Source organism: Phragmites australis, chromosome 24 (assembly GCF_958298935.1).
Source record: "Phragmites australis chromosome 24, lpPhrAust1.1, whole genome shotgun sequence".
Lineage (NCBI taxonomy): Eukaryota > Viridiplantae > Streptophyta > Magnoliopsida > Poales > Poaceae > Phragmites > Phragmites australis.
The window spans coordinates 7,911,582-7,983,670 of NC_084944.1; the positions used below are offsets into that span (position 1 = coordinate 7,911,582).

The window sequence follows — 72,089 nt, forward strand, 5'->3', positions numbered from 1 at the left end:
GCGTGGGACTCCATCAAGATCGTGCGCATGGGCGTTCCAAGAGTCCAGGCGTCAAATGCTCAGAAGCTACTGAAGCAATTCGAGACCATCAAGTTCAAGGAAGAGTTCGCCATGCGAATTTGCGCACTCGCCAGCGACATCCGCAACCACGGCGAGCAGCTTGAGGAGGTACGAGTTGTCAAGAAGATCCTTCGCGTAGTGCCCCCCCGTTACCATCAGATCGCGCTCTCAATCGAAACGCTGCTCGATCTGAGCTCGATGTCGGTTGAGGAGCTCGTAGGGCGGCTCCGCGCAACGGAGGACCGGTACGACGACAACGGTGATGTCGTGGACAACTCCGGCCGGCTGCTGATGGCGGAGGAAGACTGGATGGCCAAGTGGAAGCACAAGCTGAACATCGACGGTGGGTCGAGCAGCGAGAAGGCCGGTGGACAAGCTCACGGGAAGAACAAGAACATGGGTCGAGGCGAGAGGCGTGAGACCACCGTGAAGCTGACATGGGAAGGAACACCACGGCGGAAGGGTAAATGCCGGAACTGCGGCATCTACGGTCATTGGGCCAAAGACTGCAAGAAATCAAAGAGGGAGAGGCGTGAAGAGGTACACCTGGCCAAGGCCGACATCGACCAGCCGGCACTGCTGTTGGCAACGGTGAGCGCAGGCCAGAACGCGACCATGGCGTCGCAGGTCGTTCATCTGAACGAGGAGCGCGTGATCCCAGCCGCCTACAATGACAACGACATGTGGTACCTGGATTCCGGGGCCAGCAACCACATGACCGGGAAGCGGTCAACTCTCGCACATCTCGACGAGTCGGTGCATGGCACCGTTCGGTTCGGAGATGGATCGGTGGTGGACATTTGTGGCCTCGGATCCATGGTCATGGAAGGGCGGCGCGAGGAACACAAGGTATTGAACGATGTGTATTTCATCCCTAAGTTGAAGAGCAACATTGTGAGCCTAGGGCAGCTGGAGGAAGGGGGGTGCAAGATCGTGCTTGAGGACGGCAAGCTGTGCGTGTTCGATCGGGAATGCACGTTGCTGGTCGCAGCGCCACGCACCCGCAACCGACTCTACACGGTGAGGCTGACAATGGCGGCACCCGTCTGCCTTCTCGCCAAGGCGGACGACGTCGCGTGGCTGTGGCATGCGCGGTACGGCCACCTCAACTTCAGGGCACTCCGTGACCTCAACGTCAAGAACATGGTCGACAGGATCCCGGTGATAAATCAGGTGGAACAAGTCTGCGATGGTTGCATGCTCAGGAAGCAGCACCGTGCTCCGTTCCCGTGGGAGGCGGCATACCGGGCAGAGCGCGGCCTCGACCTCCTCCACGCTGACTTGTGCGGTCAGATCACCCCTCCAACGCCCGGCGGGAACAACTATTTCCTCCTCGTCGTGGACGACTACAGCCGGTTCATGTGGGTGGAGCTTCTCAAGACAAAAGATCAGGCGCTCCACCGCATCAAGAAGATCAAGGCCAGCGCCGAGAACGAGCTCGGTGGACGGCTCAGGGCGCTACGCACAGACCGCGGCGGCGAGTTCAACTCCAATGTCTTCACAGCGTTCTGCGTCGAGTTCGGCATCAAGCACTACTCCACCACTCCCTATTCACCGTAGCAGAACGGGGTGGTGGAGCGTCGGAACCAAACGGTGGTCGAGATGGCGAGGTGTATGCTGAAAGGCAAGAAGGTGCCGGCGAAATTTTGGGGAGAAGCGGTGGCGACTGCGGTGTACACGCTGAACCGAGCGCCAACCAAAAGCCTTGACGGACGGACCCCGTATGAAGCCTGGTACAAGAGGAAACCCAAGGTATCTCATTTGCGTACATTTGGTTGTCTAGCTTATGTCAAGAGCATAGGGCCCGGGGTCAACAAGATGGCGGACAGGTTGAAGCCGATGGTGCTTCTCGGCTATGAGCCGGGGACGAAGGGGTACCGGGTGTACGATCCGATGACAAGTCGGCTTCATGTGAGCTGGGATGTCATGTTCGAAGAGCACCAGGCGTGGAACTGGGGCAGCGGCGACAGCGCGGCACCGGTGGAGACCTTTGTGGTCGAGACTCCAGCTGTCGCAGAACAGTCGACACCCCAAAGTGTCGAGCTGCACCCGGTGACACCACCTGCCGCGGAAGAAGGGCCCGGGACTCCATCGCTGGCCAGAGCGCCGCACGGGACGTCGCCCGTGGGCGAATTGCCGTCAACCCCTACATCAACGACACCGGCTATACAGAGGGCGACGCCACCATCGGCTAGCGCGACCGACTCGGATGGCGTGGAGCTGCGGTTCCGCACGCTGGCGAACATCTACGACACCACCGAAGAAGTGACCAACTTCGAGTATAGCGGGCTCTGCCTACTCGCGGCTGACGAGCCGAGCAGCGTGGAGGAAGCACTGCGAGAGCCGCAGTGGAAGAAGGCGATGGAGGCCGAGCTGGAGTCGATCCGGGAGAACGAGACATGGACACTGGCTGAGCTCCCAAATGGCTACCGTGCCATAGGACTCAAATGGGTGTTCAAGCTGAAGAAGGACCCAGCGGGCAACGTCGTCAAGTATAAAGCTCGCCTGGTCGCGAAAGGCTATGCGCAACGTCAAGGGATTGACTACGACGAAGTATTTGCTCCGGTGGCGAGGCTGGAGACCGTGAGACTACTGCTGGCGCTCGCCGCGCACGGCGGCTGGGAGGTACATCATATGGACGTTAAGTCCGCTTTCTTGAATGGTGATCTCCTGGAACAGGTCTATGTTCATCAGCCACCTGGTTTCGTCGACTCGAAGGAGACCGGCAAGGTGCTCAAGCTCAGGAAGGCTCTGTATGGCCTACGGCAAGCTCCGCGCACCTGGAACGCGCGGCTCGACCAAGAACTGCTAGCGCTGAGATTCCAGCGCAGTGCGGTGGAACACGTCGTGTATCGCAAGGACAGCCATGACTCGTTCCTGCTCGTGGGGGTGTACGTCGACGATCTGATCATCTGTGGGCCATACATCAGCGACATCACGGCATTCAAGCACCAGATGATGAACTGCTTCAAGATGAGTGACCTTGGTCCCCTGAGTTACTACTTGGGGATCGAGGTGATCCAGAAGCCTGGAGAGATCACCCTCAGTCAGCGAGCGTATGCAGCCAAGATACTTGAGCTTGCTCGCATGGCTGGGTGCAATCCAAGTGATACTTCGATGGAAACGCGTCTCCGGCTGAGCAAGGTAGGAACAGGCAATGTGGTGGACTCAACCAGGTACCGCAGCATCATTGGTAGCCTGCGATACCTAGTGAACACGCGGCCAGACATAGCTCACGTGGTGGGCATGCTGAGTCGGTTCATGGAAGCGCCACAAGAGCAGCACTGGGCAGCTGTGAAAAGGGTCCTGCGCTATCTGGCCGGAACTCTAGGCCACGGCTGCAGGTACACGAAGAAGGAGGGAAGCAGTCTAGAGCTGGTGGGTTACTCAGATAGTGACCACGCCGGAGACATTGATGATCGCAAGAGCACTAGTGGGGTGGTGTTCTTCCTGGATGGAAATCTGATCACCTGGCTGTCTCGGAAGCAGAAGGTGGTAGCCCTCTCATCTTGCGAAGCTGAGTACATCGTAGCTGCAGCAGGAGTATGTCAGGGAGTATGGCTCAGCACACTCATCGGCGAACTCACCGGTGCCTACGTCCAGAAGTTCAGACTCCTCGTCGACAATAAGTCAGCGATCGAACTCAGCAAGAACCCGGTGCATCATGAGTGAAGTAAGCATATCGATACTCGATTCCATTACATTCGTGAGTGCACTGAGGCTGGCAGGGTCGTTGTTGATCATGTTGGAACGGAGGGTCAGCTGGCCGACATCATGACAAAGGCGCTCGGCAGAGTGAAGTTTGTGGAGATGCGTCAGCGGCTGAACGTCGTTCAAGTGCAACAGGCTTAAGGGGGTGAATGTTCGAGTTAATCCAGTTGCATCTGCATGTCTTGGATTGCATATAGTGCACGTTTGTATGTTCCCGGGTCATGTGTGGCCAGAGGCGTGCTCGTTCACGGCGTGGCCCGAGTAAATTGCATCTAGTCAGCGCCACGACGCGCATCGGCAGCACGTAGCGGACTACGCCAAGGAAAAGGGCGCGTCACGCACCATGAACGTCGTGGCGTGGCGATCGGGCGTTAGGTGCTCATGCATGCATGTTTGTTTTCCTATAAATGCATCAAGAAAACAAGAGAAGACAAGTTGAGGGAAAAGAGTAGCGCAAAACTCCAGTTTTCTTCTACCTCTCCCGTGCGTGTTTGTTCTCGTTCTTCCCCGGCGTGTCGTGATCCAGGCCGTGATCCAGTGCGGCTCCAACATTGATTGCCTAGCATCACCAGGACGCGATCTCGTCGCTGCGGTCACCAGTAGGTGGCGAAGGCAATCTTGCCACTGCGATCACCATCTGCGTCGACGAGGCCATCTGTGCTGAGCTCGTCCACCATCACCAAGCTTGCCGAGGCCGTCCACCGTTGCCGTCGAGCTTGCTTAGGCTGGCTGCCGCTGCTGCTTTCATGTTGAGCTCAACCGCCAGCATTGAGTTCAACAAGGCCATCCATCACGAACCTTCCCGTGTCGCCGAATTTGCAACGAACCTGGCGGCAAGGAGCTCGATCCCAATATGTTAGAGGCTGACACATGTGTCCCGGAAGCTAAGTCAGCGTGGACAGGGTGATATGGCGCTAGCGTGGACAAAACCAGAGTGGAATCAGGTCGGGGAGGAAAGATATCTGGTATTGTTAGTCTGGGGAGGAGTGGTAACTGGTATTTCACTCAAGGAGGAAAAACAAATTTTCGTAATAGTTGAGGGATGCAAAATAGTCTTTCTACTTAGCAAAACTAACCTGATGATGCAAAATAGTCTTTCTACTTAGCAAAACTAACCTGATGAATGTTGTAACAGGTTCTGCCTTTGATTATTCTCTATTCGGTGTCCTGGTGAAGGAATTAAAGAGTTTGCTATTGTTAAATTTCAATGATGCTAGGGTGATCTACTGCCCTCACAAGTGTAATATAGTAGCAGATTGTTTAGCAAAGTATTATTCTAATCTTAGCGGGATTGGTCCTAAAGTCTAGTTGGATCATTTCCTAGACTTCGTACTCGCTCATATGGCCAGCGTTTTGACTGAGTCAGTGGTCTAATGGAATGCATTTCTATTAAAAAAAATTCAACATGTTATTGTTGATCCTTGGGCCCAAGGACCTGCGAAATGTTGATACACAGGAAGCAAAAGTATATCGCCAGGAGCCCAAGGCCCAGCGTCCTGTCCACCCTCATTCCTCTCCTGGGCAGCATCATCACGGCCCATAAAAGCCCAGCAACCACAAAGCCCAGCGTCATGAAAAGCCCAGGCTCGCTGGGTATGTCCACAGGCCGCGGGTACTCGGCCCAGCAAGACAGCGCCATGGACAGGCCCAGGCCCACGAGGACGTTGAACACCGGCCCGCCGTAGCAGCCGGACACGGCCACCTGCGCGCTGCTGCCGTGGGAGGGCCACGGCCACGTTGGTGACGAGGTCGCCGAGCGAGTTGCCCCAGGCAAGCACGGTCACCCCCAGCGCCGCGGTGTCCACGGACAGGACTAGGCCGGCTGAGACCAGCAGGGAGAGGACCTCGTTGGCGATCACGTACGACCACGCCACGCTCATGACGAACCCACCGGCGAGCCACGCAGAGAGGAACCGGGTGGGCGGGGTGGCGGCGTCCGTGGTGAGGAAGGCGAGGAGGCCCAGGGAGATGCCGGTGAGACAGCCAAGGAGGACGGCGAGGAACGAGCTCCCCGTAGCGTGGCGGCAGAGGCAGGACAGGAAGACGGGGGCGAGTATGGCCGCAGTCACCGCGGCCGGCTTGCTCCACCGCTCCTTGCTCGCGTCCGGGATGGTCAGCCGCCGCGGCAGCCTCAGGGGTAGCTCAAGAACGTGCAAGATGGCCCAGAACGTGCTGGTAATCTTCTTCTTGGCGCCGCCGTTGCCGTTGCCGTCGCCGTCTCTGGAGTAGTACTGGAGGAAAGGCGCGGCGTCAGGGCGAAGTGCTTCTTGGGCCTCGTGGTCGGCGTAGAACTTCGTCTCGGCGACGCTGTAGAGCTCGGAAGCAGCGGCGGCTGCTGCGTCGTGCTCCGCATCCGTGTTGTTGCGTTTGCTCCAGTGGTCCGGGGTGACGGCGACGGCGAGGACGTAGACGAGGTAGAGGCAGGAGAAGGCGAGGGCGCCCCAGATGTTGACCTCGCCCACGGCGATGACGACGGCCGCGGCGGTGAGGGCCAGGAGGAGGAAGGACGCGTCCCGGAAGAAGCTAGCGCGGTCGACGGCGGCCCCTTCCCCGCCGAGGCAGAGGCCGATGACTCCGAGCACGACCGAGGACACGAACAGCGCGCCGCCGAGCACGCCGTTGAGCCCCACGGCGGTGGTCCCTCCCTTGCCGTCCCCAGAGGCGAACGACGCGACAGTGGAGAGAGCGTCGGGCGCGCCGTTCCCGAGCGACAGGAGCGTCACCCCGGCGATGGCCGCCGACAGGCCGAGCAGCCGCGAGAGGCCCTCGAGGCTGGAGCAGAAGTACACCGCCGCAGTGTCGCCGAGCAGGTAGAACAGCACGGCGAGCCACGCCGCCATCGCTCCGTAGCCCAGGGCCCGGCGCTCGCCGCCGAACACGCAGTAGAACAGGTACAGGTAGTCGACGTACCCGCGCGGGTAGCACCCGCGGTCAAACCCGGCCGCCAGGTAGCCGCAACTGTCCTCGTAGCTCTCGAGCGGCCGCACGCCGTCGCAGCCGCCGCCATGGCCGTAGTGCACCCCACGGCGCGCGCCGTTCTTGGGAAAGGAAGAAGACGAGACGTCGGCGTCGCCACCCGTGTCGCGGGGCGAGAGGCAGAAGAAGGCGAGCAGGAGCACGACGAAGGCGACGTTGACGCAGACGCTGACCACCACCCTCGCCGCCGCCGCCGTAGCAGAAGGCTTCGCCATGCATGGTTCGCGCGCGCGCGCGCTGAAGCTTATCTGAGCATCTCGTGGCGGCACTAGAATCAGGAACTGGGCACCAACGACATCAACACGACACTCCTTAACATGCAGATAAGAAATTTCTTCTTGCAAGCTTCTTCTTGGTTCTGGTTCGTTTAGCGTACGAAGGTATGTCCAAGCAGACCAGTCGAGAAGCGATGAGAAGACAGCGAAGAGTGATTGATGTGAGCCTGGCTGAACGGTCGTGGCCGCGACTTCGTTTCTCGCAAGTTTCCAAGCGCAACTGACCGCATGTTTGCTTGCCCCATGACGTCGACGCACCGCAGACCGCACACCGAGTCCTCTCGACGGCGATGGCGACCGCCACCGAGTCATCCATCCCCAGTTCGATTCATCTGCTCTCAGGATACACACAAGTGTAGCAGAAAGGAGTATGGAGTAGTTGTCAAGTGTGACATCAACACCATGACTTGTCGAAGCACGAACAGTTGCAGTCTCACGGATCAGAGGGGACCTCATGTCCCAGAACGAGCACGAGCTGCTGTGCTGTCTGGGCTGCACCAATACCAGCTCCAGTGGACAGAGCCAGTGGCCACAATCAAAACCTGCAGTGCAGGACTAACAACCGGCTTAAAGCTGCCTCCTGTCCGGCCAACTTCACCACACATGTTTGTTGGGAGCCATCAATGTTAGCAGATCCTCCCCAAGGCAGAAACTGAGTACTAGTAGCGTATGACAAAATACATATGCATCGGCAGATTTGCAGTAGATGGATCATAAGACTCCACTCTCTGGGTTTGCCAAATATGAATGGTTCTGGGGAACAACACATGGAAATGAAAATTCAATCTCAGGTGAAAATGACCATATGGACGACTTGAGTGACAAATCTAGTAGTGGTCACAGATGGAAGGGAATGGCTACAAGAATTATAGTATGTATGCATCACTGTCTCCTCAAAGCATCGACGGTGAGAAGTACACCTGATCATCAGCTTTTCGTTGAAGGATACAAGAATTACAGTATGTATGCATCACTGTCTCCTCAAAGCATCGACGGTGAGAAGTACACCTGATGGGCAGTTACCGATCAGTGATGATGCTAGTATTTAGTAGGCTTTCTTTATGGCTGTGTATGTAGTCACAAATCAAATTCTACTCTTGAGCCAACGACAAGTGGGCCCTCAGTGTTGCTCTTCCACTAGCTGAGAAACACGCACAGAAAATGACAGCTATCTACCGTAGTTCTGGATCACCATTTTAATTCATTTATTTTCTTAGCTTAAATAGGTGGGGATAGATCTTTAGTTCAACTCAACAAATTCCGGATCACCCATTGACCCCAAAAAAGGAAATCCCTAAACCCACAACTACTTAACTCATTCCAAACCTGAGAGTTTGATAGTACGATGTCGGACCCGCTTGGTTGCCGGTTCAAACTCTCGTTCTTGTGGTCTCGATCTTGTGTTATGCTCCAGTGCCTTCTAGCCTCGTCTCAGGCGGTGTATCGTCGCCAGAACTCACCGGTTTCGGCGGTCTCCTCATTGCCCTCACCTTCATGGTGCTTGTTGGAGTTGGTTGACTTAATACTGAAGAACGCCGCAACAGATAATGGAGGTAAGAGGGTCATTTCTGATAAGGTAAAATAAAACCAGTGTTTTAAAAAACGCTAGGCGCAAGGCAGATGGTCGGGCACCGCCTAGCGCCCACCCGCCTAGGCAAACCTAGGTGGTGGAGCTGTTTCTAGTCGGCAGGGGTAGTTCCTTAGCAAGTTGATGCATTTTTCATGTAATGGCAATTCAATACAGTAAATTTTGCACGTTAATTCAGAGAAATTTACACACCATAAATCCATGACCATGATCCACCTTCCTCCATCTCTAATTTGTCCCATTGTCCTACATAAGCACATGACAAAATTCAGTAAAAATAAAAAATACTCAAATATAGCAGCAGCAGTGCAGCACTAAAGTTTCTGTGATTAAAATTACCTTCCTTTCTAGTAGGTTATGAAATACGCTACAGCAAAGAAGAGACGCATATAGATCAGCAAAAGGGAATACATGCATGAATGGGTTTGATGAATACTAACCTCATTTACAATTCCATCGCCACCCACAGATACAATAACTAGCAAATACAGGCAAAAAAAGTGAGTGAAATGATCAGTGTAAAAATACTCATGTAAGATGTGAAATTGTTTATATCATCAGGCATGTACTATCAACAGTTGATACAAGAGATTTTGCGTGACCAGCATGTGTAGTTTTAACCACTTCCATCTTGAAACCTGCAACCGGTCGCTAGCACTTATTATTAAGTCTCTGAGATACTGAAAACAGGCAGTATGTGTTAACATGCATCATGATATAGATTTTTTATACAAGTGAACTCACTTTCTGTTGTCCACAATTATACAGAAAAGGCTAATAATTTCAGCACTCTGAACAAATTCGGCATTCCATGACTGATGCTACATGCTAAGAATCTTATATTTACTAATTGGAGATTTCTTTTGGTGCTCCACGTTAATCCTAAAAATTCTCATAAAAAAACAAAATATCCAACCGTCGAATTAATTGATTGACTAACTGTAATCATAGATCAACAACCAGACAAAACAACATAGAAGATTAAAAAACAATCATAAAGTTCAACCTTAAGACTACTTCTTATCTTGTCTTTTCTTTTTTTTTTGATATCATTTGTCCAACAAAATTACGTTAGCAAACTCCAACTTAGTTACATTAACAATTAACATACTTTTCCAAATCAATTATAATCAAACATTACAAAATTAAAACAACAGGACGCAAACGTATTACGAATTATCACAAAAATAATATCAAAAAAATATAATATATTTCAAAAAAATAATATGAGATACGGTGACGACATTAATAATAATAATAATTTCAAAAAATCAAGAAACAAATAAAAATCAATTTGCATAACACATAAAATGAAAATTATAAATTAGATGTATTCACAAATAATAAACATGATTCCAATATTATGAAAAAAAAATTATATTTATATTTTACATTCTAATATTTAAATATAAATAGTTGATGTATCTTAAACATATAACTATTATCAATACAAATATCTACAATTTAACCATAAGCTAAATTTTTAGCCTGTGCAGTCGCACGAGTTGATACGCTAGTACTTAAAAAAGCATTGCGCTAGCAGAGAGAATACTATTTGAGACATATAACAATTGCTATGTAGACTGGAATCACACTAATCTACATAATGAGATCAAGCTCTTGATTCATTTAAACACCGTGACTCTAAAGAAGTTGGTCTTTTAGGGCAAATTTGGGATTTTAGACAACAGACACCGCCGTATTTGATAAAATAGATAACATGTTGACGTATTTACAAATTTAGCATCCGTATTCGGAACCTCAAACGCCGAAAATTAACTTTCGGTAACTCAGAATCCGAAAACAGCCCAGTCACACAATTTTCGGTAACTCAGTTACCGAATACGGCACTGTTCACCGTATTCGGCAACTCAGTTGCCGAAAACACTGTAAACAGTGCCGTATTCGGCAACTGAGTTACCGAATACGGCCTCTGCATGCATGCGCCGGCGCCGGAAGCTACAGTAAAAAAGCTAGCAAACAAAAGTGTATAAAAGTGCATGTTTTTTATTTAATTCACGATTTTTTTTAAAAATACAAAAATAGTCCAAAAATTCTAAATGTTTTCATGATCAAACTAGAGATCACCAGCAACCCATTTTAATTAGTTTGGTCCAAAAAGCCTGAGCCAATATTTAATTAGAATTCTCCAAATAAGTCAACTTTTATAAATTCTAGCAATATTTAATGCCTCAAATAATTTCTAAAAATCTAGAAAAATTCACTAATATTGTTATAATGTGATATACTAATTTATAAAAATATTTCCATCCCTATGTTATTTGGTGAAAAAATGAGTTCCTTTGTAATACTTCGTTTATATGCATTTTTATCATTTCATGTGATATTCTCTTTTTAATTCAATTTGAATAAAAATAATGCAACATGCACAAAATTTTGGTTCTCATATTAATATTAAGCCTTTGTAATGCTCCATTTATATATATTTTTTATCATTTCATGCCAAATTATCTTTTTAATTCAATTTGAATAAAAAATTCAAACATGCACAAAACTATTGGTTCTCAGATTAATATTAAAGCCTTTGTAATTCTCTATTTATATGCATTTTTTGTTGCATTATTTTTATTCAAATTGAATTAAAAAGAGAATATCACATGAAATGATAAAAATGCATATAAACGAAGCATTACAAAGGAACTCACTTTTTCACCAAATAACATAGGGATGGAAATATTTTTATAAATTAGTATATCACATTATAACAATATTAGTGAATTTTTCTAGATTTTTAGAAATTATTTGAGGCATTAAATATTGCTAGAATTTATAAAAGTTGACTTATTTGGAGAATTCTAATTAAATATTGGCTCAGGCTTTTTGGACCAAACTAATTAAAATGGGTTGCTGGTGATCTCTAGTTTGATCATGAAAACATTTAGAATTTTTGGACTATTTTTGTATTTTCAAAAAAAATCGTGAATTAAATAAAACACATGCACTTTTATACACTTTTGCTTGCTAGCTTTTTACTGTAGCTTTCGGGCGCCGGCGCATGCATGCAGAGGCCGTATTCGGTAACTCAGTTGCCGAATACGGCACTGTTTACAGTGTTTTCGGCAACTGAGTTGCCGAATATGGTGAACAGTGCCATATTCGGTAACTGAGTTGTCGAAAATTGTGGGACCGGGCTGTTTTCGGATTCTGAGTTACCGAAAGTTAATTTTCGGCGTTTGAGGTTCCGAATACGGATGCTAAATTTGTAAATACGTCAACATATTGTCTATTTTATCAAATACGGCGGTGTCTGTTGTCTAAAATCCCAAATTTGCCGTCTTTTAGTGTGTTTCCAGTACAATCTTGAACGAAGCAGATGAGGGACGGCAGAAATTCTTGCTCCAGGAAAAGCAGAACTAGACAATAAACTACAAGAATAGAACTAAAAGGAGCATGGAACAAAATTCAAATTCCGAAAACTTCAGCAATATTGCCCATAAACATATGCTTTCTCAATGCATTCATGAGAACGGCAGTGGAATCTTGGCTCGATGCTTGTTGTTTTGCATCCAGTTCTCGAGGATGTGCCGTGAGACGCCGACTTGGGCGCACAAGGCGTCGACGGCGTCGGCGTCGGGCTTGTGGATGCTCCACCCGACGCGGTGCGTGAACTCCCGCATCCGCTCCTTCTACTCCGCCGTGAACTTGGTACGGAACCGCTTCTTGCTCGGCGCCGGGGTCGTCGATGAAGGGGACAACGCCGTGGCAGCAACGCCCTGGATCTTGATCTTGTTTTCTTCTCCACTGTCCCCCAGCTTCGTCTCAGGCGGTGCCTCGTCGCTTGAACTCACCGGCTTTGGCGGCACCTCCTCGTCGCCCTTGCCTTCGCCGTGCTTGTTGAGGTTGGCCGGCTGACCGTTAGCACTGAAATATGCCACTACAGAACACCGGGGCAAAAGGGGGTCAATTCAGGTGGATAAAATAGGCCAATGGGTGGAATTGCTAAATGGTGAGATGAAGATGGCAAGAGACAACAATTTCCATATCTAGTGGAATTTAATGGATGGAGTTCTTTGGAGTGGCAAAACATGGCAATGACACAAATTTCAGATAACAAAGGGTCAAAAAATTGTCACATCCACAATTCACCAACGTCGTCACAATATGGGCTATAGCCAGCCCAAATCCTTTAACAATATCTATAAGGTTTTGCAAACCCTTGGGGTCAGTTCCAGTTTCTTTCTAAAAAAGGCTAGGTGAAATCTTCAGAATTCTTGGATTTTGTTAGGCGTTATCAATGAACATTTGTTCCTGGCATTTCTCGTCATAACAAGATATAATTATAATCTCTTCCATTTCTTCAGAATCTGGATCTAGTTTATTTGATTGGACTTTAAAAATTACAACTTGAGAGTTTCTGCGTTAAATACTGAATAAATACACACTAAGCTGAGTAAACTAAAAGATTTCTACAATGTGACTTACCACCATATGATACTTCAGAAAGTTTAACAAGTGCATCCAAAAGATCCTTTTCTTGGGCCTGATACAAGGCAAGTACAAAATGTCACTGAAGCACAAGAAATATTTAGAACAAGAGCATATGAATACAAATCTAGTGGTGTCATACTGAGTTCAAGTGGATTCTCACTTTGAGTATTGACTTTGCTGTCTCTAAATTAGCTGGATCTGGATTTTCTCTAAATAGTTTTTCAACCTGTAAATAAGATGACTAGATCTCATTAAACACGAAAAAGGACAGAAGAAGTCTTAGTTACTTAGACTTTTGTAAAATGGAATACACAAAAGGGATGGAAGGAAGACTAAAGCAAATCAAATGGGTGCAAGACAGAAAGTGGTATAATATGAAGAAACAATTATATGAATTCTTAATTTCTAAAACACACGAGACAGCAGAGTATTCGAAAAAAAAGTTGGTAAGCAATGGAAGGAGTTTCCCATCTTCAGCTAATTTCGTATTGGACCACAAGGATGAGACAAGTACCTTGTTTAGAAGGCTAGCAGTTAGGCAAAGCTTAATTCTTTCAGAACCATGTTCCAAATCTGAGTCCTTATTCCTGTGCCTCTGATACTTAATCCCATATTTTCTGCCCATAACACACAGACTCTTAGATCCCCTCATCGCAGGCACTACAGTTTTCCTTTTCCCTGATTTTTGCCTATCACGATCAACACATGAAGGAACATGACCAGCATTTGATTGGCTGTGCTCTTGAAAAATGGGAGATGAAATACAACCAGACTTCACTTCACAGGACAAGGTCTCACTATCAAGTGTGTCATCTGTGAAACCTTTCTGTCAACAAGTGCAATCCACAAAAAAATCCAGATTATTAACAGTGAACTTTGAATAGCTTTACCATTTTTTTAAAAAAAAATTAATTGAGCAGTTTTTTACAATAAAAACATGCAAACAAGTACTGCCAAAGATGTTAGTAAACTACAAAGGCTTTTTAAAAAAATGCGTTTTTTCTTCACTTATAGTCCCATACAACCATTAGAAACGAGCATGTAATGAAGAATGATAGATGATATCCTTCATAATAGCGTGGATGTCCTTTTTAACTTCTTTATGGTTTGGCAATTTTTTATATATGGATAAGGTAGTTGCAGCGGGAAACACTAAAAATATGAAGCCAGAATTCCAAATCAAATGCAAATATTTTAAGAAGAGAAACATTGCGTACCACCACCACCGCAGAAACTGCCACTGGTAACTGTTCAGAAGAAGGGGAGGATTTTAATAATGCTAGTGCACGCCCGTTTACAGATTTCAACCTTTTAGCCGACACCACTGCATGGGTTTCAAAAAAATGTCCTTCTTTGGCCCTGTTAGAGCTATCTGATATCCCAATGTCCCTGTTCCGTAAGCCATCACAATAAATGAGCATCAACTCGTTTATTTCAGAAAAACACTAGATTTGTGAGAAAAAGAAAACTAGCATTAACACCTTGCAGAGGACATTGAACGCTCTGATATTGGTGATTGCTGAGCCAAACTGAGGCAGCTCGTGGATGAAGTGGAGACCTGTCCAGTTGAGCCAATCTTATCATGAACCACATCATGCACATCAAAAGCAGGATCCATCCTCGTAAAAATAGAAAAGTTTGCCAAACTAAATTTCCTGCTCAATAAGAAGCAAGATTAGGCATGTGAAACTGCAGGGAAGAAAAATCTTTTAATAAGCATACACTTCATTCTGAGAAGCAATGACTAGACATGCTCACCTCAAAGATTTGATATGCTCATCTGAACTGACCTTCACAAGAACTTCTTTATGCTCCATGTGCGATATTCTAAGTTCATTTCTCAGTTTAGTAAGAAGCTTGACCTGTAACTGTAAAGACTTGCAGGTAAAGAGTACTGAAGAAAGTGTACAGATGGACCAATGCAAATTATGATATCTAAAATAACAACTAATGAGAAGTGAGCAATCACTACAGGTGTGCAGAAAGAAAACGAGTTTGGCATGGCAAGGTGAGACAGATGAATAACAAATAATGAGAGCAACAAGCCAATTAGCACCTTTCCCCAAAAAATACATACAGAAACAAAATGTCTTGGTCAAATCAGCATTGAGTACAAAGTTATATAGTGCAATAGAAAGATGCGATTGATCCAGCAGTTTATATTGTTTTAGATTTGATTACTCGTATTTCAACTTGTAGGCAAAAGAGGTATGGCTAACAGATATACCCATGAGAGGTAGTTTGTCACGGCACAGAAAGCTCTTAACACAGACGCATATGCTGATCGCTCCAAGCAGTGAATCTGAAATACAGTATCTTCAGCATCTGGTAGTACACATGCAAGATCTGGAGTATCCTTCATTACTTCAGTATTGCAAGTGTTTCCTTTGCTCAAGCCAGTACTGTGACAAGAAATGATATAAAATTGTTTTGTACTATATATATGATCATGCTCAGTATTTGGGACAATTTATGCAGGTAAGGACTAAGGAGACAGGAACAGGAAAACTGTTTTTCTCGAACATAGAGCATCAAATATAAAAAAGGTTAGAAATCTGGTACTGTAACACAGATGAATTCGCAAATCTTTCAATCGGCATGTGTGTTTTATTCTGAGAAGCAATACTAGATATTTCACCTCAAAGACTTGATTTGCTTATTTGATCTGGCCTTCACAAGATACTCTCTGTGTTCAGTCTCCAATATTTTAAGCTCATTTCTCAGTGCAGCAAGGCATTCTTCTTTGGTCTGTAAGAAGTCAAAGGTAACTAGCATGTAAAACATACATATGTAGCTGTAGCAATGCTAATTGTCCTATCCAATAAAATTCACCCGAGCAATGTAATAGCTAAACATACAGATAAAAAAGGAGGGCTAATAAGGCAAGATGCTGGAATGACAACTAGTTTTTTTTTAGATAATGGAATGACAACTAATAAGAGGCTGAGAAGTAAGGTTTCAACAACATATCCCCAGAACTTACATTAAAAACAAAAATATCTACCGTATTACCATGTATTGGTATAGAACAACAGATCGCACATTTCCTATTGAGTATGATTTGCTTAGTGATATTTCACAACTGAACTTGTTGGAGTAAGAGGAAGTACCCCTGAGAGAAAGTCTGACTGAGCACAGAACGCTCTCAACGCAGCAGCATATGCTGATTGCTTGAAGCGATGGATCTGAAATGCAGCGTCTGGTTTTACACATTCAAGTTCTACAGAATCTCCCATAACTTCAGTATTACGAATGCTTCCTCTTCAAACCAGCACTGCAACATGCACCACTCAATATCAACTGATATATATTGTATGATGACTGACAAGATTCAATGCGAAAAAAGGGGATACATATCAAAACCACCACAGAAACATGAAAATGACACTATGCAGTAATGCAGAGCATCAAGTATGCTGACTGAAAGTTCCAACTTACAAACATGCAGTAGACAAAGTGTCCCTTCATTCTGTACAGTGACGCTGACAGCACACATAACTAAAAAGTAAAATCATGTTTATAGGAACTGGGTTGATTGGCGCGCCTAAGCCGCACCAGTTTTCTTTTGTTGCACAGAGCATGACTAAAAAAGACTAAACAAATTGGATTAACCAATTTTGGATATCTCAATATTTTATTTGTGAATTTGTTAATATTTAACACATTCACTTAATTATAGGAAAAACATTAGTACTTTCATGCGTACACATAATTTTAACATGTAGATGACGGTAATAAGAACCTAACAAAATTTGTTTCATATTTTGGCGAGAAGGGCTACTCGATTTGATGGGGTTTGAGTTTTAGATATTTTCTTTGCATTTAGATTATTTCAGCCAATTTATCAATATAACTGATATTCCTTTCCACTTTTTTCTGAAATTTCTCAAAAATAAAAATTATGTTATATGTATATACACACGTGTATATATATATGTATATGCATATACGTATACGGATACATAGATTCTTTTTAGACTGAATAAATAAATCTACACATTCGTGGAAAAAAGCAATAAATATATTGAACTAAGACAATTCGAGCTGTTCGAATTCACCAATCTGAATGTTTCCAGTCATAATTCCAAACTACAGTTAGGTCATCCCTTCCATACTATGTTCTCACAAACTTCGCCAAGTTTTAGGACGTGCTTTGCTGAGTCGTATCCGGCAAATTACCACAAAACCATTCAAATCCTATGATCTCGCTGCTTGCACACAAACGCCCTAAAGCGTAACCAGAAGCACATGAACAAGAGCTCATAACCCTATCGGAGGAAACAAAAGGAAAAATCATCGGAAGCGCAGAAACGGAAAGGGGAACAGGAGCGACCACCGCCGCCGCATGGCTAGCAAATCAGGCCGTGCACCTCTTACACCCGCGACGGCGCGCGGTCGAGGCCATGCGTAGCGGGAGGAAACGGAGGGGGGGATCCGGAGGGGCGCCCGTACCTGCAGGGACGGAGAGAGCAACGACGAGGTGGGCCGGAGCGGATTCAGCAGCGGCGAGGCGAGCGGGAGGCGGGAGGAGAGGCGACGGCGATTTCAATTTTTTTGAACTGCCTGCCGTAGGAAAGACGTGCTCCATTTTTTATTTATTTTTTGAGTCTGACAGGTGGTCCAGCTGCTCACGGAACCAGAAATGGATTTGGGGACCGGTCCAGGCCCAGCATTTTTGGCCCGCATGAAACGGAGCTTTTCTTGGCCCAGCATTTTTAGCCCACCCTCGCACGGTCAGGCCCTGCTGTTTGGGTCGACGATGGTTTCGTCGGAGACGTCGGGTCTCGGTTTCGGGTTGTTGACTTATTCGACGGCGCCGGATTCTTTTCTGGCCGACGAGTTTGTCCATAATATTTATTGGTCTTAATGTATCTTGGTTGTGGGATAGTGCTCGTGGTGGCTTTGAAAAATCCAAGGCCTCTTACCTTTATATTCTCTTGGAGATAAAGTTTGAGTGACAGTGAAGTGATAGGACCTGTGATGTTTTCTTTATATTCTCTTGTCCCAGGTTGTTGTACACTCTATGTTTGTGCTTCTTTCGATTAAATGAAAGTCACTCCCTTCTTAAAAAAAGAATATTTGTGATTTGTTTAATTGTGTAACTATCACCTGAGCTGAGAGCGCGTGAGGATGGCTTCGCATCGGGTCGAGAGTCGAGACATGTGCTGATGTTAGAGTATCTTCATCTTACTCTCTAAAATTAATCTTTTATATTTTTATATAAAGGTTCTTCTTATCTAGACTGATCCTCTATTTCTCTGTGTGCTCCAACCGACCCTTAAATCTGACCTCTATATTTCACTCACTTATATTTTAATACTATCCTTTAACTACCAAATTAATTCTAACGGTTTTTTTTTCAACGGCTATTTTTTGCAACGGCTACTTTTTTTCAACGGCTATTTTTTCCAACGGCTATTTTTTCCCAACGGCTACTCTTTTGTCCAACGGCTATATTTTTCCAACGGCTACTTTTTTCAAACGGCTAGTTTTTTCTAACAGCTACTTCCAACTCTATATAAACCCGGCTAGTCCCCTGTTGCCATTCACAAGTCCCACTCCCTTGTAGTTCCCTCTTTGATCGAAATGAGTCATCATTTTCTGGTAGATTCATCGTCGTCGTCGGAGGATGATGACGACGAACTCATTCTTGCTACACTACACCAAGCACACACTCAATATGCGCTTTTGAATGCTGCACGACCTGGGGGTTCTGTACCTGGACGTCAGTATATCAACCGCAACAGAGAAGCCGGGCATTGGAGGCTATACGAAGACTACTTTTCAGATGCTCCTACCTACGGTCCAACTTTCTTTCATCGCAGGTTTGTAAATGATCTGTTTTTGTTTGTTCGTTATTTTTGTGCATCCTCTTGGGTTCGGCTGATTCTTATTACTTTCTTCAGGTTTAGAATGTCTCGTTCTCTATTTCTTCACATACTGCAAGCTGTAGAACAACATGATGATTATTTTGTGCAGAAAAGAGATAGAATCAGACGTCTTGGGTTATCTCCTTTGCAGAAGATAACCGCATCATTTAGGATACTAACTTATGGAGTAGCAGCAGATGCTACTGATGATTATATTCGGATTGCAGAAAGTACTGCTATAGAGAGTCTTAAAAGGTTTGTGAAAGCTATTGTTGAAATCTTCGGTGATGAGTACCTGAGATCCCCAACCAAATGATAATTATACAGCTAGATTACTTGCAATTGAAGAGCAAAAGGGTTTTCCCGGTATGCTTGGGAGCATAGATTGCATGCATTGGAAGTGGAAGAATTGCCCTGCAGCATGGCAAGGTCAATTTACCGGTCATGTGCACGAGCCCACCATTATTCTAGAAGTCGTTGCTTCACATGATCTTTGGATTTGGCATGCCTTCTTTGGTTTACCAGGATCTCACAATGATATTAATGTTCTGCACCGTTCTCACCTATTTACAAATCTAGCTGAAGGGCACGCTCCAGAAGTGAACTACACCATTAATGGTCATAATTATATAATGGGGTATTACCTTGCAGATGGCATATATCCTCAATGGGCCACATTTGTTAAGCCAATACCATCTCCACAAGGGAATAAGAGGAAATATTTTACGAAAGTACAAGCAGCGGTGAGGAAGGAGGTGGAACGAGCATTTGGAGTTCTGCAATCTCGTTTTGCCATTGTTCGTGGGCCAGCAAGATTTTGGGATCAAGACACACTAGGACAAATCATGACAGCTTGTATCATTATGCATAATATGATCGTTGAAGATGAGCGAGATGCAGAAGGTGACCACCATTTCGATGGGATGGGAGAAGTTGTGACAGCTTCCCATCGTCCTACAGCTGAACTGCAAGCGTTTCTTCGAACTCATCTAGCCATTACTAACAGGGAAACTCACTCACAGCTTCGTGATGATCTAGTCGAGCACCTGTGGGAAAAATATGGAGGGGTGTAGTGTATGTAGTTGTACCAATATAGTCGGTACCTATCATGTACTATTTTAATTATGTATGCACTTGTAATCCTTCTCCTTAACTCAATATCTTGTTCCTTCAGTTCAATCCTTTTCTTCTCAAGTACAAGTCTTTCATCATTGCGCTCTTTTTTTGCAACCTCTTTCAAGGCTTCTGCCTCTTTCTTCTTAGTCCACAAGTTTTCCATCGCTTCCATGTAAAGATTATCTCCAGGAGAGACGGGATTTTTACCTCGCCGCTGTCGCTCTTTCTCCGCCTTCCTACCTACTGGCCTAACCACGGGCTCTGAAGTATGACCCTCCCCATCAACCTCTAGATGACTCTCATTGGTCCCAGGACTGGACGATGGACTTCCAGTGGTGGATGTCTTCTGTTTTTTCTCGCCGCACCTATCCTTCCACTTTTGCTCATGCTGCAAGATATTCCAACAATGCAACAATCCGAACGATCTGCCTTTCGGATCTTTTGACTTATACAATTCACATGCATGCATTACCTACACATGTAAGTACACCTTATTAGACTTGCACCACCATATGAAATGACAATCAAATAAAGAAGAGAACATTATACCTTATCTTGTTCTGTCACCCCGCTTTGCCTCCTGTTTTGAATCTGAACATAACATCCACAAAACCGGTTAACACCTTCTAGTATGACAGACCAACGATGCTGTAGAGAATTGGAATTACGATCAGATGCAAAGTCCTTGTGCTCATGAAAATAATCAGTAATTCTTTGCCAATACGTAGCACGTGATTGTTCATTCCCTTGTATAGCATCCAAACTAACTTCTAGCCATGCCGACACCAACATGTTGTCTTCTTTTACACTGAATTTTTTTGATCTGACCTTTTTTGCTTTTTGGGATGCACCAGCTTCTACATGTGGCGTTTGTTGTTCCTCAAGTGGACTTGCAAATTGACTATCATCCCAATACGGTCCATTGTCTTCAATGTTTCGATCACTCATCAAATCCAAAAAACTATCCATTGTTGTAACCTACACCTGCATAACACAAATTGTATACATATAATCAATTTCTAGCATTGCAAAATATACAGATAATCAATTTCTACCATTGTAAAATTTCTAATATTAAAATGATTCTATCTCCTCTCCATTTCTCTTTATAGCCGGCCCACTCCATTTCTCTCTACAGCCGGCCTCCAAAGCTCTCTGCAGCCGGCCTCCAAATCTCTCCCCGTCGCCTCACTCTCCCAGTCGCCTCCCTCCTCCTCTCTCCCACTCCCCGGTCGGACTCCCTCCCTCTCTCCAGCCGGACTCCTTCTGTGCCAGACTCCCTCCCTCTCCGAGTCCCTCTCTCGCTCATCTGCTGGGCGGGGGCACCGGAGGTGCTAGGCTGGCGGCGCGGGCAGGGGGCCAGCGGCGCGGGCGGCCAAGGGGTCCGGCGGCGCAGGCAGGGGGCCAGTGGCGCGAGCGGTGAAGGGGGCCAGCGGCGCGGGCGACCAAGGGGTCCGGCGGCATGGGGCACGCGGAGGAGGCGGCTGCGTGGGCCAAAACGGAGGAGGCGTCGGCGTGCCAAGCGATGGGACAGGGGAGGGGGGCGAAGGCGTACCTGGCGTGGACGGCGGAGGAGATGTTCGTGGCGGCGCGGGAAGCTCGGTCGTTGATGGATAGGGGCTCGGTAGACACTTCCTACAGATGAGGTTCGAAGATGCAATTTTAGGGGTCCCTCAAAGATGAGGGGTGAGAAAGGAGGCCGGTTGGAGAGGTTTTTGCACTGTTTTTCCTAAAAAATAGGATAAAGAGTGGGAAAAGGGGCCGGATGGAGATGCTCTTAGCAGAGGTAAGCTAGTTGGATTGTTGTACACTTGTACTTAGACCGTTTGAGCACCTTAAAATCGTGATAACTCTATCCACCAATGTCGGTTTACATTTCCGCTTTCGCTGTTATATTCTTTAGATAAGCTCAACAAAATGAGATCCATATTATATATATTTCGGAAACATTTTATGTCCACTGGTAAGTTACATGCAATGTAACTAGCCATTTACATGCAAACTTACTAACGGCTTCTCCACATAAGTTGTCACAAAATGTTTTAATCCAAGTTGCTACCATATGTTGTACTAGTTCATCACATCTACTTTAAATGTTCGTAACTCTTTCACTCAGTGTCCGTTTTTAATTGTGTTTGTAGCATTGTATTATTTGCAACAACATCTACAAAATAAGATATATATTACATATGTTTTGAAGATATATATTTGTACTAGCAAGTTATGCATAATGATGCTAACAATTTACGTATAGAACTGCTATTAAATTTTCTTACTAGAGTTGCTACACCTGAATGACCAAGTAGATATTAAACCGGAGCAACTTATGTATGACTACGTGAAAGCTTCAATTCATATTTGGTAGCAATTTCATATAAGATAACAACTTTAGTGAGTATTAGGTAGCTACTTCAATGCATGTTTAGTAGCACCTTGAGAACTTCAGTAGTAGCAACTTTAGTGCATGTTTTGTAGCAACTTCAGTGGGAAATTTGGTACCAACTTATGTCAAAACTTTAGTGTGTGTTTCGTAAGAACTTTAGTAAATGTTTGGTCGCAACTTCAGATAAGATATATGATAAAAAAAACTTCAGATGAGACGTATTTTAGTGAACATATGGTAACAACTTATGATGTGACAACTTTCTTGATTCATGACTATGTGGCAACTTTTTGACTCAGTGGCTGTTTAGTTTTTGTCTCAATAGGTGAAGTTAAAATTTGATCAGAGATTAAATTAGGGTAGCATCAAATTTTGGTTGTTAAAATGGTATTTGGTTTGAGATCAAACTAAAATTTGACCGGTAAAAAATTTTGGCGGACTATTTGGACGTCCGAGATTTGTCTAAAAATATTATAGAAAATTTTTAGCTGATTATTTTTTTCGAGATATAGCTAAATTTCAACCTCAGATCAAAATTTTAGGGCACGATCAAAATTTAATTTGACTCCTTTAGCCCCTAACCAAACGGCCCCTTATTTTTTGTCTTCTTATGATTAAGGAAAATCACATGCACAATAGATGCCGTTCACTCCGCATCTTGCGTTGGTAGAGTGCGCTCGCCGGTGGAGCCCCCGCGGAACGGGCGAGACGACGGGTCGCGCGTTAAGGGACCCCTAGTAATATCTTAAGCTCCTCTCTCTCAAAAAAAAAAAACTAGAGAGAGAAAGAGGGGAATTGGTGCGTCTCAATCTCGCCCATAAAAAAAGGTCTACGGAGACGAGCAAGAATGCATGTACAAGATGCAAATTCAGTCAGTTCACTTGATCGATAGTCAGGCACGCTCATACAGTAACTGAATCATACCAAGCAGAGAGATAAAACTAACAAAAAACAGAGCATGCTCTCCACTCAGAAAATGGAACACAGGTTCTGCGCAACCAATCAAAACGCGATTTTTTCATAATCAATATGACAGATGAAGTTTATTGATGAACACGTTGTTGGGACACTTATTGTTCAAATGGACAACAATATTTATGCCGACAATGTACAAAGAAACCTTAATTTAGGGCTACTTTGACAAATAATAGACGATTTGAGAACAATCTGTGCACATATACGACACGACCGGATGGATCTGAAAGCAACAGGGAAACCGAAGGCTGGGCGAAGGTGACTGCGTGTCTTTTCCTGCACAAGGATGGAGGGCTCAGGCATGATGAGCAAGCTTCTTCACTATTGAGGCCATGTACTTGCCCTGGTGCTCGGCGAGGGCGAGCTCCGTCTCGCTGGATTGTCTGCTACCGTCACCAGCAAAGACGCCGGCACCGTAGGGGCTGCCTCCTCTAATTTCGTCCATCTTGAACATGTCTGAACCGAAGGTGTAGCCGATCGGGACAAAGAGCATTCCATGGTGCACTAACTGGGTGATTGCCGTCCAACTGCAGTAAACAACCATGGTCACTGGTCAGTAATGGCCAAGCATGGTGAAGACAAATACTTCAAACCAACTTAATAAGGAAGAAGAATAAGAAATTTTAACTCTACTTCCAAACAAGAAGAGCCAGAATAAACAATAAGGCACAGGAGTACAGGACACATTCTATAACAATTAAGTGGAAATTCCCATAGAAGAATTAAGTTGCAAATAGCATGCTGATTTGCACAAATCACGAATAGTGGGTGCGCTATGTTTTTTTCTCTCTTTGCCTTATTTTCCCCCTAGGAAGAGTATGGAAGTAATTCTCAGTAATCTAAACTAGCATGTTTCAATGAAACAGCTGTTAGGATGCTAATTAGCTACAAAATGACACAAGGAAGCATAGCCTTACAAGAGAAAATTGTCCAGAATCCAAATGCCAGAGCAAGGTAACAATATTTTATTACTCTCCAGATGAATTTAAATCAGTGAGTGGTAATTTGCAGTCTCCACTTTGATGCAAGTGGATTACATTGAGACACAGAGTAGCTAAACTACACGCTCAACCTGTCCCAAGCAGGTTTCCTGACCAGCAACTAATAATCCCTGTTGAATTTAAACTGGCAAACTCGATTTCTCACAGGACCTTTTCAACCCTATATCTGTTCTACAGGATTGTCATGGGTGTACCGAATTTGAATTTGATAGCCTGTGGTTAGGACTAGGGGATGGCAACGGGTATAATACACGCGGGTAGAAGCTATACAAACCCGTACCCACGAGTTAATTCCCAAACTCGCACCCGCACCCATTACACGCAACGGGTACAAACTGACACCCGCACCCGCCACCCGCAGGCATCACATACCCGTGGACACACCCGTAAACCTGCCAATATAGTAAACATGCATTGAACATAAGATCAAGTATGTAACAATAATATTATCAATTTAAACATACATCTCAACTAAGATAATGAACAAACATCTTACAAATACATAGCATACATATCATATTAGTACATTACCACATAGTTCACACATACAATATATTGTCTTATACCCGCCTCTCTATTAAAAATGAAATGGACCCACATGTCATATGTGTAGAGCGGGTACACGGGCGAAGCGAGCACGGGTAAGCCTATTTCATACCCATCTTTCTATGCCAATTGGGTTTAACTTTAAACCTGCACTCGTACACCCACGGGTAAAAATTGCATCCCAAACCCACGCCCGTTAGGGTTTTTACCCGCGGGCATGTGGGTAAAATGTGCCCATTGCCATCCTACTAGGACCACACCACACAGTGCAGGTTGAACCTTAATGCAGCAGATTTTTTTTAATTTTTTTTGATCGGCTCACTGCAGCAGATTTTGATCACGTACAAGCCTAAAAGTATTCCGTACCATGTCGTTTAACTCAAGAATCCCATATGTACAGATCATATCCAATGCCCTTAAATGCATAGAGGACCACACTATCCTTGTTGTTAATAGTCCTACTGTACAAAGCAATGATCATCAATAATGGAGAAAATAATGCATCGGCTTCTTGAAAAGCTACAAACATGGCACTTCATTTCCATATTTTGTAACAACCAAATCATTGTTAACATTACCATGACATGGGCATTTTAACTTGCTAAAGATGAACTTGATGGAGCGGGAAATTTGTCAACATAAATCATACACTCCAGCTGCAATTATGTATTTGTGCTGCTTTTAAAGAGGATTCCAAACCTCTATATTACGAATCAGTCTCTCCTAATGGTAAAACTAAACACACGTTCACTTAACTATCATGCTGAAACTTGATTGTGGTGTTAAACCGAAAAACACTGGTTCAATCCTTGATTATCAAACCTAAAGTTTCTGACCCGTGTACTAATCAGGAGTATGTTTATGCATGTTTGATTCTGAGTAATATGGTTTTTCAAGGGAAAAAAACTGAGTACAGCGGAAAAGGAAAAAAAAACGAATGATAGACCTCAGGGTTCAGTTCAACACCTAGTAACAAACTAATTCAGCTAGAGATTAATTCACCTGTGAACGGAACCAATTCGTCCCATCTTTTATACTTTAAAGAATAAATTCTTACTGCCACTGCAGCATAACGAGAGATAGAGATTCTTACGCTGTGGTCTCCTGGCCGCCGCCCTGTGTGCCGGTGCTGACGAAGAACCCGGCGGGCTTCCCAGCGAGCCTCTGCTCCTCCCAAAGCGACCCGGTGGAGTCGAAGAACGCCTTCATCTGCGCGGCCATGGCGCCGTACCTCGTCGGGAACCCGAACAACACCCCGTCGGCCTCCTCCAGCTCCGCCGCGGACGCCATAACGGGGACCGCGGGGTCCTTGGGCGGCGCCTGCATCTTCTCCAGCACCTCCGGCGGGAGCGTCTCGGGGACCCGCCTTAGCACGGCCTCAACGCCCTCCACCGCGCCTGCCCCCGCCGCCGCCCGCCGCGCCAGCGCCTCCACGTGACCGTACATCGAGTAGAACAAGATGTACAGCCGCAGCGTCCGCCCCGCTGCGGAGGCCAGCTCCTCCTCGGGCGCCTCGCGCGGCGCCGCGGCCGCCGCCGCTGCGGACGACGACGAAGGCGCCACGCCCGCGGCGGCCGGCGGCTGGCGCTTCTTGCTGGGGACGCAGCCGCCGCCCTTGCCCATCTCTGGCGGCCGCGCTAGTCAACCGCTGGCTCTCTCTCTCTCTCTCTCTCTCTCTCTCTCACTCTCCCTCGATCCAATCCAACCCCGCCGCGGCACGCAAGAAACCTGCGCAGACACAAAAAAAAAACCCGCAATTCAGTGACGCCTCCGAGGAAACCGCGGATCTGAGGCGAAGAATTCCCGACTCCCCAGGCGGGGTTTCGTAATCAGGAACACAAAAAAAAAGCGATCTCGGGACGGCAGAGTGCGAGAGTATTAGACCTCGGAATTCGGCGGGGTGCTCGTGGGACAGTGGGAGGAGGGTGGAGTGGAAAGAAGGAGAGGAGTGCCGATGCCAGCTCAGAGAGGGAGGCAGGGCGTTGGAGAAAATGGATTAGTTTAAGGAGGGCGGTTCACCGTGGGTTGGATGGGCTAGGTCCATACAAAATGGTGTCGAAATCCTGACTTCACTGTAAAGTGCGAGTTTCAAATAAAATTGCTGATTTCGTTAGATTCCCCCCCTGATTTTACTGTTTATAGTACATTGTAGCATAATATTAATTTATTGATCTACTATCCTACAGTTCACAGCGATTTGAAACTACTTCACTTATGTATACCCACTGTCAAATGCAGTGAGAAATATGGAGCACCCCACCCTCACCTGAATTACCCTAATCTTCACGTAAAATGAGCTCCTCAGCTTCAATCCCCTACGCAGCTAGATCTCGCCGTATGGCGAGGCGTCCATGGAGGCCGAGAAGCGGCAGCAACATGTGCATGTCACCTTCTTCTGGTCGCATCACCAACATCCTCCGAACATGCCCCTGTCGCTCCCTCCTTGCTCGGCCCGCGCGGTTGCCCTTGCCCTCGCCTTCGTCTTCGACCGCCGCGCTGCCACGCTCGCGTGGCTCCTTTTCCTCGCTGCCTGGGTCGCCAGTCGTGCCCTTGCCACCCGCCTCGGCTTTACGCGCTCCTAGAGGCTCGTCATCGCCACACAACTCTTTTGCCGAACATGGCAACTCTTGGGCCTCAGCCTCTTCGAGGCAAGAGTAATAAATTTGATTGATCCCTTTGTCTTCCTCCTCACTCGTTCCCATCAGCAATTTCTTAGCAATCCACACATCCATTGCTGATTTGATTTCCTACTCAATTAAACTTTCTAGTCCACTTTTGAAGAAGAGGGGACCAATCGTGAGTAACCTTGCTGAGGTGTTCTTGATGGAGCCATTCCTGATCTTGCTGCGGGCCTGCAGGTAAACATAGTCACAGTTCACAAACATGTACTAATTCTTCAGTAACCGCATACGTGGAAGTGAACTTGCATAGAGTAGTCACTCAGTGCGTGCTGGTTCTTGTGATTGATTATTCTGTGAGCTAGTGACCGAGTCATTCAGTTCAAAGGATGTGGTTCTTTTGCCAGCTTGGCCTGAGGTAGAATGGTAGCTGTATAGTATGTCCCATGATGAATATGCCCAATGACGCAAATTCATCATGATTTGCTTTGTAAGTTGTACAAATTTGCACGGTGCAGAGTATTTAAAACTAGAGTTTTGATTGCAGATTTTGCATGGTCTAGATTATTTGGAACTAGAGTGTTGGTTGCAGATATATAGTTGCAATCGAAAATCCTTCAGTTGCTAAAGAGCAAAGTATTTTTGAACAGGCCAACTTCTTTTTTTCTGTCAGTTCTGAATTCTGAAATTTTATATACTGTTTTCATCAAACTTGTTATAGGGAATGGGGCTGGGATGCTTCAAGGCTATTAAAATCAAGATATTAGGGAACGTAAACTATTTTTTGGTTCTGTGTTTCTAAATTTTAAATTTTATTGGCTTTTCATAAACTGAGAATAGAATATGGTTTTGGACCTTGGGCACTGTTTAGGCATTTTATGTATATAAGACACGTATTTTTATGAAAATTGAAAGCAATTTTATAATAGGCATTTTGTGAGTAAATTATTTTTTGGTAAGTGCATGTATATAAGGTAGGCATTTTGGCTCAAAGTTTAAGCAACTTTTATGTACCTAGTTTTCATCTCAGTTTAAGGCATTTTAGGGGTTTTTTCTTTGGGAACTGGCATCATGGAGTTATTATTACTTTTTTTTTGCTTTTTTAACCAGGTGCTAAACTAGAAGTAGATTAACAGTAGGAATCTCATACTTCATCATCAAAGCAAGTATATAGAAGTTGTAAATATAGAAAAGTGTTTTGAGCAAATACTAGTATGAAGTAGGCTCATATCCAATTCTTGTACATACAAGCATTTTTTTTACTTATTAGAATCACTTTCCGTATTTATTAGAAGCCTTTTATGCACTTTTTTGACTTATTAGAAGCACTTTCTGTAATATTAGAAGCATTTTTATGCAGTTTAATAACTTACCATTTTCTTGCATTTCAATCAGGTAGAAATTCGACATGGTTCAGAATGCTATATGTACTGTTGAGCAATTTGTAATTATACATCAAGCATTTTTCATTATTCAGCACACTAAAAGCCCTCTTAAATGTTTGAAAAGTCTTCAATTATGAAACCATCAATGTTTTTAGCCAAGGTCATCGAAGACTAGTTAAGCATGCATGGTGATGTGGTTGTGTGTCAAGTAGCGAAATTTGGAGACATTTGCAAATCTTCAAGGCAAGTAAGCAACCACGGGGAGAGAACACGTACCGTACTTGAGGCCGTCGGCATGTAGGTTTTCTGTTTTTTATTTGTGCCATCTGAACTTAAACTTTTTTTAACCGACATGCGAACTTAAACTTGTCTACGTTTTACGCAACAAAATTTGATATTGGGAGGATGTGAAGTCTAAAGGTTATTGGAGATGTTTTCATGTGTAACCATCAGGCGATTAACGAGCAGGTATACTATATATTATGTGTTAATCCAGCACCCTAGTGTACAAATAAAGTTCCATGTATAACTGTGAGAGTTGTACGAAAATGAAATTGTGTGTTTGTGTAAATTTGTGTGTTTGGAATTTCGATTACGGCACGTCTCAAAAATAAATTTCAGTTACCACATATATTGGTACAGATATTCCAATTAGAAACCTAAGCACAAATTAAATTGCACAGTTTTTGTTACCCTCCAATGAATAAACCACAAACGGCGAGCATTTATACAGTACTTTTCTGTTCAAGAATGGAAGATGTATTTTGTTTTGAAAAATTTATTAAAAATAAATTTAATTGTTAATTTTTCTTATAATATATTGCCACTTGTTATAAAATTAATATCATATTAAAAATATTTTGAAATATAAATCTATTGAAACAATTTTTATATATTAAATATATAATTTGAATAATTATTGATAAAAATTTATAAAGTTGATTTTTTTAAACAAAATAAACTTAAGAATTTTGTGCACCGTACATTGATATGACACGATGCACTACGTACTACGACTGGGGCAACTGCACATGTTCTGAGCCGTTGGATCGGGAGCTCAACGGCCTCCATATTTTCCCTGTGCATGTGATCAGATGGCATGACATGTACTGTCATGCAGGCATCGAAGAACTGCACTCTTTTTTTATTTAAGAACTGCGGTTCATATGCGACGAATGACTTGCACTTGAAGGGTGTGATTGTTGCTGGTATGGATTTTTTTACAGATGCAGTATATATTCTGATAAGTAGTAGACTAAGTGGAAACAATAACTCTAAACGAAGAGTATTTGATTGTCTATATGAGCGGATGTAATGATCCTACATATGCGGATGCAATGAATATTTTATCGAATATTTAACTATAGTTATATACGTATAAGGAGTACACTGTATATAGATAGGGTATACCGTGCGTATATATAACAACTCCGGATACTATATAACCAAATCTGCGGTACTTGATACACCCAAAAATCTAAAAGACGTACACTAGAAAGGTCTTGATTGGTTGCTCAACTTGAGAACGACTAGTATCTAAATCGAATTTATCTGCTTTGTCGTGGTATACAAGATGAAGGACTCCCTATCGACTACGATTGGATAGGAGATGACATATCAGCTCTATATAAAACGGGGATCCAGACCCCCAGGGAGGGAGAAACTTATACATCTGCTCCTGTAATAGGTATAAACACATTGCTTGTACTCGAGAGAATACATACATATCACCATCCATACATGACGTAGGGTATTACTCTAACCGGGGGCCCAAGTCTGTCTAAATTACATGTCTCAATTTGTGTTCAATCCCTGATCTCAAAGTTACCCCAGCCAATTACAGACGTATTGTCATGAACTAATCTTCGACAATTGGCGCGCCAGATAGGGGTCTACTTTTGCTTTTCAGGATTGATCATGTCTCGAGTTCACATCTGCGCTGGTTTCTCTGACAACGGTTTCTACAACCACTTCGAGTCAACGGAAGCCATCTACTCATTGCCTCCTGTAGGATTTGAGATCCTCTTCGGAGCTATGGTTTTCTATTAGGAGAATCAAGGTGGATTGATCCACACTGATCCACACTGGTATTCTCGAGTCCATCCCATTGAACACATACCGTGAGGTGGGACATCTTGACTGGGATCCTAAGGAGCCTAACATTCTCTAGTACATAGACACTGATAGCAAGGATGAGGATCAGGAGAGTGGCAATGACAACTCGGTCAATAGCCAGAGCAACCAAACAGATAGATTCATGTTCATGGCTCGAGGAGTCAGAACCCCACTTGACGACCTAATGGTGGTAGATCAAAACACCATAGGGAACAAAGGAGTGGCTCTGGCTTTCTCCTATAGAAAGGTCACTCATAGAGACCAAGTGTTAGTATGTGCTCGATAGCTAGAGCAATGACTAAATAATCACCTGATGACTCGATATTAGTACCAATTGGTTTCTTTTCCACAAGTGCTTGAGGGGTATTGGATCATATAGGGAAGAAGATCTCTTGGATCGAAGAGACCCTTCGGCCCCTCGATCAACTGGTGTTTCCCCTTGTCATTGGTTCCAGAAGAGGAAGTGTCATCAAGGTCAATGATCTCTGTTGTAAGGATGTGCTCTTGATGAAAGACTGGGACCTGGAATCAAAAAGTCAAATCAGGTTGAATAATTAGTAATCAACATTGCTCTCTTACTTGAGAAATCCCCACCTATAGTCGAAGATTCGTGAGGGAGTAGGGCTGCATAGAGCATTCTTGTGCTTTTTTAGAGAAGAGTTTGCTCAATCGAGTAGCAATATCTGGAGGAGATAAAGCTGTAAAAAGAAAAAGTCACTCGAAAGAGCTTGACTGTGATAACAAAAATAGCAAATTACTATATAAATCTTACCTTTGATCGCGTCCTTGGAGCTATCGCTGTCTCCAGCATATTCCCAAGCAAAGTGATCCCACGCTTTCAAGGGGCTTAGCCTTCGACTAATGAAGTCTTTGGCTATGTGCCATCCGGATAAGCCACTTTGCCTAGGTTCACCAATCGTCGTGATGTAGTAGGTGGTGTGGTTGGATTCGCGGTGCTTCTTCGTTCAGGATGGATTTTGCAGGGGAAAGATGCCTCTATAGACTAAGAGGGAGTGGGCTGGGTCAGGGTTGGAGATATAAAACCAGTGTTTTTTCAATCCTTTTGCCATGAGGAGATTAAAGCAACTAGGATATAGGAGTTTTTCATTCTAGATCGTAGCTGGAAACCACAACCTCCAACACACTTATTCTCCTTGTTCCTCTTTAGATGATAAAAGTACTGGAACAATTCAGACTCGACTCGATGCCTAGGAAGGCTTTACACATATGAACAAAGACACTAAACATAGCGATGGAGTTTGGATTTAAGTGGTGGAGCTCGATTTGGTAACAATCAACTACATTGAGAAGAAACTTAGAAAGGAGAACGTTGAATCCACATCGAAAGAAGGATTCAAAAATCATGATCTCCTAGTCGAATATTTGATTTCCAATTCAATAAAATTGTAATTGTGTGATTGGCAAGATGGGAATTCCTCACCCGATGCAGACGCGCAGTGAACTAGTTTTCTAAAAAGATTGGAAGATCCAACCTCCAGTCGACCAGATCATGATGAGGCACTATCCCTTCAACTTCATGCTCCTTTAGCTTGATTCTTGCATCCACAAAATCATAAAAACTTCAATCAGATGCTTCATCTCGTCTATCTGCTCGGGGGTGGGACCGACGGTCTTTGCATTGGGCTGCTTCTCCAACGAAGAAGGAGTGGAGATCTTCGCAGGGAGCCAAAATCCATAAGTCCAAGTCTTCCGGCAGCGACGCGTGTTTGGGCGGAGAAAGATGGAAGCTTGTGCGAGAAGGTTGAAGGCAAGAGCGAGGAAGAATTTCTATAGTCCAGGTTTGTACAGATAAATAGCCCAAAATTTATCATCTTTTTGGTAACCACCCCCGTCTCTATGGTGCCTCAATCTGTGTGAAGAGCGAAGTGATGGTGTTGTGCGAATCTCTGCATACCCATCTGCACGTATTAAATACTCATATGCCCAACGGTTTCAAATTTTGAAGATTTTTTAAATCTACTCAGAGTTAGGTGTCTATTAGTCAAATTTTAGTCCTTTTTGGACTTTTGAGTGTGGTTAACAGTGGGGCACTCGAACCAATTGCGTTTTCACTCGATACCCAGAACATGATCTATTTCTGCTTGATTCTTTTGACTGCAAGCTTGATCCACCTTACTCGATCAGGCTTAGACTTGGCAGTACTCGAGTGAGCACTTGTAGAAACCTTTCCTCCTGAGTATAATTAAGGGGCTACTATCGAATATCTAACTATGGGGTATATACGCATAAGGAGTATATTATATATGGACAGGGTATATCATACGCATGTATAAAAACTCTGAATACTATGGAACAGAATCTGCGGTATCCGATACACTGGAAATCTAGAAGATATATACTAGGAAGGTCTTGATTGGTTGACTAACTCAAGAAGGACTAGTATCCAAATCGTATTTATCTGCTTTGTCGTGGTAAACAACATGAAGGACTCCCTATCGACTGCGGCTAGATAGAAGGTGGCACATCAGTCCTATATAAAGCTGGGACCCAAACCCCTGAGAAGGGAGAAAACTTATGCATCTTCAACTCAATACAAGCACTAAGACCATAGGAGATACTCAGCAACATCATTATTAGTTTAACTTAGATCCAATCTCTTACTTGTTTGTACTTGAAAGAATACATACACATCATCCATACAAGACGCAGGGTATTACTCCAATTAGGGGCTCGAACCTATCTAAACCACGTGTCTTGATTCGTGTTTAATCCCTGATCTCGAAGGACCATAATCAATTATTGACGTATTGTCAGGAACTAATCTTCGACATATGTAAATATGTTTAGTTGCATATATAAGTGGATGTAGTAACCCTATACTTGAGACTAACGAGTAGGACTGTTATAATACTGTAGCATATGCAATGTATCAATCGGATCAGACTCTATAGAGAAGCTTGATCTGAACGTATTCACTGGACCAGGCTCTAACTGTATAATTACATCCATAGATACAGGGAGGAACATCGTATGCAGACAACTAAACGACATTCTCTACAAGAATATACGCAAAAAAAGAACCAGGATGCCTCTAGTGCGGGCAACCAAATATGTCCCAGGTCACGTACGAACACAATGTTTGGAATGCAAACCTGATTAAGAGTAAAAAAATCAGCACCTACATGGAAGAAATGAAAATATAGCCTAGTGAAACCTACAATTTTTCATGAGCATTTTAGGGAAAATTTTATTTTAAAGAAAAAGAATTGCTATTCTAACTCGTGCAAGCCAAGATAGAAGAGTAATACTCGTGCAAGTAACCCACAACATTCGGAAGGCGGGTTTTTACGAAGAATCTTTGGCCAGACTATCCAATTTTTTTAGATCATCTGGAAATTGGGCTCCAAATCTCAAAAACATTGAGCTTTTTGCCAATTCTTCCTAAAAACCCATTATGTTCTTTTTCCCAATTCTTCTATGTTGTATGTTATTCAATAGGAAAAATGCAACCTCAAAAGTCAGTCTGGTTTGGAGATTCCGCTCAAGTTGTTTTGTTGCAAAGGGTCACTCACAAATTTGGCCGGATCTGAACTGCACCCCCTGTGCGCATGTGTTTTGCTTCTCTAGCCCATTTCCGCCGACGTGGATATGGGGTTGGCCATGATAGCTCAGCCGGGTTCAGTCCAGCATGGAGCTAATTAAGTCGTACCTCCTTTCGAGCTCGATGCGCTCGGTCGCTCGGTTCGTCGAGCCCATCTCCATCCGTCAAGTGCGAGAGGCAAACGACAAGAGGAAGCCTATCTCCGCCCATCCATCCATCCGTCTTTGCCGTCTCTATATGTCATGTGACCGTCACTTGCAATTTTGCTACTCATATACATGAACATATACCTAGAACAAGTTATGTCATCATTCGATTAACCATATCCATATTTTTTTGGTTCATGTGACAATCACTTGCAATTGTACTTGAATATATACCTAATACAAGTTAAGTCATCATATTTAATTAACCCTACCAGACCCAAGTAGCAAGGAACTGAGCAACAATAACAGATTACCCAGTTTGAGCCTTAAGTCACTTCCCACCGAGAACCTCCATTGGAGCCGATGCCACCGATGTCGTCCCTTCACTTCCTCCTGCAGTTCACCTCTCGCACTCGATGGACGGAGACGGGATCGACGAACAGAGCGATCGAGCGCATCAAGCTCTAAAGGAGGTGCGACTTAACCAACTCCATGTCGGACCAAGCCCGATCAGGCTGTCATGGCGAGCTCCACATTTAGTCGGCGGAAAATGGGCCAGAAAACAAAACACGTGCATGCAGTGCAGTTCATACCGAACCAAATTTGTGGGTCTCCTGTTGTAACAAAACAATTTCTGAGGAAATCTCAAAATTAGACTGACTTTTGGGTTGCATTTTTTCCCTTATTCAATAGATAAATAAAACTTTGCATTGGATTGTTTCGTCTGGAATTCTTGAAATGTAAACAAAAAGGATCATATCATCATCGCGGAACATATTCCCCTCAGAATGATTTTTGTGCGGAGTTTCTTTTACTGAAAAGTTTAAAGTCCAAATATAAAAAGGTTGCATTATAGCGAGCACAAATACAAATGCTCCATTTCACCACTTTTATATGGGACACGACACGAGATGCTAGAGGGTGTGTTGGTTGGTGGGCCTTCTAGAAGCCCTTTGACGGGCAGGCAGCCGCTCTGTCCTGCTCTTTGTTTTGTGGAAAAAATTGACTAGGCAGCGTGTGTGTTCAGCAGCCTAACAGCAGGCACTTTCTTTACTGTCACCAACCTTTTGGTCCATGCTGAACATGGTGCATTTGTAGATGCATAAACTGTGGAAAGGGAAAATTCTATTAGGCCGTGCGGTTCGTCGTTCATTTATGTTTCGTATTAGAGATGTAATAAAAAATTATAAAATAGATAAGAAAATTAATAGCTAGATTAGTATGTGAAATGGTTGCACTTCTTATATTTCACAAACATCTCCCTTGTTTTATATTCTTTCCTCCAATCTGTTTCATTTATCGTTTAGGACGTAGACACAGAAAAAATTATAAAGGTATCAAAGTGCATTTGACGACAAATATAAACATTTTAAAGTGGACGTACTAATTTAACATCCCAGAACATCAATGTCCATGTTGAGAGGGGAGAGAAGGAACTAACTCCAGCATTAAAATGGTCGGGACCAATCGAAACCGTTGAATTTTCTCATTATTTGTTATTTCCGGGTGTTTTCGTTGCATTCACTTACAACAAGAAGCAACCACGAGCGTTTGGTGCAGCACCTGCATTTTGGTGCATTGTTCTTCTTCCTTTCTTTGATATTTCAAATTTCACAGAAAACAGCTCAACTCTTAAGAAACAAAACTCTCCTATCATCTTATGGTATAGACAAAAATATTCATAACTGTTTAGATGGCACGAATCAAGGATGGCAACTGGAGCATCACCGAGGTGCGGATAGTGCCCACCTATACCTAAGCTTCCGTCTTAAACAGCAACAAATTCGGTATAGTTGCCAATGCAGGATCGATCGAGGTATGATCTATGCTGGTACCAAACTATAATCACCAGTTTGGCACCAAGACCAGCACGTCCAGATCATTCGGCCTGCTACCTACCATCCAGCGAAAGCAACAATTGTTTACTCCTCCAGGTGAGCATGATTCGTGATACAGATCAGATCCAGATGAAAGACCACGCAAATTTGGTTTAAAGAGAGGCAGAACTGAAACGGAAACCTGCACGGAAAGACACAAAGTATATATATAATAACGTCACAGTAAGCAACAAGGTCAGGATGGCCGAGTGGTCTAAGGCGCCAGACTCAAGTTCTGGTCCTCTAACGAGGGCGTGGGTTCAAATCCCACTTCTGACATCTATTTTCTCGTTATTATCTTTTCTTGTTTGCTTCTTTATTGCTTCGCGATCTTGATCTTTTTCGGATTCTGCAACTTCGCACCTCGGATAAAAAAATATATTCCGCCGTTCTTTTTCTCCTTTTTCAGCCTGCACTGCTTTTTTGTTTTCATTGATAAATGTGGTGCGACAAAAGCAACGTAAACCCATCAAGTGGTCTTTTTTTTCTCACAGCTTGTTTGTTTCTCGTACAGATCGTAAGAATTTGGATTGTAGAAGATTGTATAACAATTCAGATCTGAATTGTGGTAATCTACTTCCAGAATCCGTCTATTTATTTACATAATCTAATTATGAAACACAATTCAGAATCTAAATCCAAAACAAACTACCTTTATAGAGCAACCTATCGAAAGCGCTTCATTCCAACGAGATAGCTGATTGCACATATCAACTAGGTTTTCAAACCGTGCTTCAAGCATGTTTGCAAAATAAAAGTTTGATAGATTTCCGAACATTGAAAAAAGATACATAAAAAAATGTTGAGCAATAGGTGAATCTTTTGAGAAACGTAGGTTCAACATGTTTTTCAGACAAAATACAGATGGATAACAAAGGTAAGTAGGTAACATTTCACTCCTTTGCCTATATTTTATAGGGTAGCGGAGGCATGTGACGCTACATCTCCCTAACCTTTTTATTTATGATACATTTAGTTTGAAGAATAACATGGTGATGGATCATCCAATCCCAACTTTGAGCCCAAACCTGTCCAAATGGGTCTGTCGGGCCTGGCCAACACGGGTCTGACTAGGCACGGCACGGTCTGATAAACCCAGTAAGGTTAACATGTCGTGTTGTGTCATGTCGGCCTGTGTGCTGGAGGCACGGCCCACGACACAGCCTGTGAGTGAGTGTGTCGTGCCAAGTTGGTCTGGGCACGGTTGCGACACGGCCAACCCGGTGGTACGGCGCGGCGACGATAGGATGTAGCTGGGCCGGGGCGTGCCGCAATCTCAACCCAAGCACGGCCCGATGACTCGTTGAAAGTGCCTAGAGGGGGGGGGGGGTGAATAGGCTTTTCTGAAATTTAAAACTAAAAACAGCGGATTAAACTGCCAGATATTCCGGTGAAGTCCGGATACTCCGGTATGGTCCGGAGTATCCGGTCTAGTCCGGAGTCTCCGGCCTGACAGGAAAACTTAGAATAAATTTGCACTGAGGATCACTGCTAGATTCTATGAGATGCACTAGGTCAAGAAGATGTTACTAAGCTAGAACAACAAATAAAACTAGCAAGATTGATACTATAGCAATTTAAATGACAAATGATTAAATGTGCACGATCAAGTGAGTTTCACAAAATAGAACACGAGAATATATCCCGGAGTTCGGCCACCTCACAAAGAAGTGCCTACGTCTCCGTTGAGGAGCTCACAAAGAGCCGGGTCTTCTCCAACCCTATCCTCTTCTAGCGACCACAAAGATCAAGCTAGAAATTCTTACTCAATATGAAGGTGCTTACAAACTTCCCGAGGCACACCACAAGTTTTGGGTGCTCTTCGGGCAACTTCTTTCCTTTTAGAAATCCAAAGCTTCAAAGGAAATGATCGCAGAAAATTGCTCGATGAAGAACTCAATGCTCAAGTGGCTTGAACTCTCTCCAAAACCACACTCTCAAATTTTTGCAAATTTGGCTCTAGAGATGATTGGAGAGGCTTTGAATGCTCTTAAAGTGCTCAAGAGGTCTCAAGGAAACCAGCCACAGCAAGCTCTAAATGCTATGGAGAGAGGGGGCATTTATAGCACTCTCTCACAGACTAGCCGTTACTGTTTTTGTCAGAGCTTACCGGAGTATCCGGTGTACACCGGAGTCTCCGGTCCTAAATCCAAAAAACGGCGTCAGAACGGTCACCGAACGTGTCAGAACTAGCCGTTACAGTTCTGTTTAATTGCCGGAGTCTCCGGTGAACACCGGAGTCTCCGGTCCTGACAGTCTTTCCAAAAAGATTAAGTCCGGAGACTAGCCGGACCCTCCGGCAACTTCAGGTACCGGAGTATCCGGTGAACACCGGAGACTCCGGTCTTTTCTATTAAATATCAAAAAGATTAAAAGCTAACCGAGAGCCTCTGCCGGAGTCTACCTCGGAGACTCCGACAGCAAACAAAACATTTTACCGGAGTATCCGGTGAACACCGGAGACTCCGGTCTTTTTCTTGGAAAGATTAACCCGAAGCCGAGACTCTCTGCCGGAGGCTAGCACGGAGACTCCGGCTGAGCGCTGAGTACCGGAGTATCCGGTGAACACCGGAGACTCCGGACTCAGAGAATTTTCAGAAAGAGTTTCGTGTCCGTGAGTGAATGTGTCTCTCAATTTGGTGATTCTAAAGGATCTCTTGAGCATTGAGACACTAATCAAGCAAAATAACTTCATCCATCTAGGAAAGAATCTATCCTAGACTCAATTGCAAAAGTAAAAAGAATTTAAGCCCTATTTAATATCCTTCGATGATTCTTCAATTGTTTTGACAGGCGACGAACGTTACTTGCCTTCACAACTAATGCTCATACCTGTTCAATACTCACAAAGCACGTTAGTTCTTTAATCGTTTTGTCATCAATAAGCCAAAACCCACTTAGGGGGCCTAGATGCACTTTCAATCTCCCCCTTTTTGGTGATTGATGACAACCCGATTAAAGGATACACAAGGATATATAAAAAGGTTTTAAATTCTAGAAGATATGGTAAGCTCCCCCTAAATGTATGCATTGTTCTAAGCAAAGTTAAGCAACAATGTATTTATTTAGGAAGTGGAACACAAGAGCTCCCCCTATATCCTAGAATCCGTGGGATGCAAAAGGTTATGAAAAGACATAGAGCACACAAAACTAATGAAAGAGCAACAATCATCATACTAACATAAAGGTCTTATGAAATTAAATAGCACAAGGTTCATCACAAACCAGAATCCAATTGTCCAACAGCGAAAGAGATTTAAAGGAGACCAAAACTAAAGAAACTAAGATAAAGGATAACTATCTCTCCCCCTTTGGCATCAAGCACCAAAAAGAGAGAGAAAGAGCCTACTCGCTGCTACCATCTTCCTCATCATCGTCTTCCTCGTCTTCACTTCCTTCGTTGCCGTCAGAGGAATCGTCTTGAGCTTGTTGTTGAGAACTTTCGGCTGCTGCTTGAGCTTCATCATACCATGCCCAAGGGTTCTCAACCTCAAAAGGTGCACTCTCCGCTTCATCTGACTCAATAGGAGAGCAAGGGGGTTGGAGATCCATGGATGTGTACATTTGTTTCTGACGATTCTCCATTTTCTTTAAGCGAGCACCTTGATTCTTGATTTCAGTGGCATTGTGAGTGCAAATCTTGAAAATTGCTTTGAGAGCACTCTTGATGAAGGAAGACCCTCGAGGTGGAGCACGTCTCGAGGCAAACGGTCTTGAGCTAGGAGGAGCATGAGGAGGAGATGGAGAAGGAGATGGAGCTTGAATGTTCAAAGGCCTCATTCTGTATGGTTCATGCTTGATCTCCTTGACAAAAGTCTTTTTGGATATCTTTTCAATGATAAACATGAGATAAGGGGCATATCCACAACTTTTTATAGGCGACTTGGATGTAAAAACAATTTCCTCCCATAGAAAGTGAGCCACGCTGAACGGAGCATGATCATTTGACATGGCTGCAAGGAGATTTCTGGAGATACTTTGAACTGAAGTTGCATCCCCACTCTTGGGTGCCAAGGTGAGCCGGAATAGGGAGTTCAAACATCGATAGAAAGGCCTCATCCCTGTGAGTTTCCCAAACTCAACTCGTCCATGATTTAGATACATGAACCCAATTTCTTCTAGTGTCAGTTGATTCTCATTGTGAATCTGATCCCTGGAAGTATCTCTGACATCTAGATGGAAGTAGTGAGCGAAGCCTCTGAAACTGATCCTGTATTTGACTCCCTCTGTCATCCAGTGCATAATGGGATTTTCACATCCCTCAAACCACACTGTGGCATAGAATTGTGCAATAACCTCCTCGCACCAATCATACCTGAAAGCCATGATATCTTTCACCCTTTTGCTCTCACAGGCTGCAATCACTTCAGTGAACACTGGGTTGTGCTTCCTGGCCATATAATCCCAATCAATCCATTGCATGGGAGTGATAGGCTTCTTCTTGGCCAAAATTACCGTTTCATAAAAGTCTGCCTGAAAGTCATTCCAGAAACGATAATCGGCAACATTTTTCTCAAAAACATATGGGTTGTTTAACCTTTCACTAACAACCCTTGATACATTCTTCATGTAGTTTACTGTCCTTTTTGGAGCATCAACAACAGAAGCTGTTCTCCGAGGTCTGTGAAGCTTTAAGGGACCAATGACTTCATCAGCTTGTTCTTCTTCATTATCCTCGGATTCAGATGGGCTATCTTGTGCAACACCTTTGCCTCTTTCTTCAGTAGAAGGCATCGTTCCTTGACCTCTTCCTACAGTTACTTTGGCTAGCCCCTTTCCCCTTCCAGACTCTCGGCCTCGCATAGCTTTAGATTTGGTTCGGCAGATGGTCACATGGTCCCTGTCACCACTTCCAGCAGCTATGCCTTCCTCGATGTGAATACCACCACTTGCGGCTATTTTGCGAACTCTTTCACCACTAGCATGGCCGCTTCCACTATCTTCTGATTGGGCAGGAGCACTTGATTCTTGAGCGCGGGGATCACTTCTTTGTTTCTTCTTCCTCTCAAAAGTGCGACCCTTCTCAAAACGGTCTCCGGCCATTGCAAGAGCACCTAGAAGCAATGGAATAAATAAGCAATTTGAGGAATAAATGATTGGACAGGAAAAGCTGAACTTTCGGGCTGATACCGGAGTATCCGGTGAACACCGGAGACTCCGGTCTGCCCCGACAGAAGTCCTAACAGGCTAGGGTTTTGAAGATATGGCCAACTAGAGATGAAACAAGTTTGGGAATGGGTTCTATAGGGAACTAGAAACTATTCTACCAAAGGAAAACAACTCTAGACAAGAGCATTGAGAGATCGGGAAGATTGATGAAAACGGTACCTTTGAGCTCAAATCCTCCGGGGATTTTTGAGAAAAAGAGATTTCCGGAGATTCCGGCCTTGAATCCAAGAGAGAATCGTAGCAAGACTTGAAAATCCTTGAGTTCCTCTCAAAATCGCCGGAGAGAAGGTCGTTTGGAGAGAGGACAAGAGAATAGATGAGAAGAGGTAACTGTTCGGGCTGGGGAAATATATAGAATTCTGGAGACACCGGAAACTCCGGTGTAGACCGGAGACTCCGGTCCTGACACAAGTACCGGAGACTCCGGTGAACACCGGACTGTCCGGTAACTGGAAACAGAACGAAATAACGCTGAGTCTGTGAACAGTGTCAGGTCCGGATACTCCGGTGAACACCGGACATTCCGGGACCTGGAACTGTCACAGCAGATTTTAGAGCTGAATAAGATTGAAAGGGATTTACTGGAAGGAAAAAGTTGGACAAGAGGATTAATTTGTCAAATGTGATCAGCCAATCAAGCATCATTACATAACTATGATCACAAGTTACAAATTATGATCGGAAGATCAAAAAATCCAAATAGTTTTGAGAAAAACACTCAAAATGCAGTTTTCGCAAACTCTTAACTAGAAAAGCTATAAATCTACAACAAGCAAGTGTATGCAACAGTTCAAGCCACGTTCCGAGAATCTAGGACATTTAATTCACTTCTCAACTCACAAAACCTTTGCTCATCAAGTGGTTTAGTGAGGATATCGGCTAATTGTTTTTCGGTTCTCACATGGCGAATGTCAATATCCCCTTTTGTTGCATGATCTCTCAAGAAATGATGTCTAATATCTATGTGCTTGGTTCTTGAGTGTTGTACGGGATTGTTGGCTATTTTGATGGCACTCTCATTATCACATAAAAGTGGAATTTTGGGAGTTTTGTGGCCATAGTCTCTTAGAGTTTGCTTCATCCATAGGAGTTGAGCACAACATGCTCCCGCGGCAACATATTCAGCTTCGGCAGTGGATAGAGCTACGGAGTTTTGTTTCTTGGATGACCATGACACTAAGGACCTACCCAAGAATTGGCAAGTACCCGAAGTACTCTTCCTATCCACCTTACAACCGGCATAATCGGAGTCCGAATAGCCGATAAGGTCAAAGGATGACCCTTTTGGATACCAAAGCCCAAGGTATGGAGTATGAACTAAATATCGAAGAATCCTCTTAACGGCCATCAAATGGCACTCTTTGGGAGCGGCTTGAAATCTTGCACACATGCACACACTAAGCATAATATCGGGCCTAGATGCACACAAATAAAGCAAAGATCCAATCATGGAACGATATACCTTTTGATCCACACTTTTGCCTTCTCCATTGAGGTCAAGATGTCCATTAGCTTGCATGGCGTTTTGATTGGTTTGGCATTCTCCATGTCAAATTTCTTGAGCATATCTTTGATGTACTTGGTTTGGCAAATGAAGGTTCCTTCCTTTAGTTGCTTGATTTGAAAACCGAGAAAGAATTTCAATTCTCCCATCATGGACATCTCAAACCTTCTTGTCATGATCCTACTAAAATCTTCACAAAATTGTTGATTAGTAGAACCAAATATAATGTCATCGACATATATTTGACAAACAAATAAATCATTATCAATATTCTTAGTAAAGAGAGTGGAGTCGGCTTTGCCTATTTCAAAGCCCTTTTTGACAAGAAAATCCCTAAGGCATTCATACCATGCTCTAGGGGCTTGTTTTAGCCCATAAAGCGCCTTATGGAGTTTAAAGACATACTCGGGATGTTTGGGATCTTCAAAGCCGGGCGGTTGCTCCACATATACCAATTCGGAGATTGGTCCATTTAGAAATACGCTCTTCACGTCCATTTGATATAACTTGAAATCATGGTGAGTAGCATAGGCTAATAAAATACGAATTGACTCTAGCCTAGCTACGGGAGCGTATGTCTCACCAAAATCCAAACCTTCGATTTGAGTGAATCCTTGAGCAACCAAACGAGCTTTGTTCCATGTTACTATCCCATTTTCATCTTGTTTGTTGCGGAAGACCCATTTTGTCCCAATCACATTTTGTTTTGGCCTTTCCACCAAAGATCAAACTTCATTTCTTTTAAAGTTGTTCAATTCTTCTTGCATAGCCATTATCCAATCCGGATCTTCAAGCGCCTCTTCTACCTTCAAAGGTTCCAAAGAGGAAACAAAAGAGTAAAATTCACAAAAGTTTGCAATTCTTGAACGAGTAGTTACCCCCTTTTGTATATCACCAAGGATGTTGTCCACGGGGTGATCTCTTTGGATACTTTGATGAACACGTGGATGTGGCACTTGAGATTGATGTTGGATGTCTTCCACTTCATTATTCAAGAAATTGTTCGGATCTTCATGGTCTTGATGTTGATCTTGTGATCTCTTGTCGTCTTGATCTTGGGTTGACATTGATGGTTCAACTTGCATTGAAGAAGATGGTTGATCCCTATCTATTTGAGCTTCTTGAGTCTTTTCTTGTTCTAGGGGCTTGATTTCGCCAATTGCCATCTTCTTGATTGCTTCGCTTGGTATTTCTTCATCACCTAAGACATTTGTATCGACTTGCTCCACTTGGGAGCCATTAGATTCATCGAATGTTACGTCTCTCGCAATTTCAACACATCCGGTGGTTTTGTTGAAGATGCGGTAGGCGTAAGCATTTGAACCATAACCAAGCATAAACCCTTCATCTACTTTTGGAGCAAATTTAGAACTTCTAGATTTCTTGTTTAGAATAAAGCATTTGCTACCAAAGACTTTAAAATAGGAAACATTTGGCTTGTTACCGGTTAGAAGCTCGTATGAGGTTTTGTTCAACAACTTGTGTAAATATAACCGGTTGATGGCATGGCATGCGGTGTTGATTGCTTCCGCCCAAAATTGATCCGATACTTTGTATTCATCAAGCATTGTTCTTGCGGATTCAATTAGAGTCCTATTCTTCCTTTCGACCACTCCATTTTGTTGAGGGGAGTATGGAGCCGAGAACTCATGCTTGATTCCTTCTTCATCAAGAAACTCTTCAACTTGTATGTTCTTGAATTCGCTTCCATTGTCGCTTCTAACTCTCTTGATCTTTACTTCGAATTCATTTTGTGCTCTTCTCACAAACTTCTTGAGAATGGCTTGAGTTTTGCTTTTATCATGCAAGAAGAATACCCAAGTGAAACGTGAAAAATCATCAACAATAACTAAGCCATATTTGTTACCTCCGATGCTTATATAAGTGATTGGCCCAAATAAGTCAATGTGAAGAAGTTCCAATGGTCTTGAAGTGGTCATCACATTTTTCAAGGGATGAGATGCTCCAACTTGCTTTCCCGCTTGGCTTGCACTACAAACTCTATTTTTCTCAAAGGTCACATTCGTTAGTCCTAGAATGTGTTCACCCCTTTGAAGTTTGGACAAATTCCTCATGCCAACATGAGCAAGTCGGCGATGCCAAAGCCAACCCATGCTAGACTTAGCCATCAAGCAAGTTTTAGGCATCACTCCATCCGTTGAAAAATCAACAAGATAGAGTTTACCCTTCAACTTGCCCGTGAAGACTATAGAGGCGTCCTCCCTTCTAGAGACGACCACACCCTCATTTGTAAAAAGGCAATTGTAACCAATTTCACATAATTGAGATACGGATAATAAGTTGTAATTGAGTGATTTTACTAACAAGACATTTGAAATGGAAGTATCATTTGAGATAGCAATTTTACCTAGTCCCATTACCTCTCCTTTTCCATTATCACCAAAAATGATGTTTTCATGAGGTCCTTCATTTTCTTCAAAGGAGAAGAACATACTCTTTTCTCCGGTCATATGATTGGTACAACCGCTATCAATGACCCAACTTGATCCGCCGGAGGAGTATGCCTACAAAACAAAGTTATGCCTTTATTTTAGGTACCCAAATTTGTTTGGGTCCTTTAGCGTTAGTCACAAGCACTTTTGGCACCCACACATTCCTTTTTACAATTCTATCTCTTGTGCGGGGACCAACATAGAGAGCAACCACTTTACCATGGTGGTCTCTCTTTAGCATGTATGAAGCATAAAAAGAACATTGGGGGGCATAAGCCTTCGGTTGCCTTGTTTGAGTAGGTTGATCAACTTGTTTGCCTCCTTTGACAAACTTGAGGCATTCCACTCCATTCAATACCACACGATCATTTGGCTTGCTTGTATATTGGTCAAAACCAAGACCTCTCTTTTGCTTATTGTCTTTGGCTTGGATAGTCTTGTAAAGTGCATCCTTTGACTTATAAGTTTTGATGCACCCATATTTGACCAAAGCATTTAGCCTCTCATTTTCCTTTTGTAATGCTTGCAAGGATTCAATATTAGTTGTACAAGCATTTATTTCAAGGTTAGAACAACGAGAACATCCATTGCTAGTAGATGCATTAGATAGTAAAATTGCTTCACTAGAGTTAGAAGAGCCTTTCTTAAGAATATCAATTTGTGTTTCAAGAGTTCTATAATTTTCATCTAAACAAGATAATTTCTCTAGAAGCACGAAATTGTTACTCTTAAGATCGGTAATTGAGGAATTGGCTAAATCACAATCTTTAGACAATTTCTCAACTTTTTCTTTCTCTTTAGCAAAGAGCTCCTCGAGTTCAAGGTTTCTCTCCTTTTCAAGGATGAGCAAGTCTTCTTGCCTCTCAAGGGTCTCTTCATGACTATCTATTGTATCCATTAGCTCCTTTATTTTAGCCATGACATTTTTATTCAAACCTTTGAACAAATTGTCACAATCACTATCATACTCACTATCACTATCTAGGAGCTTGGATTGAGATTTTACCTTGCGGTTCTTGGCCATGAAGCATTTTGGGGAGTCTCCATCATCATCATCATCATCATCATCACTCATTAAGAGTGATTTTCTTGGTGTAAGCTCATGAATAGCAATGGTGGCGACTCCTTCATTATCGGAGTCCGAGTCGGAGTTGGAATCCCACTCTTCTCCAATATGTGCTTGACCCGAATATTTCTTCTTGTACATCTTGTTCTTGTCTTTCTTGTATGACTTGACTTTATTGTCTTTTTTGTCCTTTCCCTTCTTCTTGTTTGGATAATCGGCTATAAAGTGACCAATTTCGCCACATTCATAGCATGCCCTTCTTGATGTTCTTTTCTTGGGCATGTCTCTCTTGTACTTTGAATAGCCTCCTTTTCTCATGAATTTCTTGAACCTCTTCACAAAGAACGCCATTTCTTCATCTTCGGAGCTTTCATCATCACTTGTGCTTGATTCTTGAACTTGCTTGCTCTTGCTTGCCTTGAGTGCAATTTCTTTATGCCTTGAGGTTGAGCTTTGTTTAGCATGAATCTTCACTTCATTTGCTTCTTCTTCCATGAGCTCATGAGCAAGAATCCTTCCAAGCACATCACTTGGTGTGAGTCTTTTGTAATCTCTTCTCTCGCGGAGGAGCGTCACCAAAGTGGGATTTCTAGGAGCAAATGCCCTAAGAAGTCTCTTGACCACTTTGTGATCATCAATGTCCTCGCTTCCAAGTCCTCTTAGCTTGTTCACAAGCACCATCATCCGATCATACATTGCTTGAGGAGTTTCATGATCCTCCATCACAAATCTTCCTAGCTTTCCCTCAAGCAATTCTATTTTAGATTCTCTCACACTTGTAGTCCCTTCATGAGCAACTTGAAGTGTGTCTCAAATTTGCTTAGCTTCCTCAAGTCCATCTACTTTGTTGAATTCCTCCGGACTCAAGGCACTAAGCAACACACTTGTAGCTTGAGCATTGCGATGCATATTTTGTTCTTCACTTGAGGTGAGCTCTTGGTCTTCCTCCGGCAGCTCAAAACCTGTGCAAACAATCTTCCAAATACTTGGATGAAGAGAAATTAAGTGCATTTTCATTTTGTGCCTCCAAGCGGCATAATGTGTACCATCGAAGAATGGTGCACGTCCGGAAGGCACGGAAATGTAATTGCTAGAAGAATTCAAACGATCATAATTGAAAGGAACCTCACTTCCCTTTCCTTTACCATTACCATCATCACTTCTTGATGGATCATCTTTCGGACCCCTCGGACTTCCGGATGTCGACATGATAATTCCCTCCAAGCGGTGAAGCCTTGTAGGAGGTTAGGCTCTGATACCAATTGAAAGTGCCTAGAGGGGGGGTGAATAGGCTTTTCTGAAATTTAAAACTAAAAACAGCGGATTAAACTGCCGGATATTCCGGTGAAGTCCGGATACTCCGGTATGGTCCGGAGTATCCGGTCTAGTCCGGAGTCTCCGGCCTGACAGGAAAACTTAGAATAAATTTGCACTGAGGATCACTGCTAGATTCTATGAGATGCACTAGGTCAAGAAGATGTTACTAAGCTAGAACAACAAATAAAACTAGCAAGATTGATACTATAGCAATTTAAATGACAAATGATTAAATGTGCACGATCAAGTGAGTTTCACAAAATAGAACACGAGAATATATCCCGGAGTTCGGCCACCTCACAAAGAAGTGCCTACGTCTCCGTTGAGGAGCTCACAAAGAGCCGGGTCTTCTCCAACCCTATCCTCTTCTAGCGACCACAAAGATCAAGCTAGAAATTCTTACTCAATATGAAGGTGCTTACAAACTTCCCGAGGCACACCACAAGTTTTGGGTGCTCTTCGGGCAACTTCTTTCCTTTTAGAAATCCAAAGCTTCAAAGGAAATGATCGCAGAAAATTGCTCGATGAAGAACTCAATGCTCAAGTGGCTTGAACTCTCTCCAAAACCACACTCTCAAATTTTTGCAAATTTGGCTCTAGAGATGATTGAAGAGGCTTTGAATGCTCTTAAAGTGCTCAAGAGGTCTCAAGGAAACCAGCCACAGCAAGCTCTAAATGCTATGGAGAGAGGGGGCATTTATAGCACTCTCTCACAGACTAGCCGTTACTGTTTTTGTCAGAGCTTACCGGAGTATCCGGTGTACACCGGAGTCTCCGGTCCTAAATCCAAAAAACGGCGTCAGAACGGTCACCGAACGTGTCAGAACTAGCCGTTACAGTTCTGTTTAATTGCCGGAGTCTCCGGTGAACACCGGAGTCTCCGGTCCTGACAGTCTTTCCAAAAAGATTAAGTCCGGAGACTAGCCGGACCCTCCGGCAACTTCAGGTACCGGAGTATCCGGTGAACACCGGAGACTCCGGTCTTTTCTATTAAATATCAAAAAGATTAAAAGCTAACCGAGAGCCTCTGCCGGAGTCTACCTCGGAGACTCCGACAGCAAACAAAACATTTTACCGGAGTATCCGGTGAACACCGGAGACTCCGGTCTTTTTCTTGGAAAGATTAACCCGAAGCCGAGACTCTCTGCCGGAGGCTAGCACGGAGACTCCGGCTGAGCGCTGTTCAGTATATCTAAAATTATTATCAAAGACTAATCCTCAACAAATACTCTATTAGACAACTCGTTGCTATCTAAACCATTGCATAGACAGTTATTAGTGTTTATAGTATTGCACGTGAGCTTTCTAGACAACTTTTCAATACTGTCTAAACCATTGACCATTGTATAAGTTGTTTTCCATACTGTTTATAATTAACATTGATGTGCCTTATAGACAACTGTCTAAACAACTGTACGTGCCCTTGGCCGTGTGCTGCCACGAGCGCACCACACGAACAGTGGAGCCTAGTCCCAAGGCCAAACCGTGCCGCGTAAATTCGACCCCGCCGCAGTTCGCACATGGCACGACACGCCTTGCGTGATCTGGGAACCAGGGGCGGAGACAGGGGGCAGGGGCCAGGCCCCCTATGCATATACATGATGATGTTTTACACTTTGCATGTATGTAAAAATTAGTTATCTGCTACTCGACATATGCCCTCGGTATCTGACTCTGTGCCATTAAATTTTTTATTATCTATATTTTAAATATTCTATCTTCTCATGGTTACTATGAATGTATGTAATGAAACATTTTTTATTACCAAATTTTATCAAGTTTAAAGTATTTGTCCTTAATAATTATGATTCATGTTCTATTACTCTACTCATTATTGATTTGAACTTTAGTTATTTTCAATTTTAGAGATTTTTTAGCAAATGTAATATCAAGATGTTGAATGAATAGGTATCATCATCAATTATATAAAAGATCATACATTCGCTACCGTGAATAAATTTATGTAAGAATAAAAAAATGTTTTAAACTGATCATGGAACATGAATTCATCGCAACACTGCATTTTATTCTTATAAGAACATAATATAGATTAACCAATATTAAAGAAAAATTATGTTTTTCTAAAAAATAAATTTAATAGTTTCTAGAAGCCAATTCAAATATATCTCTCCTCACTCCTCTATCATTTAATCTGGCTCCGCCCCCTGCTGGGGAACTGATCTGGGGCCGGTATTTATCTGGGACATCCGCGATCCGCGCGACGTTCGGCCAAAGGTTGGCCATGATTAGTGGACTTTTATTTTATGGCCTCAGCATGCTTTTTTTTTTTGGCGTGGAATTTGGCCTGGTCCCTTTTTTTTTAATCTTTTCCCCCTTCTTTTTTTCTAGAAATTTCTTGAGTCGAACCTTGAGATGGCTTATCTAGTTGATGAATATTGAGATAATGGTATATCTAGTTGAGGAACGAATGGACAATGGTAATCTTCTTGAAGTAGGGGAGATTCAAGATGTTTGATTCAAGGACAGGATGGGAGAGCATAAACAGAACCTTTGGACGAATTGAAAACTTGATGCAGAAACAAGGGAATAGTAGGAGACATATTTCTCTGTGTTTGTTTCATGAGGATAACAAGTTTTGGCATGGTTGTACCTTCGTGATTAATTGGTTTCTCGGGTTCATTATGGTGGTTTTTTATGTGACCATAGAGTAGTTAGTTGCAGCTTCAGCTGTTGCAATTGATAACTTTGTCCTCCTTCAACAATAAAAAAGATTGCCAGACGATTGGTGCCTCCGCCCTCCGCCCAATCTCAGATCAGAATTCTGACCAGCCTTTTATTCAATTTATAAGGAACATTGTGTCGACAGTCAATTTGGACTGCCAGTTGGATCTGAAAATAACCGCTCTACAGGCCCGTAATGCAGAGTACAATCCAAAGGTATAGTTCTTGTTAACATAAAAAATGGAAAGTTGCACTCAGTTGTTACTGGAACTCACCATGTCTGTATTCTTTGACAGCGTTTTGCTGCAGTTATCATGAGGATAAGGGAGCCGAAGACACCAGCGCTGGTATTTGCTTCAGGGAAGATGGTTTGCACCGGTGCAAAGAGCGAGGAACTTTCAAAGCTGGCTGCGAGGAACATTCTATATGCTTAGCGATGCTGGGCGTTTCCATTATGCAGGGAGAAACGGTTGCTTGATCCTGTTTGTCTTTTGCTCAGTTTTGCTCTAGAACAAATTTTTATCTGATGTTATTTTCTAGCATATTATGCGTGAATTATCCAGAAGCTTGGGTACCCAGCCAAGTTCAAGGTAACTAGGCAGATAGGCGCGGACGCCGCGCGCCCGTATAGGTTGTTGCATCATCTTTTTTTAAAACATTCACATATCGTAATACGAAAGTATAAGGAAGTTTGTATGGAATAACAATATAATTATATACTGATAATGTCAAGTGCTAAAGTACATCGTAGTTGGTACAACCGTAGCATTGTCGGTTTTAGGAAAGAACCGGCAATGTTATGGTGGATCTGGCTCAAGGTTGGCACATTCAGCTGCCCGGCCCTGGATCTGGCCGATCTAGCCCCGATCCACAGCAAGGGTGGCAAGCTTGGGTGAGCGGCACTCCGGTGACAGCAGCGGGGAGGGACTCAGCTGCGAGAGGAGCTTTGCTATATTAGTATTTGCTCCTTTTCCTGTTCATTGACCGTAACACATATGAAAGAAAAAGAACCGATCAAACTGAGCGATTAAATAATAGCTGTCACATATTTCATTTCATATAATGCGAAGATGAGGCAAACATGACACAGTGCAATGTACAATAAAACCAAGGGCTAAAACATATAGATAGATTACAAATTTTATTCTCTCTGATAACGCAATTTTTTAGAAATCTGGGGGTGTTTCTTGTAAAAATCATGGGGCCTTTCGTCAATAGGCCGAATGGACTAAGGCAACCTAGGCTCAAGCCCAATTAGCCTTTCAGCCCATTCGGCCCAACCGGGGGTGCGTCGCGCCGTATAAAATAGGTCGATTGGGCAGTTACGGTTAGGGTTCCCCATTGCTCGATCGCCCTCTTCTCTATTTTGCCTTCGTGCTTACCTGCGCCCACGGCCCACCTCCACCTTCGTGCTTGCCTGCTACTATCTTAGCTATGTGCTCACCGACCACCATGGGGAAAAGATTTGTCTCCTATGGCACGAAGAATATCAAGGGGTCCCGGTGCCCTGAGCCCCCGTCCTCTGCTCCATGCAGCGGCTGGTTATGATGAAGGTGGCGATGGCAAGCTAACCGGTTTGCTATGCTTGATGGAGGCCAAGGGGTGACGGGGAGGCGATGGTGGCCCTGTTGGCGGACCCCAGACGCGAAGAAGCTCTGGATCTAGGTGAATCTCACTGGATTCGTCCAGATCTAGGGAGGCGGCAGTCACCTGTCCGACGGAGGCGCACCGGAGCACCGGGGAGCACAACACCAGTTTCGGTTCGCCTACATCTAGGTGGCGTGAAGTGGACGGCAGTCGGCGACATCGACTTCAGCCATGACACGGAGAAGCCCTGGGTCTGGGTGAATCTCGTTGGATTCGTCCAGATCTAGGGAGGCGGCGGTCACCCGTGTCGCGTAGGGCGCACCGGAGCGCCGATGAGCACATCACGTTTTTTGGTTCACCTACATTTGGGTGGCATGAAGTGAACGACGGTGATGAATACATACTTGCAATTTACCTTGCTAAAGTAGGTTACAATCCTCGTAAGCAGTAGAGTAGACACACTAAATAAACTTAGAGTACATATAGATAGAAATTGAGATAAGTTTATCTTCTGAAGTTTTTAGAGCCATTAGTTATTAAGTGTCCTAATTCACTCCCTCTTAGGACGTCACCGTTCCTCATAATTGGTATCGGAGCCTCATGCTCTTGATAGGTTTAACCGCCTAGAGTTGTGACGTCCGGGATTAGGATAGATATCATAGCGCTCCATATTTTGACGACACTAATTTCCCCCATTGGAAAATTCTAATAGCTTGTTATTTGCAAGATAAAGGTCTAGATGTTTAGAGAATTATCGAAGAAGGGATGAGACAACGCCTCACAAACAAAGAAAGACAATTAGATGCATTGGCAAAGAGTATCATTTTATCATCTTTATGCGTTGATGCATTTAATCATGTTTATTCTCTCACCAATGCACGTGGTATTTAGAATAGTCCCATTGAAATACATCAAGGCACAAAAGATGTGTACAATGAGAAATATCATGTGCTTATTACTAAGCTCAATAGCACCAAATAATTTACCCATAAAAATATTAATGACATGTACTCACGTTTGAATATTCTTATCAATGATATCAAAGGGCTAGGTTTGATACAAATTGAATATGCTCAAGTGATGAGAAGAATACTTCAATCTTTTCTTCAAAACTATAAGCTAATTATCTCTATCATCTATGACAACCACGATATAAGTAAGATGACTCTAAGTCAAGTACTCGACAAGATCATCGCCCATGAGATGACCATGAACATAGGGGTTGAAGCTTCTATCTCATCCGACACCAAGAAACTTGCTCTCACAAGCAAGCAAGCTAAATGTCAACACATGAAGGCAAGGATGAGGAAGCAAGAATAAGAGTCAAACTCAAGCAAAGATGATGGTGATCAAGATGAAGAGAGATGTGAAGAGAATGATCAAAGCACATCAAGCGATGAAGAAATTGATATCAAGATGATCAAGCTCATGTTATAAGTAGAGAAGAACATCAAGAGGATCAATACAAAGATTGATCATCCCATCTTCTTGAAAGACTTGGTTAAAATAATTGATCATATCAACAAAGAGAAGAAGACCAAAAACAAGAGGGAGACAAGAGGAAGAAGCAAAGCATTCACAAGCATAGGAAGATAGGTGAGCGACAATGAAGAATCAGGTTCAAGTGATAAAAGACTCACCATCCTCACCTCGAAGAGAAGCTCTTCCTCAAGGTCATCATCATCCAAGTCGTCATCGTGCAAGTCACCTCACAAGTACCTTATAGTCAAAGGTATGGATAACGATGTAAGTGATGATTATTTTGATGAGCATTCTTCCTCTCATAAAGAACTTCTTAATTTGATCAATGAGCAACAAAGGGTCTTAAAGAAACAAACTAAACAACTAAAGAAATTCAATACCCTTAATGACATGTATGTTACCTTTGTTTCTAATTATGAATAATTATTGAGTAAATTCAATTTGCTAAACAAGAAGCATGAAAACCTTAAGCCTAAATTTAAGTGTATTTAATCTCAAACTAAGCCCCATTTGAAGCAATCTACCTCTCTCTCTTTTAATTTCGAATCTAAGGTATATGCTTTCACTTCTTGTGTTATTTGATTGATTTATCTAGCAAACTCCTTTGCAATGAGACATGTATTGAGAATATTGTTGTAGAACCATCTAATGAACTCATTGCACAAGAGAATGATGAGCTCAATCAAGAAGTGAAGAAGCTCAAGAAAGACTTGGTAAGATTAAAAGGCAAGAACCATCTTCAACCTCCTCAAGATAACCATACTACAATACTGAAGAAGCTTACAGAGGGATCTACTGTGATATGCTTCAAGTGTCATAAAAAACGTCACAAGTCCTTCCAATGCAAGCAAGTTAAGAAGAAGATAAAAAAGAATAAAAAAATCATGAACCTCTCCAACAAGACCTTCAACATATACACCAAGTCTAACTATAAGACTAAGATCAAGAGCAACCACTATAAACTCAAGAAGAAGAACAAATAGTTGGGAGAAAGGACCGGGTGGAACCAACCCATTTGGGCACCCAAATAAGTCATCACTAAAATGAAGGGGTTCCAATCAGTTTGAGTTCCAAAGAAGACTTAAAGTCCACAAGTCGGCTCAGGAATTTGGTAACTTAAATCGCAAGATGAAGTGAAGGTTCAAGCAAAAAAGCCAAGTGCATAAGATTGAGCGTATTAATTAAGATCATGATCATCAAATACTCAAATCCCCATCCAAAGGTAAAAGAGGTAATGGAGCTAGATGCAAAATCTTTCAATTATTGTACCTCATTTGCCTTGTCTAGTATTGCATGCTCTCAATTCAATTTATTGCAATGTCTAGTGTAAATTTTTTATATGGTAGGTTGCATATGTTTCTCTCTTTCTAATGTGCAACCTACATGGTTTATTAGTTGTAGGTTCTTTTCATAGCACTAGTTTTACAATTGGTTTCTTTCATGTGTTATGATCCAATCTATAGGATAAATCTCTATTGTTATCAATAACAAGTGCATATCTCTCATAAGTATTCAACACTTGTATGCACACATTTAGAAAGAGTACATCCTGAATTTGAGACTAACATGTGTTTCAAGTAATATCTTTTGTAGTATCATAGAGTGATCAACAAGTCTCTGAAGATATGCAATGCTTAAAGGCTTAAATTAATATCATTGTCAATCTATTTGTTCATTTAAACTACCTCTATACATGATATGACTTAAACTTACTACCTCTACTTATTGTCAAGATGTACATATATTACTATATTTCTACAAATGGTATTCACAAGTGGTCTCATTAAATGTATGTACATATATAGGGGATTTTAGATTATATCATGTGAATTTCATTATTTATGATCCTTGTTTATCTTTTTCAATTGATATCATTCCTCCTATCCTTAAAACTGTTATATCTATTAAATTGGTATCATTTCATATGAATCATTATTTATGAAGCTCTCTCCTATATGCTCTAATGCTCTTCCTCGAGTTCAGGATTTGTTTGTAGCCTTTTTTGATATTGTTGATAAAGGAGGAGAAGTTTGATGACCAAAGCAAGAGGCATGTCTAGTAGAGAACAAGCAAGATGTCAAGATTGACAAAGAGGAACTCATCTATATTTGGTATTAAAAGCATGCAATGGAGAAGCTATTGTATTGGTCGATCAAGGGATATAGTGGCAAGGGAGAAAGGGGAGCCACAACAAAAGGGGGATTAAGTGGTAAGAACATGCATCCAAGTAATGTGGTAATACTTTGTACTCAGTACAATTGATATCATTTATTATTTGTCACTTGCTTTAGTTGTATTGTCATGAATCACCAAAAATGGGGAGATTGTAACGAAAATGACCATATTAGGCTATGATTATGATTTTGGTGATTTATGACAACATAGTCAATGAGATTAATATGTTTGTCAAGAATATATGTTAGTAGGTCTCATAGATACAATACATGAAGAAGCCACCGTAGCCGAAACAAATTTTGATTGGATTGGAGAAGTCTCATAGAAAATGATTACACTGGATAGTCCGGTGATGTCACAAGTGTACACACGGGAGCATTTTCCAGAAGGATGGAAAATTGAGCTGAAATAAGATTGTACTCACTGGAACGTCCGATGATCAGAATTAGTGTACACCAGAGCATTTAACAAAAGCTCTGCAACTGTCGAAGACTGAAGATCAATACACCGGAAGGTCCGGTGATGAAAAGATAGTGCACACCGGAGTCTTTTCCCAAAACTCAAAGAAGATGAAGATATACAGATCGGAAGGTCTGGTGATCAGAAGATCAATACATCGTACAGTTGAACAGTGAAGAAGTTGGCTCGATCAAGCACATCGGATAGTTCGGTGATGGAGATGAAGTATACACCGAACAATCCGGTGTTCAGAAGTGGTTCTGAGTGGGTTCTAACAGCTAGTTTCTGAGATTGTACATACCAGATGGTCTGGTGCTTATACTACTGTTGTCACCGGATCATCTGGTATTCACAGTAAAGTTGAGCCGTTAGAGCAACATCTAGTTGGTAAGTTTGAGGCTATAAATACCCACCCACTCGTCCATTTGAATGGGCTAGAGTCCAGAGAACCCCATATACACTTGAGAATACATCCAAGGTGATTAAGCACACCATTAGAAAGTGATTAGTGCTTATAGTCCTACAGAGAAGTGTTGCTAGGTGTTGCTACCTAGAGAGTGGATCAATGAGTGATCCAACTATGTACCAAAAGGTATACAGTGCCTTGGAGTCTTTGTGATTCGCCGGTAACTTATTGACCCTCCGACTTAGTGTGTAGCGGCGACAAGAAGGTTGTGTGGGGACGCGAAGGCCCTTGTCTTTGTGACTAAAGCTCCAAAGTGAAGACGATGCACAAGTGACCAGAAGAGATGTTAGTGGTGAGACCTTGCCTTGGTGGCTTATCGTGCTTGAAGCCTTGTCTTGGTAACTTGGTAACTCAAGACCTGTGACCGGAAGAGACTTGGCGACTAGGAGCATATCCTTTATAGAGCTTCAACGTGGACTAGTGGTGGCTTGTGTGCCACCGATACCACGGGAGAAAAATCTCTTGTACTGAGTTTGTCTCTCTACCTTATTTACGTTTCCGTATTTACATACTTGTAATTTACCTTACTAGAGTAGGTTGCAATCTTCTTGAGAGGTAGAGTAGACACACTAGATAAACCTAGAGCACATTTAGATAGAAATTGATATAGGTTTATCTTGTGAAGTTTTTAGAGCCATTAGTTATTGTGTCCTAATTCACCCCCTCCCCCTCTTAGGATGTCACCATTCCTCATAGCTGGCCTTCATGACGTGCGCGATTCTATGTATGCATGTGACGGATTGGGAGCCAACATGTCAGTGGCGGTGATTAGGGTTCTAATTCTTTTTTTTTTACAACAAAGCTTTGGCGTTCATTTGAGATCCGTCGACGACTGGAGTGGGTAGTCTGACATGTCTGCAACAGTAGATATTGCGAGGGGAGTGGCCTGAGGGGTCAGGAAGAGAGGCATGAGCGAGCTCGAATCCTTAGCAAAGGAGGAAGCACGAATTTTTAGGCCGACGATTGGAGTCCACTGAGACATGCGTTGGATGTCTCTAGGCTTCACGCAAGACGGGAGCTGGGGCCGGGCTGGGACCCACATGTCATGGACGCACTACAGGAGCTACAATGCGTGATGGCCTGAGCGCTCATCGAGTCCTGGCCGCTTAGTATATAGGATATATGCCTCGTGCCACTTGGATCCATTTCAGGATAGATTGCCTGATTTCGAAGAAATTGAGTTTTTGCCATCTTTAAGATGGCCACTCTTCAAATGTCATCCACTTCATTGTCCTTAGTTTTTTGCCACAGGAAAGAGTGAACTTCTTACTCATATGCCATTTCGGCTCTTTTCTCCGCCACATGGCCGATCCAACATAGCAAGGCATGGGAAATGACTTCCCTGTTCTCGTGAGTGCCACCGCATCCGAGCAGCCATCGTCTGGAGTTGTGTCAACCCGAGCCACTACACCGTCGCTTTACTCGAGCCAGAGTTGCCGCCTCCATCTCCTCTCGCATCATTGTCAGACCAGATTGTCGTCAGGCCGCCACCGATCGTGGGAGCCGAGTCGTACCCAAGAGGGAGCCATCATACTGATTTGAGCCACTGCTCGCTCATCTCCATCACCACCGGATCCGAGTCGTTGCCGTCTGGACTTGTGCCAACCCAAGCTGCCACCGTTCGGACCCGTGCTGACCCGAGCCATTTCATTGTCGCTTCGCTCGAGCCAACGCTGCCCTACGCGCGGCCTCTTTTTCCTCTCGAGCCATGGTTGGACCAGACCGCCGTCGTGCCACCGCCACACATGGGAGCCGAGCTGGACCCAAGAAGGAGCCGTCGCCGCCAGGTTCAAGCCACTGCCGCCCATGTCCCGCTTCCAGTCGCTACATCCAGGGGCAGGGGAAGTCATTTCCCATGCCTTGCCACGTTTGATCGTGGCAGGGAAAAGAGCAAAAAATGGCATACAAGCAAGAAGTTCACTATTTTCTATGGCAAAAAATTAAGGACGGCGAAGTGGATGGCATTTGAAAGGATGGCAAAAACTTGATTTCCACGATTTCTCACCTTGACACAATGGATTCTGGTGACAAGCAGGATTTCAAGATCCAGAATATTCTCATGGCCCCTTTTCCAATGTAAGTTGGCTTGCTCGTCCAATCTTTCACTATCTGAAGCTTGGATTTGGACTGTCTTAAATTCGAATGTCATGAGTGCATCAAGCGAGTTATCTGAACCATGGTTTTAAGAAATTTGGAACTTCTATTTCTTTGTTTACTTCATCTTGAGATAGTCTGTGTATCTGATATATCATGGACCACTGCTGATTGTGCAATTCGGCTTCTACCTCATATACTGCATTAGTGGGTTATACTTTTGGGATCCCTGTATTCTATTCTATTTTTATTTCGAATGTGTCTCCCTTAAGCCATGGTGTATGCAATGCATTCACAATTTCACATGATAGTTTTGTTAGCTTTGTTGCATTCTTGATATTGCCAGTATGAGCCCGAACTCTTCCCTGGGCTGACTTACCGTACCAAGACCCCCAAGATTGTGCTCCTCATTTTTGTCTCTGGCAAGATTACTCACTGAAGCTAAGGTGCATGGAGATATATACCGCCTTTGAGAACATATACCCAGTGATATCCGAGTTCAGGAAATGTCAGAGATGGTGAATCAGGCCATATTGTTTCCTGTTGCACATTGCAAAGGTACAAACACAACATTTTTTGGGTATCTGACATGAATTCTTTCTGTGTCAACAGAGAGGGGGGAACCTATAAAAAAACAGAGGGGGAAGTCCATCTGCCTAATGGGACTTTGCTGCAGCCGATGTACATATAACTAAATGATCTGAATGCCAGAATTTCCAGACATGCGACGCCTCGCTTGTGTCATTCTTGTTTCTCCTTTGTTCAGTAGAGGTCATTCTTGTTTCCCCAAGTAGGCAACGTAAACTTGCAAGGCAAAAGAAAGTAGGCTGCAAGCATACCATAGCTTGCACAACTACATGAGCATATGATTTTGTAAAAAAACATACAAGTGAAAAGTTCCACTAGAGTAATAAGATGCTGCAGTTGATGAAATCGAATAATTGACATATAAGAGTGTAGAGGCCCAGAGCAGCAAGCCAGCACCACAAAGTGTCATCGTCTTTCAGTTAAATACTAGCTGAATGGCAGTTTATATACGAAGATAAATGAGCAGCGGAAAGAACATACAGTTTTTTGGGGTGATTATTTATGCCAATGCTGTATGGTGGTTTGCAAAGACAATCTGTTGGAAATTGGTTTTTGGAAAACTCTGAAACTTAACTTCTTACTCCTTTGAAGATACATACATATATTGTGCATATATGGGCCTACTAGCCCAAACCACAGCCCAACACTCCCCCTCAAGATGGGTGATAAATATCTATCATTCTCATCTTATTACATGCTACATTACACTCTTTTACTTCTAAACCCTTAGGTAAACAATCTGTCACTTGACCACCCGAGTTTATATAGCTTAATTCTAGTATACCATCCTCTAACTTCTCCTTAATAAAGAAAGAATCTATCTCCACATGTTTCGTTCTATCATGTTGAATTGGATTGTTAGCAATATTAATAACTGATTTATTACCACGCCAGACTCTCAAGGAGCCCTTCCATAGCACATTTAACTCGGATAAGAGATTTCTTACCCATAACATCTCACTCACCATATGAGACATTGCTCTATACTCTGCTTTCGCAGTTAAGCGAGATACAACTGATTGCTTCTTGCTCCTCCATGACACCAAATTCTCTCCAACAAAAACACAGTAGCCTAAAGTTAATCTCCTATCATCAAGGCAACTAGTCCAATCAGCATCAAAATAACCATTCACATTCAAATGACCATGGCTTTTGAAACAAAATCCTTTTCCAGGACCACTCTTCAAATATCTTAGGATCCGGTAAACGACATCCAAATGTCCACTCCTGGGATCATGCATATACCTACTTACAACACTTACAACATAGGAGATGTCCGGCCTTGTATGACACAAGTGAGCTGACCAACAAGCCTTTGGTAGCTCTCTCTCTGTTTACTGGATCGCCTAATTCAGCGTATAACTTGTAGTTTGGATCAATGGGTGTTAATGCAGATCGACACCCAAGCATGCCGGTCTCACTAAGTCTAGTGCATACTTTCTCTATGAGAGAACAATACCTTTTGGAGATCGAGCAATCTCAATACCAAGAAAATACTTGAATGGACCAAGATCCTTCACCTCAAATTCCTTACTCATACTCTTTTTCAAACATTTAATCTCTACTTCATCATCACAAGTGATGATGATATCATCCACATACACAGGCAAAACTGTGATCTTCATACGGTTTTGTTCTTTTCAAGAGCTCTCAGTTCCTCCAACATGGCCTAAAACCACTTAGGGTCTTGCTTCGCTTCTTTCCAACCTTTGAGAATTTCTATAGATCGTAATGATGCAACAAATGCCCTATATGCAGGAAATAGGGATGCATAAGAGACGTAATTACTAATGTCATGCTCAAACCCAAACCTTGGTGGAGGCACTCTGGTCTTAGCTCGGGCACCTTTTTGTAATGCAATGGGTAGATCTTCTGAGGAGTCATTTTCAATCTCAATTTCAGAGGCCAATGGCACCTCAACAATCTTCGTTGAGGTTGGTAAACCTTGTTCAAAGGTCAATGATGAAATTACTGTTGGTGCGTTTGCTTGAGATCTAAACTTCCTTCTTGTATATACTTTCAAGGTTCCTTTGTCTCGCTACTCCTCACATATAGAGTTATTCTTATGACAAGGAGTTGGAGTCGAACCACCAATCACAACCTCCATTCTTGATTGTGTTGAGTCATTAATCACCGCTTCCATTCTCCTCGGCAGTTGCTCAATTGAACTAGTAATCACACCATTATTCTCACCCCCTTGACTGACCACATCTATACTTGCTGAGTCAGATTCAAACATAAAACTTAGGTTAGTCTTCTCTCCATAATAGGGCACTGACTCCCTAAAAGTTACATCCATACTTACAAATAAGCGTCGCTCACTAGGACACCAGCACTTGTATCCCTTATGTCCTAAAGAATACCCCACAAAGATGCACTTTACGGCACGTGGGTCTAGCTTTTCTACTAAAGGTCTATGATCCCTCACAAAGCATGTACATCTAAAAATTTTAGGTGGTACCACAAACTTATTCTCACCCAGCAACATCTCAGAGGGGGACTTCATCCCATGTACCCTTGATGGAGTACGATTAATGAGATATGTAGCTGTCAAAACCGCTTCATTCCATAACAACTTGGGCACGTTCATGGTAAACATTAGTGAATGAGCAACTTCCAAAATATGATGATTTTTCCTTTCGATCACAGCATTCTATGGAGGTGTGTCCAAACATGAAGTCTGATGCAATATACCATTTGCTGATAGAAACACACCAAATTCCTTATTCACATACTTAGTCACATTATCTATTCTTATCATTTGGACTTGAGTATTGAATTGGTTTTCTACAAGAGCATAAAAAGCATTTTAGCACCTCATCTTTATGCTTCATGAGATATACCAATATCATCCGAGAGAAGCAATCAATAAAAGTAAGTACTTCATCCTACTAATAGAGACCATAGGACATGTCCAGATATCTGAAAGGAGACACATTCCTGATGCCCCTACTCACATAAGATGTCCTTGTATGTTTTGCAAACTCACAGACATCACAAAATAGTTTGTTCTTATCCAGCCTACACATTATATCAGAAAAGGCTTTGCATATTTTATCAAAAGAAAGATGACCCAATCTAAAATGCAAAAGCATCATAATAGCTTCCTTCTCTCCCACCGTTGCTGCTAAGATAGTACACAATGCATCATTTGTTTCTTCACGATCCATGTACTACAACCCACTATGCTTAGTTGCACTTCCAAGATGCTTCCTTGTTCGTCTCTCTTGAATTAAACAATTTTCCCGGTTAAGAATAACTCAACAATCCAACTGATCAACTAAAACACTTAATGATACAAGATTGACCGGAGACTGTCACATGCAAAACTAATGATAATTTAATAGATGGAGTGCATTGTATTGTACCAACACCAGTAATGGGTTGTAGTGTATCATCAACAGTTTGTATGGTTTCTTTACATAAGGGGGATATTGTGTATATGAAACAAACTTGATGTGCATGTGACATGCTTTGATGCCTCTGAGTCTAAAATCTAATTTAATTATGATATTTATGTGGGTATAGATGCATTGGCATAATTACCTTCATTCACGTAGGCAAAATTGATGAAATCACCACTGTGAACCTCTTGATCCTGATCTCCAGAGCCTCCATCTTTTCCTCTCAATTGTTTTGATTCATCAAGTTCTACTGATGAAGTCTCCCCTGCTTTGAAAAGCTCCTCTTCTGTGCCAACTGCATGGGCTTTGTAGCCACCTCTACCTTCACGACCTCTGCCACCCCTCAAAGCACCTCTGCTACTGTCTCTTCCTTTTTCACGATTGTGCTTGGATGGTTTAGGACAATCATCAATCAAGTGCCCTATATCATCACAATTAAAACATTTTCTTACCTCAATATTTCTTCTTGTTGCAAAAACAAGATGGGATGGAGGGAAAGTAGTTCCCCTCATCACCTTTAGTCTCAACTCCTCTTGTGACATGGCAGCTATGGCCTCCTCTAAGCTAGAGAGAGTGGTTTAATGAAACATAGTAGCGCGTCTTTCCTCAAACTCTGAGTTTAGACCTCTCAAGAACGGAAGAACTCTTCTTTTTTCTACCTACTTTTTCATCCAAGCCACACAATCAGCATGTGGTAACTCAATAGGATCATAGTGGTCTATATCAGCCCATAAGCGCTTCCACTCAACAACATAATCCATCACAGACCGCTCCCCCTATTTGAGATCATGGAGACGGTCTTTTGTTTTAACCATCAACATCACATTTCCAACCCCTGAATACATCTTCTCCATAGCTTTCCATATTTCAGCTGCGCTTTGAATTGTATCCTAAGCTCAACATCCACACAGCCACCAAAGAATTTATAGCATCCTAGTTTTTCCATTCATTACTCGATTTATCCCCTAGCTCAGTCATCTCTCCATTAACAAAGCACTCAAATTTTTTCGCCTTCAAGAATAACAATGCCCTCCTAAACCATGCCAAATAATTCTTGATACTCTCCAATTTGATATCATTCAGCATCAATTCTAATTTCTTAATTGTATCTGTGTGAGGCACAATTTCCTTGCTTGAGAATGAGACCTCATCCTTTTTCATAGTAAGCAACTCCACCAATTTGTCGAGCACTTGTTCAATCCCTTGATTTCCTTCCATTGCTTCGATAGATTTCAATCACTCGGCAGTCACACAATCGTGTATGCACATCAGCCCATAACAATTTTCCCTTCTCTGCCCTCTTGCTCGAGAAGACAGACCCTCACTTACTACCACCAACACAAGCTGCTCGTGTACTTGAGCTAACTGATGCAAGTCTCTCACCAAAGCGAGCTCGATTCTTGGAGAGCCGATGGACTTTGATGACTATTCTGCAGCACCTTCATGCAACCCAAATCGAGTTCCGTCGCCAATCTTCTCGCTACCACGCACACACAGCAGCCTTGCTCGGATCTGTAGCTCCCCTAGCCATGGCATGACTCCAATCTCGACGTCTTCGTCGTGCTCCTCTGCACGAGCACCTCTTCACACACGCGCATCGCCAAATCTGCCACCTCCTCAGCCGCTCAGGCGCCGTACACCAACGCCTCCTCGTCCTTCGCGCAAGCACGCCGTAGCCGCTCTGCACTGCCAACCTCGCCTCTCTCAACCTCCACTCACGCAAGGGCCCTCACACAGACCCCCATCTCCTGCACTCCCTCAACCGGCTGCCCTCTCTCCTCTACAACACCCAAATTCGTACCTGACCTTCAGCTGCTCGAGCAATTGAAGCACCGGTCACAAAACTCATTGTCTACTGATGTTTGCCTCCGCAGGAGCAGCGCACAACTTAGATTCATCGTCGTACGCTCACACCTCCTTCACACGCAGTGCCACCAGCACCCACGTGCTTTGGTCTGCACACCTTCGCCACCTCGCCGCAAGGCTCACACGCCACCGGCTCCCACACGAGTGCACCACTGCTACAGTACCCAGAATCACCTCCAGACCGGAGAAGGCTCTGGTACCATGTTAGCAATTGGTTTCTGGAAAACTCTGAAACTTCTTACTCCTTTGGATATGTACATATATGCGCCTGCTAGCCTATACCACAGCCCAACACAATCGCATAAAGCTAGAATGAGTGAATGACTTCAATTGCCCGCATGGCAGCATCATTGCGTCCGTCAGTGATCAATAAGTCTACCAAGTCAAGCACGCGGTCTACTTTATTTTCCTGAATGACAGACCGCTTTTTGTACGAGAGGCTTGACATGCTTCCTTTCTTGTAATCATCCTATCTATTGTTTCCTATGCGCATGATTATCCTAGACATTTCCTGAAAGGCTAAAACTAAACTTTCAGTATTTCAAGTCAAATAACCAAAAGGATAACTCCAGAAGTTCAGAGTTCACATGTAAGGCAGATATCAGGGTTATGAATATCACATGTGACACAGAATGCCTCCATCATTAGACCTAAAGAAAATATTTCCTGGATGAATTAATAACTGGAATGGATGGTGGCCCTTGTTTACCAAATGAACAAACTGCTGATCAATCAAGAGCGCAGATCAAGCCACGTGCTAATAAAAGATGAACATGGATTATCATATTCATAAATCATAACAATTGTTATACTGCTGATGACTTTCACAGTGTAAACATTCTATTTTTCCAGAACAACCAGTGGCAATGCAAATCCAAACTGTAAATTAGCTTCATTTGCAGGCATGATCGAATTTTTGGTTTGAAAAGGGAGACATCATCAAAAGTTTAGTTTCATTTTCATCTACACGGACTGTTTACACTTCTTGGGAGCTCTGGAGCATTTATATTGAATTAGCAACCAAGATATTTAGCATTTCACAACTGGTAAATAATATATCATCCACCCTAGTGCTTTCTGTTACTGCATAAAACCTTACAGGCCTGCTGATTGAACCAACCATCCATCATCATATTTTCTATTCTTCAATGACAATAAATTAGAATACTAGCAACTTTATGGTACTGAGTTGATAACATAGAAACTTCTCAAAGCATGAGAGCTGACATGTTGGATAACATTATTGCAAATATAAGATTTAGCATAATTTATCATACAAATAAACTAGTTCAGCCTCCACAAGGAAATGTTAAATGCCACAGCAAGAATAGAAACTGAGATATCTAATATATAGGTAATGAACTTACAAAATGCTTCCTGCTGCCTCGAGTGTGAACATTATTTGCTTTCATTTGACTAAAAGTTTTTACCTACACCCTTCACCAGTCACCAATATTCCTTGAAGATGAACTATTCTTTGTAAAATTGGCATCATGGATTGCAGCAATATATGCCATATGCACTGGGTTTCGACTCAATTTTGTTGCTATTTGTAACTATTAATCATGCAAGTCGATTATCAGAAAACCAGTTAGTTTGAACAGTTGGCACCAACACCTTCCCGAAAAGAAAGAGTTGGCACCAGATGCTATTGTTGTGAATGATGGTTTTGCTTAACAAACACTCATTCTAATCGATTAGCCTACTGTGGCAGAGCCTTATATCTTTAATCTTTTATTATATCATGGAATTTCATTTTCGAGCTAAATATAATCACTTTCCAAATCCCTCATGGACAAAAAGATAAGATAAATATGTCTGAACCTGAGTCATTGACTTATGCAGTTATTATTTTGTTACTGGAAAACACATGTATTAGCCTATTATTGTAGGACCTTTTTCCCCTACTTTGACATCATCTTTACAATCCTTGGAAAATCATAGTTACCTAGAGAATGCAATCTTAGCCTCTTATAAACTGATAAGAAATAACATCAGAAAACTACAAACATAGGTGTAAATCTATGTGATTAGATAGGGATGCTAAACCCATTTGAAAATGACAAAGGGAGAAGAGACCAACATGAGAATAGAATTTTATGCTTTTAGACCTGAAGTCTTTATAAGATCACTCCACACTTCAAAGTAGCTTCTGTATGAAGCATCAGCTAATATATGGAAAAGATATAAAACAGGTGGGGCCATTAATCTATTGCCCCAGTCCAGTCTATGTACATGATAGTTAAGCCTGGGCTCACAAAACTTGCAAGTATCCTGCAGAATTTACTAGCTTCACACCATTTAAGAAATTCGGCTTAGTAATATGGAAGTAATTATCCAGAATCTTATGCAAGACTTAAACAAGAGTAATGACAGTCTCGACAGGTTTTAACAATCATGAACATACTCAAATTTGATTCTGTTGGTATCCTAAATTCCATTTATAATCAGAAAAGATAAGCTCTTAGACTCAATACAACCAATAGTACCAAACTATGTGTAATTGAGACATATAGCCATATAGGTACCCCAAAGAGTAAACAGAAAGGTACACTACTCTTAAGTCACAATCAGAACCAATAAGAGCTATTAAGTTCTATTATAATTTTGATACTAAGAGAAAACTGGATTATTTTTCTACTACAAGATCAATAAACGTACTCTCCAGTCTCCAAGCAGCACTGTGAGTGAATTCCGGTAGCATCTTTTTCATCTTTATGGGCACCACTGGAAAGCCAAGTGGATACTATCTCCTTAGAATCATGCCTCTAAAAAACTTTTAAAAAAATAAAGCAATTTATACGCCCCACCAGCAAGATAAAAACATCTTAATCTGAACTTATGCTAATTGGTCACATAAAAGATGAAAACTCATACGAGTGACAAGTCATGCCTCCAATAAGTGAAACATTATAATTTAGGTTTAAGATTCTTTAATGTGTGCAATCCTCCAAGAGGATATGTTGTTGGAGGTTATTATCCTATTTAATGGACTTAAGATATTCAACGACATGTAATCTCCTCAATTGGCATGAGAACGACAGTTAGTCCTTTAAAATATTATCTAGTAGGTATGAGTATGACCCACTAGAGGCAAAATACTAGCCTGCTCCACTGAATTTTCAAATCCTACCTTAGTACATAACTTCTGGTCAACATAATCATGCTCGTAAGCAGCCAAGGACAACATCGTTGGTACCCTCAACATGCAGGCTTCATACCAAATCCCAAATACAAAGCTGGCTTTACCAAGCAAGGCAGTTGCCATGAGTACTGCGTCGACAGGGTAACAATATCATTTTGAGTTTTCATCTCTCGTCTACACAGTTGAAATATTCTGGACACGTGCTACTAACAAGTCACAACATTCAGAAAATCAGCAATTCTAGTCTCACAGGCACTCGATCAAACATGTAATGTGCGCATCAGACTCACGTGAAAATTGAAATTGGCTCACATTTTGCTCACCAAACTATGCACTAGCATAGATCAGTAGAGTAATTCACAATTCAGGTGAAGTGGCTCAGGCTTTTCCTATGAAATTCTTTCACGGAGGGATCTTTCTCATGGAGCAACTTCTTCCATTACAGCAACCTATCCTAATCGCTCAAACACGCTATTCCTTCACCAAAATCACCATTCACCACCTAACACTCTTCCCAGGGAACAAAACACGCTTCCCCTTACCCTGTCTATTTGGCAAATTCTAGTTGGGCAAGAACACCGAACACCTCCCCTAGGTCCATATCTCGCCAAGCACAAGAATCTGGATCCAACAGTGCTAGGATCAAAATACTCAGACTCTTGCAGGCCCAAGAATTGCAAACAAATCTGATGGGGTCCATGGACTTGTAAGTTGTGCCTCACATAGGAGTAGTAAAATAAATGATGCATCTTTGCAGATGATTTGATCATGTGAAAAACAAGGCGGCCAGCAACCAGGCCACCTTTTTTGATCCACCAAATTGGACAAAAAGAAAGATAAATTTTTTTTATCACATACCAATCAGGAAGATGGGTTGGTGGCGATACAAGGAGTAAGAGTTGTGCTGGTCCAAGTCGCCTCACACTAATGCACACAAAAACGTGTGGCCCAAGATAACGATGGCACGGATTGGGAGAAGGAATTTAACCAAAGATCTGAACAAATCGCCGTCTCCATCTCCATCAGGGCAGGGTTCTTGCGGGGATTGCAACGGCCGCTTGGGTCATCTTGATCTCGATGTCTTCACATCAACTGCAGGGAAACGCAAGAAGATCCTGAGATTTCTGGATCAGAAAAGGGGGGAGTGGGGTGCGGTGAGGTGACCTGACGATGATGGGTGGCGGCCTGGCACCCCGCACCAGCACCATCATTTGACGTCGCGCGCACAGATCAATGCGGTGAGACGAGAGCGCCTTCGTCGCAAGTACCAACCCCTAGGATCACAAAAGGTGAAGAGTAGCTAGGCAGTCTGGAGACTGGAGACGAGGAGCAGACCCAAAAGGTACTATTTGGGTTATCTTATTTCTAACGATTTCTTTTCGAAAGAACTTGTAAAGTGAAAGAAGAGAATATTTTAAGTAAAAAAAAATAAAGATGAGAATCTTTTTATGGCGAGAATCACGAAAGAAAATTATTGGAACGCTGAAGAAAACGAGAACCGTGAAGGGATTCGGTTGGAGATGAACTTAGAGGTTCATTAAAACGCTAAAGAGAACGAGAATCTCTTCGCGAAAGGAACGAGAACCGCGAAAGGATTCGGTTAGAGATGAACTTAGAGATCCAAAGTAACCGAAGAGAAGCAATTTTATTTTTTATTTTTTGCCATAGCCAGATATTTTGCCATCATCAACATGCAACACTTTCAATTATCACTCTCCGTTGTCACACTGATTCTTTTGTCTTTATGGCCTATTTTATTCTTTTTATTTTCTTTTCCACTCTCCAACTGAGAAATGACCAGATTGCCCCTCCTCTCTTTGCCGGTTGCTCTATCATCTCAACTGCTGGCACTGGCGCGACCTCTGCTTCAGCGGTCATGGTTGGCTCAGATGAATCTGTTGTCCCTAAAACGTTTCGAAGCTGAGAGCAACACTACAGCAAACTTCTCTGATGATTCCCCGCTCGACCCCCGTCGCATCCCTTCCTCAGTCGTGCCTGTGCCGAATTTCTTCCTCAACTCTGACAGCCATTGTCCCGTCGCTGATCTCATCGTCACGGCCTTCTAGACATCAACCAACACCTTGGTGAGCTCGTCTAATCAAGGTGAGCCTCACACACCCTTGCTCCTCCCTTTTTTCCTTCTCTTGGGCCACTGTTGCTCATGGTTGGGCACCGCTGCCACCTCCATCCACCTTCGCTCTCGCCCACAAATAACCATGGAGCATGTATGGTCATCGACCAGCGCGACAACATTGACCGGCCTCACCGATGGCCAGCGCTCATCCTGGACTCCGAGCCACTTGCTCTGCCACCGCCAAGGACTTGTCCCACGGCCTCACCGACTCCTTCCTCTAAGCTCGTTGTCCACGTAGGCTGGTGACGACCAGATCTTGTCGATGTGATAGGGGATTCAGGAGGTCAAGCGAGGCGGCGGGAACGACTGCCCTGGGGAGGTGAAGGAGTCGTCACGCAAACATGGTTGGTGCCCATCAAACTCGAGAAAGAAGTAAGATGGGAAGAAGATAGGGGCAATCATGTCTTTTCATGTGCCCAATGGGAAAAATGAAACGGAATTAAAAAGGTCCAAAATAATAAAACAAAATCAAGGTGGCAACAAATAGAGTTGCAATTTGAAGTGTTGCATGTTGAGAATGGCGAATTGTTGAAGCTCAATTTTGGTGATGGCAAAAAAAAAATCAATTAGATAGAGAGAGCACCAATTCATACTTCAGCTGAACTACGAAGTACCAATACCCAGACATGCAGCCATGCTATACCCAATAGTTTTTCCTTAAAAAGAAGTCCTCTTTTGGTTTACTTTTATTTTCGCTACTAAGCCTTTGGCTATTTCATTTTCATCATTTCTAGTGCCACAGTGAGAGGTTCCAACGATAAAAAAATAGAACAGTTTTATTTAAAATGTTTTCCAGGTCAATAGCACGGACAAAAGTTTCCTTTTTCTACAAGGGCGAGGAATTATATTCGTGTGTGGGCAAAAGAGACATCTATAGCTCCTGGTTGTATTCTCAACGGCTCAACCTCCACTCCACCTACAGCTATGTTCGACAGGATCCTCCACTACAGAGGAAGGACGGTAGAAGGGGATGCAATAAGGTCAGAGCATCGGATTCGGATACTCTGCAGTAATTATTGATTATTGTATAGGATTATTGTGTAAATAGTATAATGTGGCATATGCTACATCACTCTGCATTAATTAATTACTGGTTATTGTTACAACAATATTTTGGTTTATTGTGCCGACAAGAAGTAAATATAGCGATGTCACTGTAGATTTATGTATGGTGTAAAGCTAGAGAAGGATGAATGGGGCATGACAGATCATAAGTTGGTCTAAGTTTTGACTTGGATGGTTAGCGGAGGTGATTGTACCTTTGTCGATAGCGAGACGTATACATGATTTTATCAATATTTAAGTTTTGTATTTTTGGTTTTCAGTAGATGTTACGTGCGTATGTTTATAAATTGTACTAATGTTTCTAAAAAAGTTAGTAGAGACACCGTAGCAATAGGAGGCCACGAAGGCGTTAAGACGATGCTCGAAGGAGGAAGGGGACGTGAACCAATCGGGTAGATCCCACCATGAAATAAGAGACGAATGAGATAAAAGGCTCTACACGATAGCATGTGCCATAAAATAGAAAATATAATACTATATATATAGTACTATATTTTCTATTATTTATAGTTTTTAGATAGTATCGTATGCCACTTATCGTGACTAGATTTGAAAGTATGATCTAAACCATGCTCTTCCATCTATCTGTTCTCTTATATCAAGATCCTCTGCATTAATGATCTATTATTGTAGAGAATCACTACATAAATAATATAATGTGAGACCTATTGATTGATCATTTGTTATTGTTATAATAATATTTTAGTTACTATGATACCAAAAGTACTATAATTATACTCTAGCAGTCATTTTGGAGCGTTACATTCAGATCAGATGACT

General features: G+C 43.0%; 3 protein-coding genes, 1 non-coding gene and 2 pseudogenes across 5 annotated transcripts; 2 read left to right on the forward strand and 4 right to left on the reverse strand.

The window, feature by feature from the left end:
• Positions 1–5,122: 5,122 nt before the first annotated feature.
• LOC133907795 (cation/calcium exchanger 1-like) lies at positions 5,123–7,365 on the reverse strand (annotated as a pseudogene).
• Positions 7,366–12,151: 4,786 nt separating this feature from the next.
• LOC133907655 (protein EMSY-LIKE 1-like) lies at positions 12,152–17,613 on the reverse strand. Its single transcript, XM_062349725.1, has 11 exons — positions 17,512–17,613; positions 16,170–16,333; positions 15,698–15,807; positions 15,287–15,461; positions 14,818–14,927; positions 14,541–14,714; positions 14,277–14,448; positions 13,574–13,885; positions 13,220–13,285; positions 13,054–13,111; positions 12,152–12,505 (listed from the first exon to the last, which is right to left on the reverse strand). The coding sequence occupies exons 2-11, from the start codon at positions 16,293–16,295 to the stop codon at positions 12,258–12,260; spliced, it is 1,551 nt and encodes a 516-aa protein (XP_062205709.1). The 5' UTR covers positions 16,296–16,333; positions 17,512–17,613; the 3' UTR covers positions 12,152–12,257.
• Positions 17,614–19,941: 2,328 nt separating this feature from the next.
• Positions 19,942–21,014, reverse strand: LOC133907154 (glutathione S-transferase T3-like). Its single transcript, XM_062349193.1, has 2 exons — positions 20,595–21,014; positions 19,942–20,517 (listed from the first exon to the last, which is right to left on the reverse strand). Exons 1-2 carry the CDS (start codon positions 21,012–21,014, stop codon positions 19,942–19,944), a joined length of 996 nt encoding a protein of 331 aa, XP_062205177.1.
• Positions 21,015–23,428: 2,414 nt separating this feature from the next.
• LOC133907736 (probable NAD(P)H dehydrogenase (quinone) FQR1-like 2) lies at positions 23,429–26,967 on the reverse strand. 2 transcript variants are annotated; one of them, XM_062349813.1, is made up of 3 exons: positions 26,835–26,967; positions 26,044–26,678; positions 23,429–23,930 (listed from the first exon to the last, which is right to left on the reverse strand). In XM_062349813.1, exons 2-3 carry the CDS (start codon positions 26,571–26,573, stop codon positions 23,699–23,701), a joined length of 762 nt encoding a protein of 253 aa, XP_062205797.1. In that variant the 5' UTR covers positions 26,574–26,678; positions 26,835–26,967; the 3' UTR covers positions 23,429–23,698. The 2 variants fall into 2 exon arrangements, with proteins under 2 accessions (XP_062205797.1, XP_062205799.1); XM_062349815.1 differs by lacking the exon at positions 26,835–26,967 and having other exon boundaries at positions 26,044–26,818.
• Positions 26,968–36,848: 9,881 nt separating this feature from the next.
• On the forward strand, positions 36,849–36,932 carry TRNAL-CAA (transfer RNA leucine (anticodon CAA)). The gene has a single exon. It is a non-coding gene; the product is annotated as a tRNA-Leu (tRNA).
• Positions 36,933–48,217: 11,285 nt separating this feature from the next.
• Positions 48,218–59,629, forward strand: LOC133907155 (TATA-box-binding protein 2-like; annotated as a pseudogene).
• The last annotated feature ends 12,460 nt before the right edge of the window (positions 59,630–72,089 follow it).

Bases quoted from the DNA above. Each gene is read 5' to 3' on its own strand.
- LOC133907655 (XM_062349725.1), bottom strand. From the start codon at position 16,295: ATGGGAGATTCTGTAGAACTTGAATGTGTAAAACCAGACGCTGCATTT. The intron at 14,928-15,286 runs GTATATCTGTTA...AAGTCTTTACAG, and splicing joins TGACAAACTACCTCTCATGG to TTACAGGTCAAGCTTCTTAC. The intron at 12,506-13,053 runs GTAAGTCACATT...GGTGTTCTGTAG, and splicing joins TTCTGAAGTATCATATGGTG to TGGCATATTTCAGTGCTAAC.
- LOC133907154 (XM_062349193.1), bottom strand. From the start codon at position 21,014: ATGGATAGTTTTTTGGATTTGATGAGTGATCGAAACATTGAAGACAAT. The intron at 20,518-20,594 runs GTATAATGTTCT...TTACATGTGTAG, and splicing joins GGGTGACAGAACAAGATAAG to GTAATGCATGCATGTGAATT.
- LOC133907736 (XM_062349813.1), bottom strand. From the start codon at position 26,573: ATGGGCAAGGGCGGCGGCTGCGTCCCCAGCAAGAAGCGCCAGCCGCCG. The intron at 23,931-26,043 runs GTAAGAATCTCT...TGTTTACTGCAG, and splicing joins GGCGGCCAGGAGACCACAGC to TTGGACGGCAATCACCCAGT.